Raw genomic sequence first — 68,722 nt, 5'->3', positions numbered from 1 at the left:
AGAACCATAGCTATCTTTCATAGTTGTGGTATTAAGTCAAATAATGTGTGAAAAGTACCCACTATAATGCATGGCATTATAGAAGGCCTACGAGAAATGGTAGTTATTATTGTAATAACGATTAAAATCAAATCCTATGAAATTGAAAATTATTGGTATAGCCATTCTAGAGATGAAGAAACTGGAGCTCAGAAAGGTTGGGACTTTCCAAGACAGGTGATAAATGGAGGAACCAAAGCTCTAACCCAAGAACTGAGTGGCAGGGCCCCGGCCTGTCTCTCTGTCCTTCTCTTGTTCACACTCTGCATTTTAGTCTCACTGCCTTCCTTTCTATTCCTCAAGCACAAGTTCTTCTCTGCTCAGGGCCATGAGACTTACTATTTTGTCTGCCTGGAACACCCTTCCCCACTCTTAGCAGAACTGAATTCTTGCCTAAGCTGAATTGTCAGCTCTTCTAAGAGACCTTCCTTGATCATTCCGTCCTAAAGTAGCTTTCCTCCTTGGCACAGCATCCTCCTTTGTTTCCTTCACAGAACTTATCACACGTGGAAATTATCTTGCTAATTTATTTTCTTCTTTGTTTACTGTTTGTCTTCTCTTACCAAAATGTAAGTTCTACAAGGGCAGGAACTTGTCAGTCTTGTTCACCACGGTATCCCCAATACCTAACACAGTGCCTAGCATGTTGTAGGTGCTCCATATTGGTTGTACAAAAATAGTCCTGTAAAGTTAGGGAGTCATATTTTGGGACTATTAACCTAAATATGGTTAAATGGGATGCCAGACAGTCAGGGGAATATGAGACAATTTGGAGCACATGTAGCAGGTGCTAAATAAATATTTGTTAAATGAATGATGCTGAAAAGCACTCGTGGCATTCCATCCACGGCTCTGACCTTCTGCTTCCTCTCTGCCCACTTACTTAGGGCTTGTTGGGTGAGGCTCAAGGAGGCAGTTAGGACATAGAAGAATTTCCTTTCTGATGGTGCAAGAATCTTCTCTATAGCCTCTGCTCTTGGGATACCTCTGCTGCCCATCTCCAGTATATCATCCCTCTTCTGGGGGCTCTCTAGGAACACTTAAAAAGGGGTTCTGGAACAACTGATACTCTGAAGAAAGGACACCACCCATTTGTCCCTTTTCCGTGACTATAATCCAACCTCTACTGCCAACAGAGCTCGTGAAGAATACATAATAGTCTTACGGCTAATGTGGCCTGTATGGCTTAATTAGCTGATCTGATTACCCCTGGGGATTCTTAGATGGCTCCAAGTTTCTAGGGAATGAAATCTGACAGAGAAAGTGACAGGGAAAGATCAAACAAGGGATGACAGGACATGATAATTCTCTCGTGTCTCTTTTCAAAATGACCCTTTCTACTCCCAAGGTCTTAAACATAGTATACAGTAAAGGTCAAGAGAATGGACTTTTGAATAAGATAGGCATGGATTAGAATCCTAGCTCTTAGATGAGTTATTTCATCTCCCTGAAACTGTTTCCTCATCAGAAAAATGGGTACCTAGATAAACCAGTCACAATGTGGTATTAAATAAGATAATACATGAAACATGCTTAGCAACTGCATGGTACAGAAGAACTGTATAAATGTTAGCAGCTATTATTATTATTATTGTTGTCATTGTTGTTGTTATTAATTATCCAAGGTTGGTACCTAGAAAAACACATCTGGAGATTAGGAAAAATGATGTCTTTGATCCAGGAAAACAAATTCTAGGAATTCCCAGCACCAGTGAAGCCCAGGTGTACACCTCCCACCTTGTGTCATATCTCAGGCATAGACATGCAGTATCAGGATCCTACACTTTGCTTGTGGGAGGGTGAGGCAGGGGCTAGAAACTAGACTGTCAGGGTTTCGGACACCCTGGGCTGGGACCTTGGACATTAAGGCTCCTGGGATGTTTTCTTTTCGATTGTCCTCTTGACTTCTCTCCTTGAAAGTTTAGCTGCCCCTGTTGCTGAAAAGCAGCAAATTACAAGATCCTGGGATCTTAAAGACCTGGAGCAAGTCCAGTTTTTTCCTACCTCTCCATCTTAACCCTGAAGGTATAACCTGGGCTAGTCCAGGCGACTGACTACCAGGGCTGGGAGGGTGGGGTCTGCTGCCTGCCAGCCAGCTATTTGTGACTCACCCTTCCCTTCCCTTCTCTGGTTTCTCTGCCCGCCCCTTCCAACTTGGGGTGAGAAAATTAGAAGTTGACTTGGAGGCAGAGAGTCTCAAAACATCCTCAGAGCTGGGAGGCACGAACTCTCATATTTTACAGAGGAGGAAACTGAGGCCCAGAGAGTACGACTCTCTCAGAGTCACACTCAGACTTCACACATCCTGTCCATAGTCCATTCCATTAAATCTTAGTGTCTCTGGTTTTCTAGATCTTATTTTAAACATTAAATAGTAAAATTGCTGGTAACCGAGATAAGTATAATTTCCAAAGTCGTGCTAACATTTAAGGTTTCCTTTTTCATTTCAACATTCATTGCTCACATTCCAAATCCCATAAATTTACCATTACTCAAGAATCAACTATGTCCCCAAAACATTTAGGCTGACCCAGCAAGGAACCCCAAGAAGCAGGCCTCCTCCTTGAGGGCCCAGATCTTTTCACCCGGACCTCTGAATCCCTTAACCACACCAGGGCCTGCATTCTCCTCTTCCTTCCCAGGACTGAGGGAGTATCTAATTCTTCACTGCCCCCCCCACCCCCCCGCTTCTAGATAGTGGCCCCTGAGAGGGAAACATTTATCTTGAAGCCTCAAAATTCGTTACGCCTCCACAAACCTCACAGATGGAAGTGTTGCCTGATTAAGGGGGTGGTGTTTCTTTGCATGGGGGTGGGGGCATCATTGCGTGGTATAGGAGGAAGTTCGCATATTGGCACAGCGGGGGAATGTGGGCTCATTCGTTAAGAGGCTGAGGAGATGCCCAATAATATTTGCATTTCTTCCTCAGTAGAGCTCATGTCTCCCATTTAAAGGTGAAAAGCAGGATTCAGACCCAGGCAGTTTCAGAAACTTCCCAGTGGCAGGTGTGGAAAGCATAGGGATGGGAAGTTGTGGCCAGGAGGCCAAACAAGAATCCTCCACCCGTGCAATGCTGTGGAGGTTCCAAAACGGACTTTCCTCGGACACGGGTCCCTGGGAGCCGAGCTTCACCATCCCTCAGAGAAAGCAGGAGGGATGGAGAGGTAAGGTTTGGCTGGAACGCTGCCTACCAGGTTCTGGCCCAGCACCCCCGCTGCCCCTACGTACTGGCGCAAACCCTGATAGCTACCCGCTCCAGCTGTCACGCTTCCTCCTTCTCGGCCCAGCAGCCCTATCCCAGCCCTTGCGGTGTCCCCTCCCGCAGCCCCCGCCTCCGCCCCTCCTGCTCGGGTGGGTAGGGCGAGCGGCGGCGTGGGGCTCGCGGGGTCTCTACCTTGCCTGCCGAGGGCGCGCGGTCGGAGCTGAAGCGCGGCGCAGTAGCTGGAGCCCGAGCTAGGCTGGAGGGGACGGGCCAGGCAGACGCTACAGCCGCGGGGCCGCCCCACTCCTGACGACATAGCTGCCCCCACCCCCACCCCGGCCGGCCCGCTTTCGCCCGCGCCAGGTGCCCCCAACTCTGGGAACTGCCTGTCTGGAGAGGCCCTTGTTTCCAGTTCCCCAAACCTCATTCCTCCCTCTCCCGAGTATCTCCAGGGCTCAGGTCTCTGCCACTTTCTGCACATCCTGCGCTTCTCATCTTCTTTACGTCCCGGGACCAGCTCTGTTTCTATTTTCTCTTCATTCCAATCATACAGCCTCTCCCTTCATTCCAAATCTAGGAGGCCAAGATAGGAGGCGGAGCCGCTGATGGGACAGCTTGGCGGCTGCCCACCCAGCTAACGTTTCACCCTCTCCTAATTGCTGCCATCCTGTGGGGAATTCCCTTTCCAACTCCTTTCCATCCACCATTAACTAAATTCATACTCAGGAGATTCCACAGCAACAAGCCAAGAGTTCCAGACTTCGCATCCTGAGACCCAAATATCTCACCCCCTCCACAGACACACGCAAGGGCTCCACACTGCTTGATACTACTTGAGAGAATCTGCCCACCTTTACCTCTAGGGTCCTCACCTCCCTAAAAACCAGACCCCAGATGTCTGACTTGTTTTCCCAAGTCTAAGGACATCTCTTTCTCTCAAGACATATCCTTTCCTAATTCCTGGGTGGGGGCAGGGGGGAGGTTTAGGTACAATGAGTACTTTGGTCTGTGTCCACCCTTTCTTTAAGCCCTAACGCTCCCAACTTTACCTGCTGGCCTTGGTGGGTGGTATAGAAGGCCCTGACCAAAAGTAGGAGTGTAAGGAGATCCTTTCAGCTTCTTCTGTCTGGAATCTCTTCTGGAGTCAAGGCTCTGGGGGTGGCGAAGCTGGTAGAGCAAGGGAGAGAGACAGAGGCCTAGGGACCTACTGGTAGGAACTGGGGACCCAGGCATCCTGCTCCCTGGCCCCGCCCCAACCCCATCTAACCCCCTCCTGCCTTTCATTGAAGTAGAGCACAGTAACAAAGGCTTGAGTTCCTGGAATCTTCCCTCTTACACCTGGTAGTAAAAGAAAGGGGGAGGGGAGACCTCTGATTGTGTATGTTCTGTATACATTGTGTATGTGTGTACACACACACATACATACATATTTTTGGTGGGGATTGAAGTGAAGGAATGAATACATGAGGACCTCTAGTGGAAACAGAGGGATCTAAGCAGTTCTTGTTTCAAGACAGGCCTGTTGGAAGAGATATCTCCATTTTTATCAAAAACATAGCTGCTGAGTAATAGGATTTGGAAGTATTGTTGCATCTGAAGATCTGAGGCAGAAGTTGGAGAGGGTCTGTCTTTCTGCTCCTGTGTCCCCTCCAATCTTCAAAAGACATGGGCCCTGCTACTCCACATCCTTCATCTCCCTTTCCTATATGACCTCCTTAGTCATAAGGAATCTTAAGTACTTTCGAAGGCCTATTTTGCTCCAGATCTGGTACTTAGGTCTGCAGGACAGCAAATGATATAGCCTAGCTTTAGTGCTGCACCAAAGAGTGGCTTGGTGTATATGCGTAAAGTGTTTCCCCCACTCTAAGCCATCCCAAACAAACACATGACTTAAGTTAAAAACAAGTCCCCTAGCCCCTCTTCCAATCAGTTTTCTGCCCCTGAACTGCTTATCTAGAAATACTGGAATGATACTAATCCTTAAGGCACTCAGCTTTCCTTGCAGGTAACACAATGATACCACCCTATGTGTGACCTGTGTTTCTCACATCATCATCCTTAGCTATGTCCTGACATGAAGTTAAAGAGTCCCTTTTAAGACATTTTGTGAGACTTCAAAGTGGAACATGGGGTGATCTCTCTAATATGAAATAATGTGGAATCAGTGATACTTTAGGCTTCTTTGTGTCTTCTTTAGCATCTGTGCTCCATAATACCCCAAGTCAACAGTTACTGGTGGGGATGGGAGAAAGAAAGGCCAAGAAACATCTCAGGAGGAGGCCTCTAATGCCTACAGCTCCAGGTGCTCATTTCTTTAATCGACCACATCATAAAAATCAGAAAGAAAGAAACCACAATGAACAAAGGGAAAGGAAAAAACAACAGCCTTGTTCTCCCCAGCCTCTTCTTTCCTCTCTTCCTCCTCAGGGTGGAGGGCCACATCCGGGCCCCAGGCTGGGTCCCAGGCAGATCTGCTAGGCAGACAATTGAGTTTCACTTCCTGTCAACCCAGAGCTGAGACAGGATGTATGGGGGCATACTGGGGGGCCCAGGTTTGGGTAGTTGACGGGGGCCACTTTAGGATTCCCTCTTGCCAAGATCCATGGAGCAGCCCACTAGTATTAGTACAAGTACTTCTCAGGTAGTGGAGTCAAGATCAATGCATCCCTCTAGTTTTTAGGGACTTCATCCCACATTCTCGCCTCTAACTATTAGTAACAAGGCTAAGGACAGGATGCTAGATCTGGTAGGGATGAAAGACATTGGTAAAAAGCAGGGCATGCACAGTGTTAGAACACTTGCAATAACTGTTTTGAATGCAAACCAGTTTTTATAGTCTTTTGAGACCTTCTGAGTTGAGCCTCTGGTGGAAGTCAGGGAGGTGGAGCATAGGAAGGTAAGCTGTTGACCCTAGAAAACTTCTGAAGCTCCCTTTCGAAGCCTTAGGAATTTCCTAGTCAGCCATTGTTTGTTTTTTAAGTGGGAAACGCAGCTTAGTGTTGGAAGTAGTCACTAATATTCGCCTTCTCCATCCTCCCTGGTTCCAAGGGTACTGTTGGACATTGACCTAAGCCAATGTGAGAGATTTAGGGGAAAGTTAAAAGGGTTGATAAGGAAAAAGCAACATGGGGGTGGGGGAGGGGAGAGGTGACACCTGAGAGGGGTGACCTCCCAGCCTGCAGGGGAAACGGGTTGAGCAGGATTTAGCCCCGAAGGAACAACAGCTGCTGAAAAGAACGGGGGAGGGAAAACAGTCGAGTTCATCTAAAGAATAAGGAGGCACGGGGTAGTGCAGGACTGTAAAGGGAGTGACCGTATGGGCTGGGATACTGGCGAGGTGCCCGGCTTTCGATCCTCAATGCCCAAAGACTTGAACGAGGTTAATTAGAATACTAACTGGGTCCACCCAGAAGCCTTCACCTTGCCCTCTGACCCTGGGGCCCCGCCCGAGGAGGCTCCCGGGGTCAAAGGCCGGAGCAAACTTAAGCTGTTGTCATTTCCACGCCTGAATCCCGGGGCTGCTAGAGGGGTAGGGCCAGGCTAGGGCTGCCAGCCCAGTCTGGCCACCGCCTCTTCAGCGTGGAAGCCGCCGGCAACCCTGAGGCTGCGGGGACAGGTGGCGGACCGGCATCATCCTCCGCCTTCTCTCGCGGCTGTCAGTCCCGAGGGTTGAGCCTGGCGACCGAGGGCAGTCGGCGCGCCATTTCGACCTGCCCACCTTCTAAGAGAGGGTTAGTTGGGGGTCTTCCATTTGCCCCCAACAACACTAGCGTGCCCAGGAGTTTGCTCTCCCTGCTCCATGTCCCCAAGCCGTTCTTTGACCCGGGTACGGGACAGGGCCTGAATATTTTTCCTTTTCTCATTTATCAGACCCCCGCTTCCGGGTGCAGGTGGGCCTTCTCCCCTTATTCCTCGCAGGTCCTGGACGAAGAGTGCCTGTGATGAGAAGGGCTGTGACTCGGAACTTCTCTCGACGCCCAGAGGACTGTTTTACACGTAGCAGGCGCTCCATAATGGCATTAGTGGCAGTAAAAGAGACCACGGCTTTTATTTTACAAAAGTCTTCAGCTTCTACTCCTTGCTTCCTCCTCCACCTCTATGCATGAAATGGTGTACTCTCCCTTTAAGACTAAAATGGTGTCTTGCTACGATCAGGACTCTACTTCCGGTGGGGAGGGGGGCGGGACCCCAGCCCGCTCACGCCGGAAGTGGTTTGCGTTTTCAAGATGGCGACTCCCTATGTAACTGACGAGACCGGCGGTGAGTGCGGGAGGCGCGGAGCCGCTTCTCCCCGGGCTCTCGGGGCTGGGGTTCGGACTTGGAAAGGGGTCTGTGCCCCGCCCATCCTGGGGCCCCTCCTTTGCCCCGCCCTCCGGACCGCCTTCCCCATTCATTCTCTCCTAGGGGTGTTACCTGCGCCCCCTTCTGGTCTCCACTTTAGGGGTCTCTGCTTCCGGTCACCCAAACCCTGGGGTCCTTCAATGCTGGTCCCTGCTCCAGGACCCTATGGGCCCTTAGCTTTCCTCCAGCAGTTGAAACTCCAGTATCTCTTTTGGGTTCTCCAGCCTTGGGGGCTCCTACACTCTCAGTTCCCTCCAATTCCTGCCCTCCTCTTGTCCCCTCCCCCATTTCTTAGCTCTACCTGCTTTCTGCCCTACCACAGCCACATTTTAATTCTTTTTCTCGAAACTATGTATATGGAAGATCTCATTGCTACATAGTGCTTTTCCACTCTCATCTTCATTGTTGGGTCACTGGGATCCAGAAGTGAGAAGAAAAGAAGAACCTAATATGTATAACTTTCAGCTTGAGTTTTCTCCTTGATGGCCCCACCCTTCTCTACCTTCTTTGGTGAAGGTGCTAAGAGTTGAGGGATCTAAGGTGCTAGAAGGCAAACCTGGAAGGTGTCTAGTGGCCTTTAGAGCCCTCTGACAAGTTGATAGAACCCACTGTTGTGGTTAGCGAAGAATTTCCAGCCTGACTGATTGAGATGCTGAAGTGTCAGTGTATGTGAACCTTATATATTGAAACCTGAAAATCAGGATTTTCACTGTGGTTTTGTCTCATCCGAATTTCCTCGTCTTTAGAAAATGTGCATAGTAATATTTACCTATTGACGATCAAATAAGATAGTATATGTGAAAGCAATTTATAAAATGCTTTGTAGGTAAGATATTACTGTTTTTTTGGTAGGCCGCATTGTGTATGTGTAGTCTTCTGTACAAGTGACACTGTGCCTGTGCTGTGGTACATAATCTGTTTTAAAATGTGCTATTAATGCTTCTTGCTTTGCTGATTTGTGTTCCTTAACATCCTAACCCACTTCTCCTGTGGTATCTATTGACAACCCAAGTCTCTGCTACCTTTCCTCAACCTCACGTTTCAAAGTGGTACAACTTCTGCTCTCTACTCAGTAGGTCTTTCTTCAACTAGCTCCTTTTGATGTGTGCTTTGAAAAAATTAAATTTCCAGTACACTTCTCTTTATTCTTAACTGTTTCTTTAAACTGATTTAATAAAAATCCAGTTATCACATCGTACCCTATCCTCCCATCAAAGGGATATCTTCTGTTTTCTATGATGGTGTGAAAGAGGAAAAGGAATCACACTGCTTTTTTGCTTTCCCCTGCTATTTCTACATTATTGATCTACCACTGTCACTCTAATACTTGTGGAAGGGATTGCCATATAATTACAGCATTTTCTCTAAAACCTCGGGGTCATCATCTACTGCCTACAGGGACCCAGACCTATCACATCATATATTTTCCTCCACTCTGTTTCTTGCTCTCATTCCTGGTACCCGCAGCAGCTTTGGGATACTCTGATCTTATGGTTCCTCAGCATGAGGCCATTGACTTTCCTTCGTATTTTCAAACCAGCTACACATCAGAATCACTACAACTTGGACTTCTCCTATGATACTGCTTCCCCTTCAGGTGCTTCCCATCACTTATTTTAGCCTCCTTCTAAGTCACCTTTTTCACTACCTCATACCCATAGAATCAGCGTTTTTCCCTCCTTAGGTTCTCTGGTTTTTGACCTTACCCATTTCATTGAATCTACCAGTACCTTCATGATTACCTTTCATGCTGCCCTGTTAGACTTCTGTGACCAGCCACTTTGATACTATCCTCATTGCTTTCTTCATTCATTTTGATCTTCTGTACTAAGTAGACACTTCTGTTATCTTGAATCATACCCATCAACTGTTTTCTTGACTTCTGCTTCTAGGCCACAGTGTATGGCTAGAGAAAAAGTACAGAAGCTAGCAGATCCAGTATAACATAATTTATTGTTAACTTCTGCCAAGATCACAGCTTCTCTCCAACTCTTTTTTCTTGATTTGCTTACATTCTGCCATGGCTATTTCCCCAACCTTTTTAATTCTCGGCGATCCTCGCTTTTAATTCTCCCTTATGTGCAAATGACCTCACTTTCTATTTCATTGAAAAATCAAGGCCCATCATTTGTTTCTTTCCTGTACACAGCTTGATTTCTTGAGTATCTGGACTATGCATACTATTTCCATTTCCTCACTGCTTATTTGTTTCTTAAAACTCTTTACAATTTTTGTTTCTAGCACCAACATTTCCTGAGTTGCCAATTCCCCTAATTGTGTGGTGAATAGCTTTCATTCCTGGATATACAGTCACACATCAAATATAGTCTAGTCAAAATCAAGATCAGTTTTTTTCTTCCTTATTTCTGTTAAAGGCACCATCGTCCTAGCCAACCCAAGATCAATTTTTCTTTTTGCATCATTTTTTTGCCTCTTTCTCGCTCTTCTTAAAATTTTAAATAGACTTTATGTTTAGAACATTTTTAGATTTATAGAAAATTTGAGATGATATAATTCCTGTGTACGTTATACTGTTTCCCCTATTATTAAAATCTTGCATTAGTATGATACTGTTATTGCAATTAATGAACCAATATTGATATATTATTAACTAAAGTCCATACGTTATTCAGATTTCCTTAGCTTTTACCTTTTTTTTTTTTTTTTCTATTCCAGGATCCCATCCAGTACACCACATTACATTTAGTTCTCATGTCTCCTTAAGCTCCTTTTGGCTGTGACAGTTTCTCAGCCTTTCCTTGTTTTTGATGACCTTGACAGTTTTGAGAAGTCAGGTATTTTGTAGGATGCCCCTCTATTGGAATTTGATGTTTTTCACATGATGAGACTGGGGTTATGTATTTTTGGGGGGTTAACCATAGAGGTAAAGTGACATTTTCATTATATCATGTCAAGAGTAAATAGTATCACAGTGAATTTTTAGTGTTGATATGGACCATGATGACCTGGCTGAGGTAGTGTTTTGTAAGGTTTCTCCACTGTAAAAGTTACTCTTTTCCCCTCTCTTTCCATACTGTACTCTTTAGAAGAAAGTCACTATTCATAGCCCATACTTATTTTTCCTTTTTAAAAAATTAAAAAAAATTTAATCCCAGTTGACATTCAATATTACAATAGTTTCAGGTGTACAGCATAGTGGTTAGACATTTATATAAATTACGAAGTGATCTCCCAATAAGTCTTGCACACACCTGACACCATGTATAGTTATTACAGTTTTATTGACTAGTCCCTAAGCTGTACTTTACATCTCAGTGACTATTTTGTAATTGCCAATTTATACTTCTTAATCCTCTCACATTTTCACCCAGCTCTCTAACACCCCTTCCATGTGGCAACCATCAGTTCTTTGCATCTATGAGTTTGTTTCTGTTTTGTTTATTTTGTTTCTACATATAAGTGAAATTATATAGTATTTGTTTTTCTAGATCTGACTTATTTCACTTAGCATAATACCCACTAGGTTCATCTGTGTTGTCACAAATGGTAAGATTTTATTTTTTTATGGCTGAGTAATATTCCATTGTATACATGTACCACATATTCTTTATCTCTCTTTGTCTTTGATTGGAACATTTACATTTAAATTAATTATTGATAGGTATGTATGCCATTTTATTGTTTTCTGATTGTTTTTGTTTTTTCTTCCTGTTCCTTTCTTACTCTATTGCTCTCTTTTATGTCGATGACTTTCTGTAGTGTTGTGTTTGGATTCCTTTCTCTTTATTTCTTATATATCTCTTGTAGATTTTTGCTTCGTGGTTACATGTACTTTGTATGTACCAATCTATGTTTATAGCAATCTATTTTAAGTTGGTTACTTAAGTTCGAACACATTCTAAAATCACTACAATTTTTACTCACCTCCTTCACGTTTATATTTTTGTCATTATTTTTTACTTCTTTTGTGTGTGTTTGTATTTCTTAATTTACTGTTGTTAATTACACATGATCTTCCTACTTTTGCCTTTTAACCTTTGTACTAGTTTTAGTATTGGTCGATCCAGTGCTTTTATTATGTGTTTGCCTTTGTCAGTGAGAATTTTTTTTTCTTTGCAATATATTTTCTTCTTAGCATATATTTTTTCTTCTTCTTAAAGAAGTCTCTATAACATTTTATTTTCTCTTCCCCCCAATATTTCTTATAATACTGGTTTGGTGTTGACGAACTTCTTCAAATTTTTCTTGTCTAAGATCATAGCCCACACTTTGAGAGTAGAGAGTTGTGTTCCCTTCCTTAAGGATGGAGTATTTACATACATATATATATTTGGAATTCTTCTGCACAGGAGATTTATCTCTTCTCTCTCATATATTTATTCATTCACTTATTTATATCAGTATAGATTTGGGTTATAATCCAGTGCTATTGTATTCATTTTATTGCTCAAAAGTTCCCACTTTGGACCTTATGAGCTCTTTTAGTTGGCCCTGTGTCCCTTTGGCATACTCCAATCAGAGTTGGTTTGTGTTTTTGTTTTTTTAGCTCTTCCTTACTTTCTGGCACTAGAAGATGCTGCAGGCTCATCTTGTATATTTCTACCCCAGTCCTAGAATCAGCCATTTCTCCAAGGAGCCCTTGTTCCTTGTACTAGGGCATGATACAGAAAACCAAAAAATCAGAGCTCTAGGTATTTTTGCTGCTATTGGAATGTTTTGCATCATTTAGTTCTCTCTTGCTCCTTGTCCCACACACATCAGTTGTCAAGATACCATTTTTCTCTTCCTACTGCCATTACCCTTACTTAGTCTATCTTCAATAATTGTTAGCTATATGGCCTTGAGAATTTTAAGCCTTGGTAACCTAAGCCTTAGTTTTCTCATCAGTGAAATAGGAACAATAATGCCTAAACATAGGATTGTTGCGAGAATTAAAATTAAATGAAATAATGTATACGTCTAGCACATAGAAAGTGCCCAACAAATGGTTCTATAATTATTACTGTTATATGGAGTAGAGGAGATTATGTATGCAAAATATCAAGCATAGGTACTTGGGTCATTTTAAGTACTTGATAAAATTCTAGTTTCTTTTATGCTGTTAATATTTCTGTGACCTCCTAAGTAGTTGTCTTATCTCCAGTCTCTCTGTTTCAGTTCATTTGACACACTTATCAGATTATTGCTGTTTAAGTACAAATTTAGTTATGTAATTTTTGTTCAGTATAATTCATCTACCGAGAGTCCACTGTTAAATTTGGCATATAGCCTTCTGATCTTTATTTTTTCCATGCCTTTTGAAAACATTTTTTAAACAGATAGTATATGAACTTTTATATCTTTTTAATTTAATTTAACTTTATGACATAAATATTTTTCTTGCTATTAGGAACTATTCGTAAACATCATTTAAAATACTGTCAGAGTGTTTTATTGTTTGAGCACATACCCTCTGTTTCCTTTCTTCTGTTATTGGAATTTACTGATGTTTCCAGAATTTTTATTATTAGAACTCTATGAATATTTTTGTGCATAAATTTTTGCCTGCATTTAGGGTTATTTTCTTTGGATATATTTTCCTGAAATAGAATTACTGGGTTGGAGGGTACAAACATTTATTTTTTTATTAATTATAAAATTAATTCATGTTGATTCCAGAACCCAAAGATGACTACAGTTACATTTTCTTTTAGTTTTTCTTTCTGGGCACGTATAGCATATCTATATTTAACATAATTGAGATGATACCAAATGGCTGTATTTCCCAAAATATGATCCTCAGAACACTTCCTAGTCCTGTGAGATGTGCTACAAAATAACTAAAATAAAAACAAGTTTCCTGGGGTCAAGTGCATTTGGGAAACACTGTAAACCATATTCTCATCTTGGATATTCACATGAATAAGAACATATTAAACTGACTTAAGTCTTGCTGATAAAAACAAAATAGTTTTTCTATGTTTAACCTAAAATTTCCCAAACTTATTTAACAATTTTTTTAGGTAACTCTTGTTAATGTCTTATGGACATCTAGTGTTTCATATAACAAAAGCTTTGAGAAATGCTGGAAAATGATAGGATTATCTATGCTCTGTTACATTAGCCAAATTGCTTTCTAAAAGGTTTTACCATTGACAATATATGTATGTTCAGTTTCACCACTTTTTTGTACATTGGTATTCTCATCTATTATTATTATTATTATTATTATTATTATTTTATTATTATTATTTAGTTGGGAGATACAGGAAATGTGTAGGAGGTACCTGCTTCCGTTAAAGCAGGGAGGGGTTCAAAAGAGACTGGGTCTTGCTGTGTTGCCCAGGCTGGAGCCCAGGCTTGAGTGCAGTCACTATTTATAGGTACAATCCCACTACTGATCAACATGGGAGTTTTGACCTGCTCTGTTTCAGACCTGTGTCAGTTCACCCCTTCGTAGGCAACATGGTGGTCTCCAGCTCCTGCGGGGGTCACCATACTGATGCTGAACTTAGTGCGAACTTAGCGTGGACATCGGATAGGCATAGAGCGCTACAGCCCGGAACTCCTGGGCGCAAACAATCCTCCTGCCTCAGCCTCCCGAGTAGCTGTGACTACAGGCACGTGCCACCGCACCCAGCGGTATTCTCATCTTTAAAAATTCTACTGCTTTGACAAATGAAAATGTTTTATTGTTTTAACTTATATATTTTTTTGATTATTAGTGAGGTTTAACTTTTTTATTTTCCTCATTTCAACACAATATACACTAGTGGTATAAAAACTACTTTGCAACCCACAGCCTGAGTTTTGAATTCTGCTACAGCTTGCTGACTTTGTAACTCTGGGCAAAGTCAGTAGTTATTAAATTTCTCATCATCTTTAAAACTGGAATAATCCTTCATGGAGTTGCGAAAATGAAATAATGAGCACTGTCCCTGGCATGAAGCAAGCACTCAATAAAAGGTAGCTCCTATTATCTTTCCAGAATTGACTATAAAATTTCAATATGGACCATTCACTCTAACACTCAAGATACTACTCACTAATATGAGCACAAACCACTTTTTAGTAAAGTATTATCAGATACTATGATGCTGCCTATACCCTCCATTGAAGCTGGGCTACATAGTATAAGACAGGCGCAACAGTAAATGTGCTGATGTGTAAACTTTGTTATCAGAACTGAGTTCAGATTGCAGGTGCACTCTGCCTTTGTGATCTTGAACATGTCTTTAACCTCTTGACTGTTTTCTTAGCTGTAGATGATAATATCTACCCATTGTCTAGATTCAATAATATATGTAAAGTTTTTGTAGCTACTTATTAATAAATGCTCTTTTCTAATAGTTCTTAACATACTGTGAGTTTTCCACTACTATGATTTTGCTTGTTATTCCTCTTAGAATGCCCATTTCCTTCTTTCTTCTGCCTGCAGAAATATCAGCCGCTGATTTATCAATATTACTACTACTACTACTACTACTACTACTACTACTACTACCACCACGTAGTCTTTAAGGTCAAGATTTTCATGATTTTATGTCACCTTCCCCCATCACACAGGGTGTGATCATTTATTCTCTTGAAATCTCTTGTCAGTATGTATGAATGTCTCTTAGGATACTTAAGACATTTATATTTTTATTCTATCCCTTGTTTGCCTAACTTGCCCACCCTCCTTATTTAGACTGTGAATTTCTTGAAAGTAGGGACCATTTTACTTACCTTGCTAATCTCTGTAGCACTTTGTATAGTACTTTTCTCATAGGAGGCTTTCAGTAGTTTATTGCATTTAATTAATTTGTAGTCGGGCTTCTAACCACTATACTTTTCTAAGGCAATATTCTTGGCGATAACTGCAGCTTTCCAGAGTGCCAAAAATCTTTTTTTTCTTAATCTCTCTGCAGTATTTAATACTGTTAATCACCTGCTTTTACTTAAAATTTTTTTGGGTCTCAATGGCGTAGCATTGTCCTCTTTCTTCTTTCCTAGAATCATTTTCTTTTATTGCTGACACCTTCCTTGAGTAACATGATCGTGACCATTCCTCCAAATTGGATCTTTTCATATTTTTTCTATGTTAGAAGCCACACCTAGGTCTTGTAATTGTTGGCCCTGAGATCATCCTCAAGCTCAGATATGTGACTCAGATCTCTTTTCTTACTTGAAGCAGGTCCCAGGGATTCAACACACCTTTAACAGTCACTTCCACCTAACTGCGTGGAGTTCTCCCAAGCTTGCTGTGTTGTTTCTTCACTGTCTTCCTGCCATCCCTGAAAACAAGTCCCTTTCAGTTTAAAGAAACAGATTGAGAGTTATAAAACAGCAGATGTGGGGAAATAACAAAGCTTATAAAATCGTTATAGTAGCAGCCACTAATCTGTAGTTTCTGACTCAAAGATATTACCTGAAAATCCTAATATTCTGCCCTTGGTTTTTATTTCTAGGGGTAGGAATCGCCAGACCTCTTCTTTCTTTTTGACTTTACCTTTGGATACTATCAAGGCCCCGGAATGGAACCAAGATAACAGAATAGGTGCTCCTTTGTGATAATGGGCTATTTGTATCTCTGAGGGCTTCCAGTTAGGATGGTCATTCAAGAAATTTCTTCTGCCCTACCTTTTCTCACATTCTATGTTTACTAGTCTTAAAGCTTTGACTGTAATCTCTGCAGTTTACTTAAATATATGTTACTTAGCATTGTCCCTTTCTCCTTAATTCCATGTAAAACACTGCCTGTGTAGAACTGAATCAGTTATTTTCATAAAATTGTCTTCTCTGGACTTTATATCATGGTGGTTTTTATTATCCAAATACTCCACATTAAAAAGTGATATTGTAATTGTTTATTTGTGTTCTTATTTATTACCTTTCTTCCTCACCAGAATGCATACTGCAAGAAGGCTAGACCCTTGCTTTATTCATTTTTGTATCCCTAAGTCCTGTTACAGAGCAGATGCTCAATAAACATTTAAAATCCATGCGTGAATAAATGTTATTACCAAATGCCCTACCTGCCCACAGGTATATTGTGAAAAATAAGAGAGTACATGTGAAAAGCACCAGACTAAATTCACTTTAGCACTTTCAGTTATTCTTCTCTCTAATCGAAATCTTGGCAGTCTTCAGATCCTTATTCTTCCTGATGAATTTTTCTTTCATTTTCCTTTCAGTACCCATTCAGAGCATCTAAATCAGGTCTTCTCACATTGAGGCTGTTACTTTCATTTTTTTCTACCTTTAGTTTATTTTACACATTTTTAGGTTAATCTTAAAGCATTGCTTTGAGATCATCTGTACTCCCTTGTTGGCCTTCAGTATTCTACAGCCTGAAGCTCAAGTGCAGGCTCAAGAGGAAATTGGATACCTTTCATCTTCTAACTAATTTACCTTTAGTCTCTTTTCCCATTACATATGCTTTTTGCCCAAAATATTCTGGATTCTTGCTATTCTGTAATATGATACTTGAGTTTATTTATTTACTAATTTGAATTAATTACAGTCTTCTGTGGGCCAAGCCCTTTGCATCAAATATCAAAGACGAAGTGTCTGCTCTGAAGCAAGCAAATAATTATTTTAAACCTTAGAGCGTGATAAAGGCTGAAACAGGTGCTGTGGGTGCACAAAGGGCAACTTCTAACCTGGGATGGGGTGGGTAGGTCAGGGAAGATTTCACTAAGTAGTTTATACTTGAACTCGATTTTTAAAAATAAATAGGAATTAACTAACATTTGAATCAAGGAAGGTCTATTCCAAGCAAAAGGAAGCAAAAGCAAAACGTCAGAATAGAGACACCTTGAGGTGAAATTTGTGAATATTTCAGTGGCTGGAGCAAAGCATATGAGTGACTGGGTGCTAAGAGTCTGGAGACAAGCAAGAGCTGGGTCAAGAAGGACTTTTGTGTGTGGTTTCAATGTACATACTCTGAGGGCAACAAGAATCCAGGAAGAATTTTAAGTAGGAGCATTACTAGTCCAATTTGTCCCTTTGTTTATGTCGTCCCAAAAATCTGAAATACATCCCTTTCTCCTCTTTCCTCATAGCATTCACCTGTCCAAATCCTGCTCATTTTCCAAAGATCACAACAGATGCTGTATCTTCCATAAAATCCTTATAATCACTTGGTCAAAAGTAATTTCACTCTTTGTGTACCTATTCTCCAAGCCATATAGGTTTGAAACCTAAAAAAACCCATAATATAACAACGATAATGGGAATTCATAAAAAGAAAAAGATATTTATAATCTAATTACCAACATAACTTCGTATTGCACATTCTTTTCTAAACTTACAAATATGCATAACACAACTGAAATTACGACATAATTTAATTATGTTTTATATTATGTCGCATTACATAATTTAAAATTTTTAAAATCATTTTTAATGGATGTTTTATAAACCATTCCTGTATAACTGGATGTGAAGTTTGTTTTTAATTTTTAGCTATTTATACATAATGCCATAATTTTTATATGATTCTCCTTTTTTCTTTTTTTTGTTTTTTTCTTGTTGGAACTATTTTCTTATGCTAAATCCTCAAGATTAAGATAACTAAAACAAAATGTTTTGAATTATCTTTGACTTTAACTCCCTAACCTTAACCCCTCGCACAATCAGTGAATTACCAAGTGTTGTTTATCCTCTGATAATGTACTTGACTTCATTCTCTTTCTTTCCGTTCTCACTGTTTCTGCCTGTTCTGTCCCTCATGCCAGTATTATTGCAATCCTTTTTTCCTAACTGATTTCCCCCAATGTTTTCCCTTTTGAATTCAGCTTCTTTTCATGCCAGATTAGTTGCTCTAAGGCACTGCTTTGGATTAAAAAAAAAATCACTCGATTGACAGATATTTATTGAATTCATACTATGTGCCAGATATTAAATCTTTTAACTGGCATTTCAAGGTATGAACATCCTCCCCTCATTTACTTTACACCAGCCCTCTGACTCAGCCAGACTGGTATAGTCACTGTCTCCTGAACATGCCATACACATTCACATGCCATACACATTCACATGCCTGAAATTTTGTTTTAGAATGAGCTTCTGTTTAGAGTCCATTCTGCTTCCCTTTTCTCATTAACTTTAGTTTGACTCTTTCTTTAAAGCCCAGCTCTGTCTCAGTCCTCCCTCCCTGAAGCCTCTCAGTTTTCTCATTCTTCAGTTTTTACTCTTGTCTCTAAAGTGTTACAGCTGAGTAAACAACATCCTCATTCTCTTTTATTCACCAGATAAATTTGAAATTCCTTGATCTGTTTTTAAGGCTTTCTAAGATCTTGCCCCATTTTTTATTTTCAACCTGGCTTCTTATTATTCCCTAACATAAATTGTCTGTTTCCCTGGACTACTCTACTTTCTGTTCTTTAAATACTACATGCCCATTCCCACATCTATACCTTTCTTTGCTCATGTTCGTTCTTTTTCCCATCCCTTCTAGCTATTGAATCTTACCCATTTTGTTTAGCATATTATTTTAGTTTTAATTTTTTTAATGATACTTGCATTTTGAACAAAAACCAACTCATGTAACAATGTATAATCCGTGTGGGAGGCCCATATACTTAAAAAAGAGAGTAATACGATGTATATATATAAATCGTTAATGATTTCTACCACCTCTTCTTCCAGGTTTCTCCTCTTAAGGTAACCAGCATTAAAGGCTTGGTCTCTTGGTATGTGTCCTTCCATACCTTTCTCTTTGCCTCTAACACAGACTCTGTGAACCTTTAAAGGATGCTCCTTGCCCCAACAAGAATGGAAACACTCTACACCAGTATTCTCAAAATGTTGTCCAGGACCGTTGGGGGTTCCGTAAGACCTTTTCAGAAGGTCTGCAAGCATAACGATTTTCATAATATACTAAGGTGTTATTTGCCTTTTTGCTGGGTTGACATTTGCACTAATATGGAAAAGCAGAGGCGGGTAAATTTGCTGGTTCCTTAGCACTAATCAAGGTGGTGACACCAGCTATACTAGTCATTATAGTCTTCACTGCCATATGCTTATAGTAAATAATGCTAGTTTCACTTAATACCCTTGATGACACAATAAAAATTGTTAATTTTATTAAAACCTAGCCCTTGAAGACACAATTTCTTTTTTCCTATTTTATTGAGTTATAATTGACAGACACATAACATTGTATAAGTTTAAAGTGTACAATATGAAGATTTGATGATACATGTATATATTGTGAAATGTTTACCACAATAAGATTAGTTAACATATCCTTCACCTCACATGGTTACCATTTTGAGAACATTAAAGCTCTACTCTCAGCAAATTTCAGGTGTACAATATAGTTTTGTTAACTATAGTCACCAAACTTATTCATCTTATAACTGGAGGTTACACATCTTTTTAATGTTCTTTGTGGACTAAACGAGAAGTAAGCGTGAAACACTCTGCCGCACACTGAAGATGGTGTGTCAAGGAAAAGCCCTGGTGCAGTTTTCCAAATTGCAAGTGAAATTAGCTTCTTTTTCATAAAACTTGAAAGAACCACTGACAAACTAGTAATTCAGACCTGAGTATCCGATAGGCATTTTCCTGAAAATGAAGGAAGTGAGCCTGTTATTTCAAGGAAAACAACTGACAGCATATGTTGCCAATGATAAAATTCAAGCCTTCAGGTGAACATTAGAATTTTGGAAAAATTATATTTGCCATTTTGAACTTGACAGCTTCCCGATAAAGAGTTTTCTGATGAATTTAACAAATATGATTTTTTAAATGTTGCATAGTTAAATGCATAATATTGCAAAATAAGAATATAAGGGGGAATCCTGAAATAAAAAATGTTTGAGGATCACTTCTGTACCCGTTATCCTGCAGCTTGCTTTTTCACGTAGTATATCATGAACATTCAAAGTCAGTGATTTATATCTAAAATTCTTTTCCATAACAGCACAGTGATCCACATCAATTTAATTGTTCAGCTCTCCATGGCCATTCAAATTGCTTTTATCATTTTGCTAATTTAACTAATGCAGCAACAAACATTCTTTATATCTTTATGCATGGATGCTTTTATATCTGTAGTATGGATTTCTAAAAGTTGACCTGTTTTTCACTATCCGTCTTAATAAAACTTACCCTTCTTACATCTTCTCTGGTCATTTCTCCTTGTTTTTACCCCCTTTTAGCCTCTTACTCATTTATTGCCTTTTGATGTCCCCATGCTGTTGTCCTATTTTTTAAAAACTTCCTGTTCCTGTCTTGTCTTGCTAACTAGATTATAAAAATAGAAACTCCCCGAGGGCAGGGATGGTGTATTATAGTGTAGAGGCGCTCAGTAAATAATGAGAGAGGTTGATATGAGAAAAGAATGCCTTAATGGCTGCATTTAGTAGCCCAGATGGGTGCTGAGGGAAACCGTGCATTCGTGCATTCTTTCATTTTGGGAACTATTTGGTAATTAGAGTAACACTGCAACTTAAATCTCTCATTTCAGGCAAGTACATCGCCTCAACACAGCGACCTGACGGGACCTGGCGCAAGCAGCGGAGGGTGAAAGAAGGCTATGTGCCCCAGGAGGAGGTCCCAGTGTGCGTGGTTAGGAGTGAGGAGGGAGTATTTGATAGGGTCCTTACAGAAAGAAAGAACAAGTATGCCTGTGAGTTCAGGGAAGAATCTTCTGATCCCAGGAATGGCAGGACAACTATCTGAGAAAGGAGAGGAGGGGGTTGGGATTCAGAGATGAGGGAGGGTTACAAGTGACTAGTCCTGTTCCTATGGCTCTGTTCATCAGAACCTCCAAATAGCATTTAGAGAGATCCGGAACCTTGAGACCTAGGGACCCCGCTACCACCTGCAAAACAGAGGAAAGTTGGGGAGGGACCAAGGGAGAGTTAGGAAGTGAGATGAAAAGGGCGAAGTGATTTGGAAGGTTAAGAAAAGGGCTGGAAAAGTCAATGATTCTTTGAAACTTGACATTTTCTGTTCCTTGCAGGTATGAGAACAAGTATGTGAAGTTTTTCAAGAGTAAACCAGAACTGCCCCCAGGGCTGAGCCCTGACGCCACTGCTCCTGTCACCCCATCAAGACCTGAAGGTGGTGAACCAGGCCTCTCCAAAACAGCCAAACGCAATCTGAAGCGGAAGGAGAAAAGGCGGCAGCAGCAAGAGAAAGGGGAGGCAGAGGCTTTGAGCCGGACTCTCGACAAAGTATCTCTGGGAGAGACAGCCCAACTCCCCAGTGCTCCACAGGGCTCCCGGGCAGCCCCTACAGCTGCCTCTGACCAGCCTGACTCAGCTGCCACCACTGAGAAGGCTAAGAAGATAAAGAACCTAAAGAAGAAGCTTCGGCAGGTGGAAGAGCTGCAGCAGCGGATCCAGGCTGGGGAAATCAGCCAGCCTAGCAAAGAGCAGCTGGAGAAGCTAGCAAGGAGGAGGGCACTGGAGGAGGAGCTAGAGGACTTGGAGCTAGGCCTGTGAAGCCTTTGGGGAATAGGAGAATGGACTGCAGAACAAACCATAGGGCTCTCTGGGATCCTGGTGAATGTGGGCAGCAGCAGTCAGGAGGGCTCTCCCCACATACTGGCCCACTTCCACCTCTCATGGCCCAACTCTGTCCTCCAGAGCCTAACCTCTCCTTCATTCCTTCCTTTTCCTTCTGAACTGCTATTTTTTGGACTTTTCCCTGCTCCCATTCCCAGTGTTCAAAAATCTCAGTGACTACCCCAGGTTCCTTTGCTGCTGATCCGGGCGTCTTGTTCAAAGGAAAATTGGGAGGGTGGGAATCTTTTGGAGAACTGAGGTTGAGGGTGGGGGAGTACGCCCAAGTCTTGGAGTCTTGGTTCTTGTTCAGTGTTTATGGATTATTTCCCCCGCCCCCCCATCCATGACTTTTTTTTTTAAAGAACAGAATAAACAAGTAGACAAATTGTCTAGCTTTGCCTCTTTCTTTTCAGCTTCTGGTAGGTGTTTTATCTCTTTCAGTTTGGCACAGGAAGACAAGTTTTGGGAGTAGAGTAATATGCCTTTTAATTTTTAAATTTATGACCACATTAGCAACACTGATTTCTATATGTTTGCTCAGATTTCAGTGAACAGAAATTAGTGTTAAAATAAAATGAAACAACAAATTTCATTTGATATGTTAATTTTCAAGTGTCATCATCCTGCTTCATAGTAATGGGGCTTTGTACTGCTCTTAACTGTTTCTGAAGATAGTTGGCCTACTTCATAGCCTCCCTGGGGCAGCTCATCTGAAATTTTATCTTATCACCCCAAGATGGCATTGTGGGGCAAACTGATGATACAGGAAGAGGAATTTACAGCCAAAAAGAGATGTCACTTAATTTTTCCATATCCTCTGATTTCCACACCCTCCTCTATCACAATCTTTATTTCCGGCCAGCTGCTAGTGGAGAAATCAATGGAGGGAGAAGTCAGCTGTAATGAACTATCTAGGGAGTTCAAAAGTTCTTAGCCGGACTCAGAAGGTCCCATGCAATCTGGCCTCATTTCTTGCCATTCTTCGACTCTGCTCAAACTGCTCCAGCTATACTGAACTTTTTAGTTCGTCAAATGAGCCATATTCTCTCTGAGCAGAACCCTTGCTATTTCCTTTGCCTAGGTTCTCTTCCTGACCCCCTCTCCTTAATCAACTTTTCCTTAGCCTTTGGATCAGCCTCTCTGGGGAAACTTCCACTACCGTCAAATACTAATTTAGGTGCCTCTCTTTTATTTGCAAAATTTTTTATTTTTCAATTACAGTTGACATACAATATTATATTAGTTTCAGACGTACAACATAGCGATTAGACTTACAAAGCGATCACCCTGATAAATCTAGTACCCATCTGACACCATACATACTTATTATAATATTATTGACTATACTCCCTATGATAGTCTTTACATTTTGTAACTACCAATTTGTACTTCTTAATCCCTTCCCCTTTTTCACTCATCCTCCCCAACTCCCTCCTATCTGTTATCCATCAAAATGTTCTGGTTCCTCTCTCTAACTCACTTCCTTATCACTCTACACTTATGGTTATGGTAGCATTTATTACATTATGTTGTCATGCTTGTTTACTTGTTAGCACTTCTTGTCCTCGTTAGATCATTTGTGCCTCAAGCCTTGGGACTGTGTTTTCCATCACTGTATCCCAGTACCCAACATAGTAAATTTTCAAATATTTGCCTAACTGAATGATGCCACAAGTCATGTGGAGAAACAGAAGAGGAGGGATAATTTGAGCCTTGCACAAATGATCAGTTAATGAGGACTTGACTGGGCACCTCAGTGTGAGACCAAAACCCCAAGTTCCCTTGTGTAGGACCCCTAGCCAATTATAAAGATTTTATAAATAGGATTTAATTGGCTTATATGTAGGTGTTTGATGCTTTCTAAGTTTAGGTGTTTTAGAAGAATCTATACTTTAAAAACCATTATTAAGGAGACATTTGCTTTGCAAAAAGATTTATCTCAGTAAACCTTTACATTTCCTGGGTCTTTAGTGGTTGGATTAAAGTTTATTTTGATATATGTTGGACCCTGTCGGTCATTGTGTTAGTCCAGAGGAATGCAATTATGAATACATTGTAGAATCTTCATTTAAGGAAGCTATTAAGTCATGCCAATCACAAATTATGTACTAGGCAGATTTAATTAAGTTCTATGGTAGAAGTACCAGCAATGTGTTGAGGGAGAGCTAAGAAAAACTATTTTGATTGAGAGGATGGAGAGGCTTAATGGTGGAGGCTGAATTTGAAGAATACCATAACTTGCATCTCTAGAAAGGCAGGGAGGGAAGAGCAAAAGGCTCTGCTGCATGAAAGGTATATGGTGAATTTGCTTTCAATTTTCAGGACCATATTTCCTTATGTAAACTCAATGTTAATCACCTGATAGAGGATGAAAATTCGCACTAAGCTAGTGTTTTCTAAATGAAGTTCATGAAATTAGTTTAGAAAGTTGTGACCAATATAGTTTCTTAAATAGAAAATAGCAGAGACTGATGCTTAATATGGGTAAATATGTCTTGTAATAATTTTGCTCACTCTCTGTATATATATGCACACACATGGTTAGAATGTAAGAAATATTCCTTTCTTGATTTGTAGGAAAATAAATTTGGAAGCCACTAATCAAATCTGCACTGAGGGGCTGAGGCATCAAATACTCTCCTGGTCTTTATATTTAGAATGGGTTGGGTAGAGGGACGTTAGTTTAATTATTTCCCCAATGGACCCTTGGAGCTTATGGCAAAGTAAATTAGCCCCTGGCTTTCTTTTTACTCTTGAAGCTATATTACTATTTATTTGGCATTACTTTCCTCTTTGCAGACGTTTCCTTTCTAATGTGTAAATAGCAAAGATTCTAGTAAGTTATTTTAGGACTGGCCATTAATCCTCACGGGCTCAGAGCCCATGTGTTAGCTTCTTATTGTCCACTAGATGGTACTGTGAGGGGGCCAATATTTGTCCCTCTACTCCAGTTTATTTTGAGATTAGCAGATAGGTTTATTCAGCTAGAAAATCTTTTCAGGCTCCCAGGCATTCCATCTCCCTCCCCTCCCCAACCGTAACCCAATCCTACAAATTGAGGAGGATAGAGAATCTGGGATTGAGAGGCTACAATTTTTGATCAGTCTTACTTTCTCTCGAAAGAGATCAGGAATGCGTTTTGTTCTCCCTTGGAGATCAGAGAAGATGCTGAACTGCAGTGGAAGTGATGGAGGTCCCAAAATGAATAATTGGCTGAGAGAAGGAGAGAGAGCAGATGTTAAAGGATCTCTTCCTTGGGAAAGCAACAAGTCACAAAATTTGATTAAATTTAGCAAATATTTTTCAAAAGCCAGGAGAATATGAAGTTGAATAAATTTTGGTGCCTTCTTTCTAGAACCTCAGGAATAATAAAGGATAAGCACTTAACAATAATACAGTATGATAAATACTGTATTAGGGGCACACACACGGTGCTGTGGAAGCAGAGAAGGGATCCCAAAGCTGTGGAGGTGGGGGCAGAGAGGTGATCAGGGAAGGCTTTCCTGAGGAGATGACTTCTAGGCTGAGGCTGAGGCTGGAAGCATGAATAGGAGCCATCCAACATCCTGTAAATCTACAAGGTTCTGCTGTACTCAGGTCTCTCCTGGTGATTTCATTTACTCCTGTGATTTCAGTAATTATCTCTGTGCCAATAACTTCCGATCTTTCTCTAGTCCAGTCATCTCTAAAACCTGCCCAACCAGTATCTCCTATTTGGATGTTGGTGCTTCAAATTCAGTTTAAAACCAAATCCTGAAAGAGGCCTGAGGCCGTTTATTTCTATGGTAAGGATATAATTTTTATCTTTATTATTCAGGTGGAAATCTTAGTCACTTCTTATCTGAACCACTGCAACACACACTAACTGGTCTTCACTTAGATCTCTTCTCATCACTCACTTCCCTAATCTGTCCTACATGTACACTTTGATCTTCAACAGGGTTTACCTCCCTCAAACCCAGTGTTGATGGTATCATTTAATTGAACCACAATTTTAGTGTTTCCTAGCTCCTTCCTAGCTCTTTCCACTATGTGAGGGTATGAGACACCTGCAGTCTGGAAGAGGACCCTCACCTGACCAGGCTGGCACCCTGATCTCAGACTTTCAGCTTCCAGAATTGTGAACAAATTTCTTTCTTTCTTTCTTTTTTTTTTTTTTGCACACACACACGTGTGTGTGTGTTTCTCTGACTTGAAGTTCATCAAACTTTTTGGATCAAGGTTTATTTATTTATTTATTTATTTATTATTTATTATTTTTTAAAATTAAATCTGATGAATTTTTGGTCATAATTTCTTCAGATATTCTTTCCTGTTTTCTGTATTTTCCAGTACTCTATATCACATGCATGGTAGAGTATTTGATATTTTCCAACAGGTCACTGAGGCTCTGTTCATTTCTGCGCCCCACCCCCCAGCTTTCTCGTCTTTCTGTGCTTCAGTTTAGATAGTTTTCAGTTCTATGTATTCCAGTTCACTAATCTTTTCAACTGTATCATCTACTTTGGTATTAAGTCCATATGATGGCGTTTTTTCATTTTTTTGATAGTTGATATACTTTTCTTCATTGTATTTATGGTTTTCTTTAAATATTTGAACTTATAATAGGTGTTTTAAAATCCTTAACTACTAATTCCATAATTTCTGTCATTTCTGGGTCTGTTTTTATTATTTAAGTTTCTCCAGGCTATTGATCGCATTTTTCTTATTTTATTTTATTTACTTGTTTATTTATCTGGTGGTTGGAGGGAGTATGTCTAGTAGTAATTATTAGATGCTGGACATCGTAATTGTTACACTGTTGAATTTCTGGATATTACGGTCTTCCTTTAAAAAGTATTGGGCTTTGTTCTGGAAGGTAGTTAATTTACTTGAATATCAGATTGATACTTTTGAGACGTATTTTTAAGTTTTGTTAGGGTAGGTCTAAAGAAGCTTTATTCTTAGGCTAGTAGGAGGCCTACTCCTAAGGCATGGCTTTTTTTCTTACGATCTTTTCTGAATGCTCTGAGTATTCAACAAGGTTTCTCCATTCTGACTAGTTGGAACTCTAATTTTTCCATCCCTGTGTAAACTTCAGTAATTATTCACATTATAATTCTCCAGCAATTATTCCTTACCTGGTAGGTGATTTGGGGCCAGTTTTATGGAGTCTCTCCTCTCATTTCCACTCATGAGCAGCTTATTATTCAGCTAAAGACTCCTAGGGCTAATATGCAAATTTGCATAGCTCCCTTCTCTCCAATATGCCCCCACAAAACCTATTCTCCTCAGCCTCCCCCAGATCTAATCTCTGTCCCTTCACTTCGGCAAAACCACTGTACTCTGCTTGTATTTCCCATCACTGTGCTGTAGTCTGGAAAGTGTCTCTGGGCACATAATTGGGATAATTAAAAGGCTCACATGATTTGTTTTCTTTCCTTTTTTCTCAGGGATCACAATCCTGTGTTGCCTTTGTCGAGTATCTGAAACAGTTATTTTATATATTTTGTATAGTTTCTAGTTGTTTTTTTTTTTAAGTAGTGGGATGGCTAATATGATACTAGTTACTTTGTCATAGTCAGAAATAAACAGAAATTTCAATTTTCACTGGAGAAAGAATTCTAAGTTGACATTTTTTCTTATAGTACTTCAAAGAAGTCATTTCCTTGTCTTCCGACTTGAATTGTTATCTTGGTTTCCCTATATGTAATGTGTCTTTATCAGAAATTAAAAGTTAAAACAACACTTTACTATTATGTTGTTTAAAAAAAAAGAGCTCGGTGTTGGTAAGTATTAGGGAAATGGGCACACATACTTCTGGTGGTGCAAATTAACAAATTGTACCTTCTTGTAGGGACAATTTCTTAAAAACATTAGAAGCCTATAGCCGAAAAGTGGAAAACCCCCAAGTTTCTATCAGCAGATGAATGAAGAAAATGTGGTTTAATTATATAATGGAATACTATTCAGCCACAAATGAAATAAAAATCTGATATAAGCCACATGTGGATGAACCTTGAAAACATTATGCAAGTGAAAGAAACCAGACATAAAAGCACAAATATTGCATGATTCTACTTAAATGAGATACCTACTAGACTAGGCAAATTCATAGAGATAATAAGTAGAATAGAGATTAACAGGGACTGGGAGAGGCGAAATGGGGAATTATTGCTTTATGGGTACAGAGTTTCATTTTGAAATGATGACAAAATTCTGTGGTGATAGTTACACAACATTGTAAATGTACTTAATGCCACTTTATTTTATACCTAAAAATGATTGAAATGATAAATTTCATGCTATATATATTTTATCACAATTTAAAATTTTTTAATGAGAGGCCTAAAAAGATGCAATTTTTAGACAAAGCATTATAATTATAAGATATTGTCTCCCAATGATATATCCAATAAAGGATTAATATCCAAAATGTACAAAGAACTCATACAACTTAACACCAAAAAAAAAAAAATCTGATTAAAAAATGGGCAGGGGACCTGAATAGACATTTTTCCAAACAGGACATACAAATGGCCAACAGACATATGAAAAGATGCTCAGTGTCACTAATCATCAGAGAAATGCAAATTAAAATCACAATGAGATGTCATCTCGCACCTGTCAAAATTCCTATCATCAATAATTCAATAAACAATAAGTATTGGTGAGAATGCAGAGAAAAGGGAACCCTTGTGCACTGTTGGTGAGATGGCAAATTGATAACAGCCACTATGGAAAACAATATGAAGTTTCCTCAAAAAAATTAAAAATAGAACTGCCATACAACTCAGCAATCTCACTTCTGGGTATTTATCCAAAGAAACTCAAAACACTAATTTGAAAAGATGTATGCATCATATTTTCATTGCAACATTATTTACAATAGCCAAGAAATGGAAGCAGCTTAAGTGTCTATCAATAGATAATTGAATAATGAAGATGTAGAATATTACTCAACCATAAAAAAGAATGAAATCTTACCATTTGCGACAACATAGATGTTCCTAGAGGGTATTATGCTAAGGGAGATAAGTCAGACGAAGAAAGAAAATACCATTAATTTCACTTATATGTGGAATCTTAAACAAAATGAACAAATAAAACAGAAACAGACTCATAGATACGGAGAACAAACTGGTGGTTTGTTTGCCAGATGAGAGGGAATCGAGGGGCTACGTGAAAAATGTGAAGAATTTAAGAAGTACTAATTGTCAGTTACAAAATTGACACTGGGATGTTAAGTACAGCATAGGGAATATAGTCAGTAATATTGTAATAACTATGTATGATGCCATGTGGGTACTAGACTTATTAGGGGAATCACTTTGTAAGTTATGTAAATGTCTAACCACTATGCTGTACACCTGAAACTAATATAAGCATCAACTGTAAGTGAAAAAAAAAAATTGTCCTAAGGAAAAAATATATGTAAAGATTTAGTCACAAAGATGTTTTGTTAAGAATATTTTTACAAAAACGAAATGAGAAGAAAACAAAACAAATATAAAGACAATAATTTTAATTTCCCAAAGAAGCCATTGATGAAATAGACTATGTCATATGATAGACTGCTAGATAGACATTTAAGAAAGAACTATGTTGTAGAAGAATAATTATGTGGAAAGAATAAAAGGAAATGCTTAAAAATGTTATCAGTGGTTATGTCTGGGTAGTAAGATTACAAGAGATTTTTCTTTCCTTTTATACAATTTTTATGTTTTAAATTTATTACAATATGCATTATTTTAATAATGCATTATTTTTAATAAATCAAAGAAAGCACAATAAAGGTTATTTTTAAATGTTTTAGTCATCCTTCAGAGCTCAGCTGAAAAGTTACTTCACCTGTGAAGCAAACTATTCTCAGAATCTTCCAACAGAAAATGGTTCTTTCCTTCTCCAAATTCTATAGGCCCATATGTCTCATCATGGTTCTTATCACATAGACCCTGTGTATCAAAGTTATTTATGATCCTGGCTTGCCACTCCTGCTGAGCATATGTGAGCTACTTTTAGGCACTACCTAAATCAGGGATATTGCTTATTTCAGCATCACTTGATTAACAATCTATATCACTTAGGTTGGGACAATCAGGCAAGGTTTAGTCCAACCCAGGTACCAAACCTGGTGTAGAGGAAGAATTCAGGTATTTGTAAAGTCAATGATATTTGGATGGGTTATATAACCCAGGATTTTGAAACAAAGGATGAATAACGCTAAACAACTTATTCATGAAGCAATTAACATAGACACACAGTATTAATGACAAGTGTGGTTTTGTTTAATGCAAATCCCTCTGCCTAGAGTTCCTCTTCTGGGGTTGTTAGATAGGACAAGTGTCTCAAGGTTTGGCTGGTTCTCACTAAATGCTGCTCTTGCTTAATGTTAAAATGTAGCACAGTATTTTGCAGACTCAGCTGTAACTGGGATGAGCTTGACTGGGAACCCAACCAGATAAGTTTAGCCAACTGCAAAGAAAAATCAACATGTAATTAACAAAATCCAGATAAATTTAGCCAACTGCTAAGAAGAAATCAACACATAATTAACCAAATAGTACATACAAGCAGTGGCTAAGGCTCCCTTTGGGGAGATAGAGCTTTGGATGTGAATCTCCTGTCTCCTTTATTGCTGCAAGTAAATAAAACTACCTAACAGATAACAACCAAGGCCGCCCCCCCGCCCCCACCCCTCATTCTTGAATAGAACAAAATGATAAAGCTGTGTACCCCTTGAGTTTGGTAACAGAATGGCAAGTTTGTATTAACTAGATCATAAAAACAATCTCTTCAATCTAGCAATAATGTCCCAGATAGTAATGTGCAGGCTGTAACAATCCTAAATCTCTTGAATACAAATGTAAATTCAGTGAATTACAGTACAATGTTATACTCTGTTTCTGTCCTTGGCACAAATATTTTTACCCTTTGTCCATACTTTTTCCTACATGGTTGGGAGTGCCTCATGTCAGTGGAAATAAGACTAGTCTTATTCATATCCGAATCCCTGGTTCTTGGTACCTAGCACATAACAAAACATAATATAGATGTTTGCTTGTTGAATCAATCTAGTCCCTAGGGTTCATAGAAGACCTGGGTTCAATCTCAGTTCCACTTGCCCTGGGCATAACTCTTAATTTCTCTGAATGTTACTTTCCTCTATTATAAAAATAAGAATGATAAAATATAGTCTGCAACCTTCTAATAAGAATTAAATGAGATAATGAATATTAAAGTCCTTTGTAAACTCTAAGTCCTATGCTATAGTTATTATTAATGAGGTTTTGAAATAGAGAACTGATGGTAAGATCATGGAATAACTAGGAGAGATCAGATATATGCCTCCCAAGAGACCGCTTTGGTTTATTAAAAATAATGCATTTTTACAATAATGCATATTATAATAAATTTAAAACAAAAAATTGTATAAAAGGAAAAAAAATCATCTATAATCTTAATATCCAGACATAACGTTTTGAAGCATTTTCTTTTAGTCTTTTCACATAATTATTCTTCTACAACATAGTTCTTTTTAAAATGTCTATCTGGCAGTCTATCATATGACATAGTATATTTCATTTTCCTGGTTTGTTTACCATGGCCAGGATCTTGCAACTATCACTACAGGTACAGACATCTGGTTTTGTCAGCACAGAGAGTAGATCTTGGGGCAAAACTCTTATCAGTCAAGTTCATAGGCTGATATATAAATCAAGAGTATATAAACTAGAATGTCAATTTACTAATTTACACGTAGAATATCTGTCATGAGAAACAGAATATTTGGGGCAGCACAGCCAGCACTCTAACTTCCCACAAACATTGCTCCTAATTTGCTTCACCAAATTGTATCCAGAAGGTTGCTTGGTGAATACGCATGTTTCCCACGACTGCTGTAACAAATTATCACAAACACGGTGGCTTAAAACAGCAGAAATTTATTCTCTGTTCTGAAGGTCCGAAGTCCAAAATCACTATTACTGGATTAAAATAAAGGTGTCAGCAAAGATGCACTCTCCTCAGAAGCTCTAGGGGAGTCTCCATTCCTGTACTTTTCCAGCTTCTGGTGGTTGCCAGCACTCCTTGGCTCAGGATACCATCACTCCGATCTCTGCCTCCATCTTCATTGTGTCTTCTCTGTGCATGTGAAATCTCACTCTACCTGTACTTTACAAGGATACATGTGATTGCATTTAAGGCCCACCCAGATCATCCAAAAATAATCCTCTCATCCCAAACTCCTTAATTTAATCACACCTGCAAAGATCTCCTCCATCACACACACTTTTTTTTTTTTTTTTGCCATATAAGGTAATATTTATAGGTTCCAGGGATTAGGATATGAATATCATTTTTTGGGATGCACATTTTTCAGCCTACTGCAGGATGGAAATTGAGACAAGGGGAGTAAATTATACTATTAGAAAGATTGAAGGCATAAGCCTAACGCTGTGTGATGCATTTACTCTCACAGTGGGGATGACCTTGTCAAATGGCCTGAATACTCAATCAAGTTCATTGCCAAGATTCATTCTCTCAATACAGTGCTTGAATGGGCATTGCCAGTGTTTGCTTCTATGACTCTGGTTTTTTGTTTTTTGTTTTTGACTTTGCTTTTTGATGCCTCCATGGTGAACAAAACTCCTTTTCATTGGCCTAGTTTTCTTTTTCTTTCTTTCTTTCTTTCTTTCTTTCTTTCTTTCTTTCTTTCTTTCTTTCTTTCTTTCTTTCTTTCTTTCTTTCTGTCTCTCTCTCTCTCTCTCTCTCTCTTTCTTTCTTTCCTTGCTCTAGCCTGTGAACTGTTCTATTTCTTTAAGTAGTAGCTTTGCATAGGTCTGTTATAATCCACTCTATGTTGATGTTTAAGCTTAATTCTTAATGGATAATTTCTTTACTAATAAAAATAACATGGGTCTAGGGGCTTCTTCTTCTAGAATAATGAAGTAAAGTTCTAACAATCCTATACTTCTACAGATAACAACTATAAACTCAGGACACAATACAAAAAACAACTACCTGCAAGTTCTGGAAAATGAACCAAAGCAGGCATATTTTAGAGGAGAGTCAAAACTTGGATAAAAGAATTGGCCAACAGTGAGTTTCTCATTTTTGCAATGTTAGCCTGAGGGCAGACCACAGTCACAGTATGGCATATGACAGCTAAACCCTTGATTAGAAAACCCACCATCTATCTGGCCTGAAGAGCCAGAGTTCAGTGCCCAGGGCACTCACAGGCATGAAAAAGTGAGAAAGCAATCCCAGAAAAGTAAGTGGGCCCCCAGATCTATTTATAAACACTGTCCAAGTCTCTGGACAATCTCTGCTTAAGGCAGACTCAAAGCAGCTTGCAGTCAAGGTGGAGATAATTTAACTGAGATATGAGCTACTACCCACCACATGTGAGATAGAATTTGCACTTTGATTCCATTCTAACCAGTTAATCACCTACTCAGAAATGATTATACTCTTCAGAGTAATATAATAGAAAACAGTCTCTACAGCATAACATAATGTTTAGGATACAATCCAAAAGTCTTCAATACACACACACACACACACACACACACACACACGCACACAAAAGTGTGACTAATTCTCAAGGGAAAAGACAATCAATAGATATCAACCTCAGGATGACCTTGCTGGTTATTGATTTTTTGCCTTTCTGATCCAAATTCACCCTTTTTGCCTGCTCTATACAAATGGATGGGGCCCTGTGAATATTTGTTCCTTTGCCAGTTTTGTCGGTAGAAAGTGCTAGAACGATATTATAGGAGAAACACTTTTTGCTTCCTGGTTCTGATGTGCTCACTTATCAGGCTCCTGCATTATGCATGGCTTCTCCAGTGCATGGTAGCCAGCAGCATCCAGAGGTCAGCAGCTTTCCATGGTAACCCACCTCTCAGGAACTTTTGTACTGAAAGATGAGATATCTTCCCAAGAGCAACTTTCCCTGACACCCTAGAGGTCAGACTTCTAGCAAGTCCTGTAGGCCTGGCACTGCAGCTTCTTATCTGCCACTCATCATATTAAACTTTTGTTATTTAAATTACTAAGCTTTTTCTCTTTTCTGGTTGGACCCAAACTGATACAATGACCCATATGTTGGAACTATCAGACAAGGACTATAAAGCAGCTACTATAATAATACTGAATGAAGTAATTTTTTTGAGAAATAGAAATGTCAGCAGAAGAATAGCAACTGCAAAAAAAGAGAACCAAATGAAAATATGAAAATTTTATAATTGAAAAATACAATATTTGAAATTTTAAAATCACTAAATAGACTTAATAGCAGATTGGAGATGACTTAGGAAAAAGTCAGTGAACTTGAAGAAAACAATAGAAATGATCTGGTCTGAAGAATATATAGGGGAAAAAAGATTGAAAAATATGAACAGGACTTCAAGAACACTATCAGAAATCTAATATATGTATGTGTAATTGGAGTCACAGAAGGAGAGGAAGGAGAGATTGGGGAAGAAAAGTCTTCGAAGAAATAATGACTGAAAAAACTTGCCACATTTGGTGAAAGACATAAATTTTCAGATAAAAGAAGCTCAACAAACCACACTAAAGCACATCAGTCAAATTATTGAAAACCAAAAATTGCAACCAATCTTAAAATAGAGAAAAAATGACATATTACATACAAAAGAACAATGACTTGAATTACCATGGACTTCTCACTAGAAACTGTGGAAATCAGAAGACAGTTTAAAGTACTCAAAAGGAAAAAAAAACTATCAACCTAGAATTTTATAATTAGTTTTACATAGCATAAACATGGCTGCTGGAAGCCACCCATTTAACCCCGTGGAAGGAGGACAAAGAAAGGGTAATCACCGTGAGATGGAAAAATAACCTAAAGAAGTGACTGCCAAAGTTATATATACACACCTCTACCCTCTGTGCATATATTTTCATAATCTACCTGGGGAAATTTGTCAGAAAAGTTTAAGAAGCATTGGTAGATTTCATCAGTGAAACGATGAATGACAGATGAATACAAGTTTGCAAATACTCATTCCTTATATTTTCAAGGGTACAAAAAAGAATTCAATATGCCCTCAGTTCATGACCTTACGCCAAGTTTGGTTTAGTTTCCTATGCTCCTTCAGCTCCCTAATTTAATTGCCTTTTTCACTTGATTCTCTTTTACTCTCTTTTTGCCACTGGCCGCCACCATTGACCTCACAGTTAACATCCTCAGTGATCAGTTCTTTCTGATCTTATTGACCGCCCTGGTCAGCCTTGCTTTGTGGCCAGTGATCAAATGCATATTTTTCCACTTGTTCTAGCTCTTGGTTTTTAAGATCTCTAAAATCTTTTCTCTCAATGTTCTCCTATCCTATCAATATCTGGCTTCCTTTTTGAAAGCAGGCAAACAGTTATGTATTATCTTAACTTTTTATAATACAGAAGCATCACTCCTGTAATAAAACGTGTGTGTGTGCATGCACACGCACACACATACATATACACACTAAGGGATCTTACAAAAATGGGCAACAGACAAGCACATACATACTTTGGAATAGGTTCTGGATGAAAAATCTGAGAATACAGTCTTCCTTAGAGTCAGTGATCTTCTTCCTCAGCTATCTTTTCCTCTTTCCCATTTCAAAAACTTCTTTCCTAGCTGAGGGGCAGTGTTCATTATGCCAAAGCTGCATGCAACTCAAAGGCAAGCTGAAATTATACTCCTCTGGCGCTTTAAAATCCTTTAGCTCTTTCTTTCTCACTATGTGAAGGATATATTTGTACACAACATCAATCCTTCCCCCCGTGTCAAATTAATGAATTCACTAAAAAACAAAACCATACTGATGAATACCCACTATCCTTCTTAAGTAAGTTAGGGGGTAAACAGGGATTAGAGAAGCAAATATTTTCACTACATATCTCCCCCCATCAAGGGCAACCTTCTCACCCCAACAGCCCTCTCTCTGTGTTGCTGGCCTGGCAGAAACAGAACTGGGTCTTTCCCAGGTCTCCTTCCCCCATTTGGTTACTACCGTCTTCAAAAGGGGAAGTCACTGCTGAACTCCTTCCCTCGCCAAACTCCTAGCAAACCTTTTTGCCAACAAAAAAGAAGCCAAAGATGAACTTTCCAGGCCCATGACAGTCCCCAAACATTAGGACAGATCTATTTCCTGGGGTCACAGAGTGAAGACAGGATGCTAAAGTTCTTTCCCATATTCCACTTCCCTTAGGAAAAACAATAAAATCAGTTTGGTTTTTGTTAAGGAAAAGGCTGCGATTCCCAGAAGGAGCAAAATCCTTTGTGTTACCACTATTTCCCTCTTATTCCAGATACTGAAAGAACACTGAGGCTCCTTAGTCCTTTACTTCTCTCCTTGCTCCAAAGGCTAGTATTTATCCCTTCAGCTATCCCTCGGGCACTCTCTTGGGTTATGAGACCACCAACAGAAGCTCCCAGCAATCTCTGTAGGATAACACCTTTTTCTGAGAAATGGAGAAGGGAAGCAGATCTTGGTCTCCATTATACTTTGACAAGAACTGAAGAATTCAAGGATTAGGATTTGATGTCCTCTCAACTGAGCCAGTCAGGCCAGGGCCTGAGTGGGTGAGTATTTGAGAGGCAGTGGGTGGGTGAGAATACTAGGACATGTTCTTAATGGGAGTTGAGGAAATTTGGGGAATCCTGGGAACAGAATGTGCTGGACCAGGCCCTGAGCCATCCCCAAACCCCTCCTACTTCCCTAGTCACTAACTAGTTCCAGCTGTGGCCGATCCTGGCCATCACTTCCCATCTGGCTTCTAGGAATTCATGACTAATTAAAGGAGTGTGTGTGTGTATGGAGGGGTTCCTCTTAAAAACAGAGGTTTCCAGAGTAACAGCTTGGCAAGAACTCAATCCCATTCAGCCAGGGAAAGTTCCCTTTCTCATGGCTCCCTCAGGGCTCTGAGGGAAAAACAGCCAGACACATGTCTTTAGATCAAGTGCAGTGCCTCGGCCAGCCCTGACTTAGTTACAACTTACATTTTTCTCACTTTCAGTTTTCAGTTTGGGACCCCAGACTTGCCCTTTATATACTAGGATGTCCAGTCCTCCAAGCCACCAATTTGAGTAACAGTGGCTGTCAGAGGGGGTGGGCGATGATTGAGAGATTGGCTTCTCCCATGCTTAGAGACCTCTATGAACCTTTGCTCTCCACCCACAGCCCCATAGCCTCTGATCATTAGAAAATACTCTCAGAGTCTAACCTAATTGCTCCTGCAACAGTTTAACATATTTTAATTAAAAATAGTTCTGTACAAACTCTTCCACCACAATCTGTGGGAAGAGGGAAACCAGATTGTAGGAAGGGAAGAAGCAAGCCGAAGAACACAGTTCTTTCTCTCAGAATCAAGTTCTCTTTTTGGGGGCAGGCAGACCACATATCCTAACCCTTCACACACATTTCCACATCTCCCCCAGTGAGAGATGACAAATTCAGAGGGAAAAAGAGCTGGGTCAGCCTGGCTCAGGAGGTGGGGGCTGGCAGAAGGGGTGGTCATGATGCTATTATGGGAACAGAGTTAGTCATGCAGTCCTTGCACTTAGGCCCTGCCTGAGGCTTCTGGCTCTAGGGGGTTTTGTCTGGATGCTAGTGGAAACTCTTGGGAAGCTGCAAAGATCCTAGCTTGGGCTCGACTCTCTACTGCTTCCAGCTGTGTGACCTGAAGCAACCTGTTAGAGACTCAGTTTCCTTTTCTGTGAAAAGGTGGTAATAGCGGCCCTCAGAGTTGTTGTTGAAATTTAAATGAGGTAAACTGTTTGGCAGCTTTTACTATTTCACTCTATTCTCTTCTGGTTCCTTAGTTTCTAGAGTGTGGTTCCATTCCCCAGGGCCTTCTGAGTCCAGAGTGAGTGCCCACTCTGTCACTTCTCAAGATAACCACCTTTTCTCTCTCACTAACAGTAACATACACTCCTAAGCATCCTCACCACCCTTTTCTTTTTCTTATGTAAGGTGCCTAAGAGGAGTAATCTACTATCGCATTCTTCTTACTTTACTCCTTTTCCAGGTATCCTCCTGGTCTGTATCCTCCTTTCCCTGTACCACCGTCAGCGCCTTTCCCTCCCACAATTTCCTTACTATTTCCTATTGCTTTCTCTTCCATCCCAGCCAGTGTCAGGGGCTGAGGCTGGGCAGGCAATGCTGGAGCTGAACTCAGAGCCAGTTTCTTAGACAGTTTCTAAGAAAATACATCAAAATGTTACTAGTGGTTCTCTTCTGGATAGAATTTACTGATGGTTTATATTTTCTTCCTGTTTATTTTGGTATTTTTAAAATTTATTATAATGAGAAATGCATAACTTTTATTCAGAAAAAATACTTGAGAAAACTTTAATCAGAAAAAAATTATAATTTTCAAATGGCCCATGTTCTTTTCTCAAAAGAAGATGGACTGAGGGGTGGGCCGTGGAAGGAGGAAACAAAAGACAGGGTGGAGAAAGAGCCCTGCAGGGGGCTGAGCATGATCTAGTTCCTCAAGTTCATCATTTCCTGGGGGCATCAGCCTTGGTGGTGGCCTCAGTCATGGCTGTCACTCATCAGTCAGAGGCTCTCTGTCCTTCTGTGCCTGTCACTGGCCATTCGGGACTTAGTCACCCAATTGTTACCCAAATGACTACTGGGTAGGTCAAGGAGACCAGCATCATTGAGGGCAACAATATGAGTCAGGAGTATTCCCTTACCTCGATCCTGGGCTGTGAAGGGTTCCCCTGCAGCCTAGGATGTGGAGAAGGGCTCAGAATTGGAGTCCCACAGAGAACTCCTCTCCTTCCTTTGTATTGCTACTTCTCTGCATTTGAATGATATGAAAATGTGTGATGCATAAATAATGATGGAACCTTCCCTGGCTTCTAACTATTTAAAGAACCAAGCTCCAAGAGACAATGTGCATGGAAAGGGCATGGGTTATGGAGTCAGCAGAAGGATTTGAATATAGGCCAAACCAATTAGGAGCTCCATGTCTTTAGCCAAATTCCCCTCTCTGGGTCTCCATTTCCTCTTATAAAAAAATGGCCAGAATAATTCTCTCCTCATCGGGGGGTTGTTAGAATTAAATGAGATAATACATGAATCACCTCACACAAAGTGGGTTTTTAAATTTTAAGTTTTTCTCCTCTTCCTTAAATAGCATTCAAGATCCTTTAAACTCTGGTTCCCAACTGCTCTTCCAACTTGATCATTTATTTGACAAAGATTTATCAAGCACCACCTGAAGCATTGAGGTCGCCTGGGATAGTAGGCACTAGGGACTCAGTGGTGAATAAAGGAGCCTAGACCCTCAGCACTTAACTGAGCACAGCTCTGCACTTTTACTCGAGGCTTGTACTGTCCCGGTCCTTCAGTACTCTCTTATCTCATCCAACTGGTAGCCAACCTCTGAAGCTCAAACTTCCCACAGCTTCATTACTCTTAGAATGGGGGCACCTCCTGCCTAGCATCCTGGTTCAGCTCATTTTGATGCAGGACAAGGCAAATTTCCTCAAGTTGGGGGGACACCAAGCCCTGCACGGAGAGAAAAGGGTCCTTTGGTGGAGAGTGTGGAAAGAATTCAACAAACACGCCAAAGTTAGAGTCAAAAGGAAAGTTTATTAGAAAAGAGATAACGCTCCATAGACAGAGCATGATCTCCTCTCAGAGGCAGTGAGAGGGACAGTGAGAGAGACAGTGAGAGAGAGAGGGTAGAGGCACTGAGTGAGAGGGACCCTGAGTGTTCAGGGAATTCAGTTTATATGTCATTCTTTAGTTTCCATTTCCTTTGATATGGACATACAATGAGGAAGGGGAAGAGTATGTAGCAGTGAAAAGGTAAGAACCGCTGGCAGTTGCCTTTAACTGGCTGGTTCCCGTGGCTTTAGCCATACATAGGGAATGACTCTTGGTTCCTGTTTCCTCTTCAAGGTGTGGGGAATGGGTTGTTAGCAATCCCAGTAGAAATCTTCCTTTGTTCTGAAGGTGTCCTCCTGGCCTGGCTACAGGGCTGATCAGCATATTGCAGTCTCTGAATATGGCTTAATTAACGTTTTAATTCTCTTGCCTCCTCCTACAGTTAATTTCAGGTACCTGGGTTGGCCTCATTCTATTTGTAAGCTTCCTGTGTTCAGGCTCCTTCCCTTTGCTTCTTTGAGCCCTTTACTGCCACTCCATACCAAGCTCATTAAATTCTCGAAATCATGATTTTTTATTAAAGAAGGCACAAGTAGGCTTCAAGAGCATTCACATTCTCAACTTTGTCTTGAACGCAAAAAGCTAAGGCCTCATCTTTGATTCCTTCAACCTTCAAGAGCATTCACATTCTCAACTTTGTCTTGAATGCAAAAAGTTAAGGCCTCCTCTTTGATTCCTTCAACTGAATGAAGCCCAAGTACCTAAGCTGCTTCCTATCTCTTAGTTTTTATTTTTTCCTATTCCAGAGCAGACAGGGAGACATGAAGGTTGAAGATGAGAAGTTTGCTGCCCTGGCATCTCTGGGGCACAGGAATGTCCAGCTCCAGGGGCATGGTCCTAGTCTCTACAGATTCTGTCTCAGTAGGGTACCTGGGTTGGCCTCATTCTATTTGTAAGCTTCCTGTGTTCAGGCTCCCTCCCTTTGCTTCTTTGAGCCCTTAACTGCCACCCCATACCAAGCTCATTAAATTCTTGAAATCATGATTTTTTATTAAAGAAGGCACAAGTAGGCTTCAAGAGCATTCACATTCTCAACTTTGTCTTGAACGCAAAAAGCTAAGGCCTCATCTTTGATTCCTTCAACTGAAGCCCAAGTACCTAAGCTGCTTCCTATCTCTTAGTTTTTATTTTTTCCTATTCCAGAGCAGACAGGGAGACATGAAGGTTGAAGATGAGAAGTTTGCTGCCCTGGCATCTCTGGGGCACAGGAATGTCCAGCTCCAGGGGCATGGTCCTAGTCTCTACAGATTCTGTTTCTCAGTAGGGGTTAATGATGAATTACAACATATCTCTGGGCTGAGTCACCTCCCACTGCCACTCCCCCCAATTCCCCTCCCCTAAAGTTTTATAAAGAGGACCGGAGACTGGAGAGTAAAAAGAACTGGAGGTAAGGACCTCCTCTCCATCTTGCCCTGCTCCCCCAGGCTCCTAGAAGTTCCAGGGCAGAGGTCAAGGACAGCCCCTAGAGCCCCTGCCTGGTGGGACCATGAACTGGCAGCTACTGTGGCTGTTTTTTTTACTTCCCATGGCTATTTCAGGCCGAGCCCTGGGGCCTGCAGAGAAGGAGGCAGCAGTGGTGAGTCTCCTGGGTAAGAGAGACACAGGCCAGGGGAGGGATGAGAGTACTGTTGCATAGTCCCATCCAAGCTTCCCTCTTGACTTTCAGCCTGCCTGCCTTACCTTTCCTTCCTCTACTCCATGATCTACCCCTGCCCATCTCCCACTCCTTCTCATTGTTCCACCCGAGCTCCTTCCCTAAGATGCCTCTCTTTTGGTCCTTCCATGACTGTCCTCTCCTATCCTCATGGGCCTGTTAGGTCACTTAGAGGCTTTATCCTGAGGCTAATCCCCTTTTTATTCTGCTATCCCCTATCACCATCATAGGATTACCTTTTGCAATATGGGTACCTACAGAAGCCTCTAGAAGGACCTGATGACTTCAGGCCAGAAGATATCATGGAGGCTCTAAGGTGAGAGGTCATAAGGCACAAGGTTTTCTTTCTTGCTTCTCATCCTTTCCTTTCCCCAGGCCCTCTTCTGCCTGACCCAAATCTGTGTTGGGACCTTGGGAATGGGTGGCTATCACTGTTAAGGTGGTGGGCATGGAGTGAGATGGGGATTCAAAGATTAGGAGCGCAGTTATTAGATCTTTTGAGGCCCTAAGCACTCCTTTGCAGGCTTTGCATTGTATTCAAATACTAATGTTGAGTCAAGTCCACATGAAGTATAATTTATATGTAAACTGTGAGCTGAGTTGGGTTGTTGACATGACGTTGCCTTTGCTGATACTTAATTCATCATTTATTTATTTCTATTTTGAAGTTTTCTTTTTACATTTTGCATCAAATGGGTCATTTTCCTTTTTGCTCTCATATATGTTCATCATCCCTTGAAAAGTCACAGTGTCTGCTGTGCCCAATGTATGAAATTGCTCCAAATCAGGCTGGGCTGGGAAGAGGGTCCAGCCAGGAGGGGAGAAAGCTGAAGAACAGGACAGGCCCTCAGGTGGGCACATTGGTGGGAGAGTCTCCAGAGCAAGAGGGCAAGACACTTCCCCAGAGCAGCAGGTTAGCTTATAATGGGGGAAGAAGGCTAGACTTGAGGGGAACCTTACTCGAATAAGAGACTAGAAATGAGGAGGTGAAGTTGGAATATCACCATTTCTGCAGAAGAGAAAAGAAAGTCCCAACTATGGGCAGTGGATACTGAAGTAACACCATCAGCTTCAGAGATTCTGTGCCTTCTCAGCTATCACCTTGATCAACAGGAGGCCAAAGAGCTATTCCTGATTCTCAGTCATTCCAGATCCCCTGCCTTGTTGGGCCTATTCTTTTCTCTCTTTTCAGAGCTTTTCAGGAAGCATCTGAGCTGCCAGTCTCAGGTCAGCTGGATGATGCCACAAGGGCCCGCATGAGGCAGCCCCGTTGTGGCCTAGAGGACCCCTTCAACCAGAAGACCCTTAAATACCTTCTGCTGGGTGAGGGCTGAGCCTGGAAAAGGAAGAGATGGGAAAGGGTGGCATGGAATTGGGATAGCCTGGACTAGCTCAGTGTTGAATGGATGATCACCTGGTGATTACCTGATCATCACTTGCCTGGAGGGGTTGTTACACAGCTTTGCTCAGTGAATGCACAAATTCAGGGGAGCTCTCTGGGGTTGGCAGAAGGACCTGTGTTTCCAATCTATTTTCTGGTCCAACAACCAGGCCGCTGGAGAAAGAAGCACCTGACCTTCCGCATCTTGAACTTGCCCTCCACCCTTCCACCCGACACAGCCCGGGCAGCTCTGCTTCAAGCCTTCCAGTACTGGAGCAACGTGACCCCCCTGACCTTCCGGGAGGTGCAAGCTGGCTGGGCTGACATCCGCCTCTCCTTCCATGGCCGCCAAAGCCCGTACTGCTCCAATACCTTTGATGGGCCTGGTAGGCACCAGCTCTTGGCTCCCACCAAACAGACCTCTGAGATTATCTCTGTCCCCTTGAGCCAGGGACTCCATAACTTTAATGTTCAGGCTGCCCCCTATGTCCAACTGCACCCTACACTCTCTAACTATCTTCTAACATTCCCTTGAGGAGAAGTTGGTCGCCTCCCTGTGGACCTACAAGCCTCCTCTTTGAAGCTTATGCCTTCTTCCTTGGTTTAAGTTCCTCTGCTCAACACACACCCCAGACAGGACTGGGCCAGAAAGGAGAGAGTGGTTGGGAAGTAAAGTGACAGGGTGATGGGCATCCCTGGGAGAACTGGGTGATGACAGGGGAATCTGAAAGGAGAAAGAGAAGTGTTGAAGAAACAGTGACTATAGATGGGGTAATTTTAAGGGAATGAAGTAACTGGAGTTTATAATAGGTAGGGGAGCTCCAAGCCTAGGCGACTCTGACTTCCTTCCTATCTACCTTTGCCTTTGTCCAGGGAGGGTCCTGGCCCATGCTGATATCCCAGAGCTGGGCAGTGTGCACTTTGATGAAGATGAGCTCTGGACCGAGAGGACCTACCGGGGAGTGAACCTGCGTATCATTGCAGCCCATGAACTGGGCCATGCCCTGGGGCTTGGGCACTCTCGATACACTCAGGCCCTCATGGCCCCTGTCTATGCTGGCTACCGGCCCCACTTCAAGTTGCACCCAGATGATGTGGCAGGGATTCAGGCTCTCTATGGTTAGTCCTTTTCCCTAGTGATCATAAGGGGCAGTCTGACCAGCCTCCTTACAGGCTTGAAAAGGCAGGTCTAACCTCCATGGCGGGAAATGGCTTGTTTTCTTACTCTTCCTTCTGCTCAGTTATTCAGGCTTCTATTTTCAGGAGATATTTTCATGATACTTCCATGTCTAATCTTCCTTTGGGGCCTCTTACCCCTCACACCCATTCTTGGGGATAAGAATGAAGATTTCCCACAAACCTTCCCATTTTCTGTTGCCTCTCAAAACTAAAACATGCCTCCTGCTGATATCAGTATGAAATTGCTGCCCACCAAGGGGAGCTCTGTAGGCTCCCCTTTTCCCCTCTATGGGGCCTTTGAGCCAAACTTACAGGAGAGTGGGGAGGGCAGATGCTATGAGTTCTGTCTCTGAGCAGCATTACGTTACTTTGCAGGCAAAAAGAAGCCAGAGATGGAGGATGAGGAAGAAGAGATGGAGCTTCCCCCTGTACTCCAAATTCCCACAGAACCCAGTCCCATGCCGGACCCCTGCAGTGGTGAACTGGATGCCATGATGCTGGGTGAGGCCCTTCCCCTCCAGGCGGTAGGCAAGCAGTGGGGGCAGCCTGTTGACCTTGAGACCTGGACAAATGGGAATGACATGGGGCCTCAGAACGAACAATGGAGGTTAGACACCAGGCAGGAGTTAGTGGTCAGAGAAGGAGGCATGTGGCATGGGAAGGGAGTGTTCATAGTCAAATTAATGATGGGCCAGGCAGGCATTTACCATGGTTGCTATCCTATAAGGGCCACTAAAACACATCTGTAAATACAGCAAGATGGAGTAAACTATATTAACTGTCTATTAGAAAGTGTATTATACCTGCATGGAAGGACAACTTAGAAGTCACTTGGAGTGGAAAGTGAGGTCCCTAAAGTGAGAGCAGCTATCTGCAGGGCTTTTGTTTTGCTGAGTAGATGAGAACCGAATTGCTCTGGACAACAAAGGAGAGGCTGAACAGTGGGTCCTTCTCTACCACGTTAATCTTGAATTAAAGTTGAATGAATTTTTGAGGAATCGGCTGTGTGGGACGAGGGCAAATTATCAGCCTGCCTGATACACACAAGTCTTTTTAACTTGTTGACATACTTTTGCTCTCAGGGCCCCGTGGAAAGACGTACGCCTTCAAAGGGAGCTACGTGTGGACTGTGACAGATTCAGGGCTGGGTCCCTTGTTCCAAGTGTCTGCCCTTTGGGAGGGGCTCCCAGGAAACCTTGATGCTGCTGTCTACTCTCCTCGAACACAATGGATTCACTTCTTTAAGGGTAAGGGGATTAGTTTACAGTGTCTTACCTGAGGAGGCCCTACCATCAAAGAAGCCATAAAAGTGAGGAAGAGATGAGAAGTTTCTGAAAGGGTGGAATGGAGGAACCAAACGTTATCACCTGAGGACAGAGGTGTCTTGTTCTTTCTTTACATGCTCTCAGGAGACAAGGTGTGGCGCTATATTAATTTCAAGATGTCTCCTGGCTTCCCCAAGAAGCTGAATAGGATAGAACCTAACCTGGATGCAGCTCTCTATTGGCCTGTCAACCAAAAGGTGTTCCTCTTTAAGGTAAAAAGTTCAAAGCAAGGGTGAATCCCTTCTTAGGAGGAGTGGGCTACCTCACACCAAGAAGCCAAGACTTGCTCCTGAAGGGAGATCTGCAGCTGCAGTGGGCTGAGGGTAGATCTCTGGGGTCCCTAAGCTCTCATCCTTCTCTTCTCTCTACCCACCCCACCCCTAGGACTCTGGGTATTGGCAGTGGGATGAGCTGGCCCGAACTGACTTCACCCACTACCCCAAACCAATCAAGAGGTTGTTTACAGGAGTGCCAGACCAGCCCTCAGCTGCTATGAGTTGGAAGGATGGCAGTGTCTACTTCTTCAAGGGCAAACAGTACTGGCATCTCAATCGACAGCTTCGAGTAGAGAAAGGCTACCCCAGAGATATTGCTCACAACTGGATGCACTGTCATCCTCTGACCCCAGATACTACTCCATCAGGTGGGGACACCACTCCCTCAGCTACAGGCATTGAGCACTCACCCACAGGAACAACTTTGGTTACCACTTCCTCGGCCATAGATACCACTTTGAACATGGACCACTTGCCCAGAAACACAATCTTGGACACGATCCCCTAAGCCACAGGCTCTACCACCCTTTCATTCCCCGGTAATTTCACCCTCTGAGAGGCCTAAGACCTGAACAAATGTCTGCTCACTAGACTGCAGGTGCTGCAGCAGGGGAATGGACCATAGACCTAAGGTCTCTAAATGTCCCAGCTCTAGCCACGACTTCCCTGTGCTCTTTCTCTCCTGGGCAGTGACTTCCTAATTCTGGGTCAACTCCCAACTCTATCCATTTCTTCTGTCCTAGATAGCACTTCCAACTGTGTTATCTACTCTTTGGAAAACAGTGGTAGAGAGAAGGTCTCAATTAGGGCTTTAGCTGACAGGAAGCAACAGCTGGGAAGCTGAATGCCTGGGTGCTGTTCATCCCAGATAAAGTGCAAGAAAACAGCATGGCCAGTAGAATGAGCGAGGGCTTTGGAATCCTTAAGAATGACATTTGCTTATTTATAATTTGAGGAGGTTAATTAACCTCGTTGAGCCTCTGAGTCCCCATCTGCAAAATAAGATCGATACTAATCCTGCAGCGTTGTTGCATTAAATGAAATACTACATATGAAGTGCCTGGCACAGTGTCTGGCACACGTGTGCTTAATAAAGGCTAACTCTGTGTTTACAAGGGAGACTGAACAGCTCTTCCTCTGGCTGTGTGTGTATAACTCCTACAATAGCCTAGTCTGCTAAAGGAACCCTTATCAGATCTTTAGTGGATAGAGGACTTGTCAATATGGCTAACTCTTTGTTTTAGAGTGCAAAGAAAAAGAAAAGCAACAGTAGAGGCTGAACTCTGTGGTTCAGTGTTCAATGCCATTTTATTCACATGCTCCCACATTCTTCCTCCCTCCTGTCATACCCTTGCTGCCCAGGGGAAGGATATGTCTTCCTTCATGCTTCTGGGGAACTAGAGAACTGACTTTGGGCAGGAAAATCAGAGTGGGGACAGTTAGAATGGGTTAGTGGCTGGGACAAAGTCTTGGTTAAGGAGGAGATTAGCATCACCTACAATGAGAGGCAGAGAAGGCACTTGTCTTCCACGCAGCCCCGAAGACCAGACTCCTTTGGGCAAAAGGGCAAGATTCTGACATGTGGGCCAATGCTCTCTCTTTAGAGCAAGAAGCCAGCTTTTGGGGGAGCTGAGGGCTGAGTTAGGCACGGTCTCACGGTCTTCCCCACGTCAAGGAGAGAAAGAGAAGCACCATGGAGGACAGTACCCCCAACTGAGGTAGGAGAAGGGAGCTTGAGCCTATGGGGTCGAGGGGGAAAGGCTAATCAGGAACCCAACTACCCCTTAATGAGGGGCTTGGGGATTGGGGGATCCTGGAGCTCCTCTGTGCCCCTCTCCCCATCAAAAAGCTATCAAATGCTTTAGGAGGTTTCTTGATTTTTTATAGCTCCTACAAAAACAAAACTCCTTATTTTACCATTGTGAGGCACACTGAGGTGGATATATAAAAGGCTATTTGGGTAAGGGACTCCCTTGGTTTGGAGGGAATTAGGGAATCAGTTACTTTGGGGACCACGGCACCTCTATTATTAGACAGAGGTGGCTACTCATACTTCTATTTGTCTCCCCTCTCAAGATTCCTCTCTATCTGTCCATGAAACCTATCCCTACAGGGCTGGTCTAGGTTAGAACACAGATTCTATCCCCAAGTCCAAGAGGTGGGGAAGTTTGTGTGTGGGTCCTGTGGGCTCAGGCCCTGCCCACCTAGGGTTCCTAGGCCCTTGCTAGAGGTGGCAGCACAGTGGAGGTTTAGGCTCAGGTCTGGGTAGAACCAGAAGGTGTGGTGAGGGGTACAGTGGAACCACAGTCAGAATCCAGGTCCAGGACGGTGTGGGGGGCTGTAGCCTGGCTTCCTGGTCCCAATTGGCGCTCTCGAAGGCTCTGGAGATAACTCTGGAGGGGCATAGGGCAGAAAGGGCAGAAGGAAGGGCCTAGGTCAGTCTCCCTCCCACCCTAACCATCCCCACGTGCTCTCTGCCCCATCCCTCAGAGTGCCCCCTCCCACACACTCACTGGAGCCAGACTGTCAGCAGGGCTCCGGGTGTTTGGGGAAAGCTGGTGCCGGTAGCTGCCCTCACAGAGCCCGGCCCCAGGGGAGGTCCGGTGCCACTTGGCCTCTTGCTGACGAATCCGAAGGAGTTGGAGATGCCTTCGCTGGTGGCTCAAGACCACTGCTTGGGAAGGGACAATACAGACTCAGGGAAGTCTCTTTGGACCCCGAATACCACCCCTAAACACACACTCTAGAGAAACCCATTTGATTTCTATTTCAGTTCTATCAAACCTCTCTTCCCCCAGTTCTTCTAAAAGAAACTCTTTCTTGGAATCTTTATACTCTCTCCTCTTGGACTTCCCTGAGATCTTCTTCCATAACAGTCTCCAATAACTCTTCCCTGCTCCCCTTGACAATTTCTCTTCTCGTTCTTACCGAGACCTTGGGATAGCTTCCTTTCCCACTCTAACTTCCTTTCGATGCCCTGCCTTAGACACCTCCGCCCTCCTCCCTCAAGTGTATTTTCCCCCTCCCCCTCCTCAAGTCTGGGGACCAGGGATATGAGAAGGCACAGGCTGGCTGCTTCTGTACCATGGCACTAACTCACCATTGGCGTGGCCTCCATGTTCCTCATCCATGAGCTTCCACTGAGCCAGGGCCCCAAGTGCCCCCAGGGCTGGCCAGGTCCCCAGCAAGACCCAGCTATACCAGCAGAGAGGAGGCAAGGCTGGAAGTGCCTGCAAGCGTTGGCCCAGCCGACTGCCCAGTGCCAGCCCTTCCAGGAAGTAGTCAGCACAGGCCACTAGCACTGCAGCACCCAGCAGGGCTGTGCCCAGAACTGTGAATGGGCGTGGCCACCGAAGTGTGAGCAGGGCTCCCAGCAGTGACAGCCCCACCAGCCCCCCGGCCGGCACCCAGGCCGAAGGTGGTTGGTAGATGGGCTCGGTGCCCAGCAGGGCCCCGGAGCCCAGGGTTAGGCCTAACAGGAGACCAGTCAGGAAGAGCCCAACACTGCGAACCAGCATGGTGACTAGGCCGCAGAGGAGTCCGATGCCCAGTGCAATGCCGGCGCTCACCTCCAGGCTCAGCTGTGTCTCTAGCACTCGCTCCTTGTGGCAAAGCAGGAAGATCACCAGAGCTCCTGATAGTAGGCCCGAAAGAAACATCACTGCCTTGAAGCAGCGGTAGCCTGGGAAGGGAGGCAGGAGACACTGAGAGGCAGAAAGGTGTGTGTGGGGGAGTTGAGAGGAATGGCTCTGATGAATTAGAAGGGAGAAGAAAGGCTAAGCAGAGGAGCAGCGCACCCAGGGACCTCAAGGCAAGGGGCAGAAAAGGATAACCTCAGGGAGAACAGACTTCAGGAACTGTGAGGGGATGGCAGGGAAAATCAAGAGGTAAGATGGATGCATCAAAGGAAGTAAGTATAGAAAAAAAGATCTAGTCCTTTCAGGGATGATAGATGGAAAGAAATCAGCATAGGCTGATTCAGGTTATTTGAGAAGGGTGAAGAAGCCTTAAGCATGGAGGATAACTTGGGGATGGAGTTTTGAGGTAGGATGGAAGGGGAAGGCAAGTGAGAGTGACAGGGGTCAGAGCTGGAAGGCCTGGGCATAGAGGGACAAGAAGAGCTCACAAGAGCAGCATGGGCCATACCAAAGGTAGGCATCCCCTGATAAAGGAGTAGAGGTGGCCCAGGAGCAAAGGAGAAAGTTAACATCATCCTGGAGGGCAACAGTCTCGGGCAGCTGCCCCCCCAAACCCTAGCCCTGCCCTCACCGAAACAGCAGTAGATGATTCCAAAGCAGCAGCAAAGAGCACACACCAGGGCAGGTGCCAATTCAGGGTTGTCCTGGGGTTCCAAGACACATTTTGGGTCTGGAGGCTCTGGGAGTTGTTGATTAAAGAGCCTGGGGTCAGAGGTCATGGTCAGGGGCACCAAGGCTTCCTCCACGGCTGAAGAGAAGGTGGTCACAGAGGCGGAAGTCATTGTCAGCTCTTCTCATCCATCCATGAATGTCTTGAGGGGGTTGAGAAACCTGCAAGGGGGTAGAGGTCAGGAACTCAGGTGCCCGTGAATCTCGAGGATTCTTTATCTATTTCTTTTGAAGAAAGGACAAATTCAGGAGAGAGCATAGCCCTGCTGGGGTAACTGAAGAAATCTATGAGATTGGGTGGAGGGAGCCAGCTGTCTTTATTCCTCTCTGAAACAAGGACCCTAAGTAAAACTTAAATGAAAATCTAATAAGGTAATGAGCTTTTGTCTGCCCCCTAGCTTTGCAGGGTGGGGTGGGAGGAGTAGGAAGTCCTAGATCTGTGGAGGGATGGGTCCAGGGGCACTAGTGGGACTGGGGGCTAAAGGCTCAGCAGTCTGTTCCAGCTGAAAGGAAAGCTTGCCCCATCTGCAGCTGGGAATCAATACTACCCCCACTGAATTGGGAAGGATGGGGTTAATAGGGGGAGAAGGAGGAGAAAGAGGAGAGAATGAGTCACGGTGGGGTCTCCCAACAGCTGCTCCAACACTGGGAGGTAGAGGGGAAAAAAACAGACTCCAGAAGAGTTTGGGACAGGGATCAAGTAGAGACGATCACCCACATTTGTCAGAGTTTTGAAGCCTGGGCTTCCTGCAGGAATGGAGTTGGGGGAAAAGGCGTCCAGCCACAGTCCAACCTCCATGGCTCCTTATGGAATAAGCAGGCACTTTGAAGGCAAACATCTCACATCCTGGTAGCCTTTTGCTCTTCCCCTCAGGACATTGGTGGGACTCCCCCCCTCCCCACCCTCCCCAGGGGTGTCAGGGCTGCCAGTGAGATTTGATTTTAGTTCCTGAAAGGAGAACACTAAGAAAGATCTGGCATTGGGGGCACTGTGGGAGTGGGGTAGGGTGCATGCTGGCACTTTCCATCAGCTGTCCTTCTTTGGAACATCAAAGTCCTAACAGGCTGGAAGTTTGGCTTAGGGAATCCCTGGGGCTCCTTTCCTCAATCCTCTTGGAAGTCTGGGGACCCTAAAAACAAGAGAGGTTGGGGAGGAGGTGTTAACTACTCACCACCCTGCCAGGGCTGAGAGAGGAAGCGGGTAGAAATGCTTCCCTAGACCCCCAGCTGCATCCCTGCCCGGAGGTCCTAGGCGTCGGGGCGGCTGTCGGGCGTGGGCACCCCCAGGGCAACTCTGTTCGTTGCCCCCTAAACTCTTGCAAGTCGTAGCCCTAGCCTGTGAGCTAAATACAACCAGCTTGGGGGGTGGAGGAAGGGGACAGGGTGTGGGGGGGTGACATCACGGGGCGGGCCCCTCCAACTCTTTTCCCTGTGTGTGGGGGACCCAGTTTGCCGACTGCTCTGGGCTGGGACCAGAGATCGCCCAACCATAGCAGGAAAGGGTCCTAGGGGCACTGCAAGAGGTTTGGAAAAAGGTCTCTGTTTGCTTAGGCGATGACTCGACAATTGGAAGCTCTCAAAGCCCCAACTGGGGTCCCAGCGCCCCCCTAGCTCCGCCTTGGTTTCTTCCACTTCCCAGAGAATTAGAGTATTGTCTTCTGGAGAACCTGGTGGTCGGAATTGGGGATTCGGGGAAGGGGCTTTTACTGCTTTGGGGACGCCGGCGAGGGGTTCATGGGTGGACAAACTTGCGGAGCACGACGGAGTCTGGAAGGGGGACTAACGAGAGACGCGTGTGTAGAAGAGGGGACCGACGGAGAGGGGACCCGAGCCGGGTCTGCGTGGGGGCGGGGGCGCGTGTCGACGTCGACCGAACAGCTTGGTATGCAAACGAGATGTAAAACAGCATGCAGATGAGTGCAGTGTTTTTTGGCACTTCGCTCAGGTCCTGAGCCCAGCGGAGCTACACTCCCAGTTTCTGGGTCCCATTCTGTGACGGGGCTTGGGAGCTGTGTCCAGAGGGGCGGATCCTGGCCGTGGGAGCTGCAGTTTTACGGGGCACTTCGCCAGCTGGGTCAGGAGCTGGGGAGGCCGACGGTTGCTGGGAAAGAAGGGGCAGCGCTAGGGGGACCAGGGCGGGGGCCAGCCCGGGGCGTCCTCCCCTCGCTCCACCTCCGCATGATACAAAAGGGCCTCTGTCTTCCCTACAGCCAGCAGGGAAGGGATCTGGGTGGTGGCCCCTCTACGCTCCCTGGTTTTGTGTGTAAGGGAAACAGACTGTGGCTCGCTGGCTGTCCTCTATCTCCTAGTCTCGGCAAAGCATAAGAATCCAGCCAGAGGAACCCTGAGAATCTGTCCCCTGTCTGCAGGCACTGCTGCAGCGCCCATTTGCTTCGCTTCCAGAGTTGCAACCCGCGGGGATCCCACTCCAGCACGCGGAGGGCGGCAGCAGAGGGCTCTTTAAGGGGTGGGGCCAGTGTTTCCTAGGGCCGCCTCCTCTGATTTGACTTAGTGCTTGCTAGACTGGCTCGCGCCTCCACCAACCGCTTTTTCTTCTTCTTCCCGTCTCTTCCCTGATCCCGGATGTGGAAGCAGGGGTAGGTCAGTGGCCGCGGCGCGGACGGAAGGCGGAAGCAGAGCGTGAGCGGGAGTGGGAGCCGGGGGAGCTGCTCTCGTAGCTCCCCCTGGCCCTGGGCCCGGCTGATCGAGGGGGAGGAGTTACCGCCGCTCTTCGGTACGTCACCTTCGTCTCCTCTACCCAGCCCAAGGGTTCCCTGGCCCTCTGTCTCAGGGGCAACCCCAAGCTCTGCCCCCAGGTTTTCCTTGAAGGCTGCGCGGTCCCCACCCTTTTCTGGCAGCCTGCGGCCCCCCTTTTCGATCGTCTTTCCTTTTTTTACAGGAGTGACCCCAGGGCCACACCCTTTGCCGTACCTCCTTCTTTCTCTGATTCAGGACCATGTCTGGAGAGAGAAAAAAACTAGGGATTTGCAGGATGGGGCAGGGAGCAGTGTTGTGGTTAATATAGTATTGGCTTATTGCTAGGGGTAACGAATGCCTCAGAAGAACTGGGGAAAACAAGGGAGGTGGATGCATTAAATATATTACTAATTTAAGATTGTTTAACCCCTTGGTCTTATCCTTGATCATCCCCACTTTTATATTTTTGTTACAGGCATCAGAATTTACCATGATGGCTGTTACCTAAAATCCTCAGGAAGACCCGGGGTCATGGCCCAGAAGCACCCCGGAGAAAGAGGGCTGTGTGGAGGCCACCACAGTGGTGGTTCCTCCCTCAGGACGTTAGGACCCTCTGTGGACCCTGAAATACTTTCATTCTCAGGACTCAAGGACTCAGCGGGGCCTGCTCCTAATGGTACCCGCTGCCTCACAGAACACTCTAGTCCTAAGTACACACAGCACCCAAATGCAGCCCACTGGTCGGATCCAAGCCATGGCCCCCCAAGGGGTCCAGGACCCCCTAGAGATGGAGAAGACCCTGATCAGAGTGAGGCATCTTCAGAAGAAGAGTCAGGAGCGGACCAGGAACTCTCAAGAGAGAATGAGGCTGGGTACCAAGAGGATGGGAACCCTTCTTTTCTTTCCATTCCATCTGCTTGCAACTGCCAGGGAACCTCTGGAATTCCTGAAGGGTCTTACTCTGAAGGAGGAGATAGCTCTTGTAGCAACTTTTGCCACCACTGTACTTCTCCAGTTTTGGGGGAAGATGAAGAGCTGGAAGAATATGATGAGGAGGAGCCCAAGTTCCCCAGTGATTTTTCACGTGTGCCCAGTGGAAAGAAACCCCCACCCCGGAGACAGCGGCACCGTGCTTCAGCCAAGGAGGATACTCGGGAGGGTGGACGCAGAGATCCCAGGTCCCCTGGTCGACATAGGCTGGGCCGGAAACGAAGTCAGGCTGATAAACGCAGAGGCCTGGGATTGTGGGGAGCAGAGGAACTGTGTCAGCTCGGACAGGCAGGTTTCTGGAAGCTGATCAAACTGCTGGTATTGGTGGGAGAGTATGTGGAAACTTGTGGCCATCTCATCTATGCATGCAGGCAGCTGAAAGGCAGTGATCTGGACCTTTTTCGAGACTGGGTGGGAATCTGGGCAGGGCGGCTGGGGGGCTGGGCCCAGGTGATGTTCCAGTTTCTGAGCCAGGGAATTTGCTATGGGGCGTGGCTGTTCACCCGTTTTCTTAGGCTACTGGGTGCTTTGCTGCTCCTGTTTCTGGCCCTCTTTTTGGGCTGTCTGCAGTTGGGCTGGCGATTTCTGGTGGGACTGGGTGATCGTTTAGGTTGGAGGGGTAAAGCCATCTGGCTCTTCTCTTGGCTGGATTCTCCCACCGTGCAGCGTTGCCTGATTCTGTTGAGAGATAGCAGGCCATGGCAGCAGCTGGTAAGAATGGTTCAGTGGGGTTGGCTGGAGTTGCCTTGGGTCAAACAGAGGACTAACAGGCAGGGGAATGCACCTGTAGCTAGCAGTCGCTACTGCCAACCTGAAGAAGAAATGGCTCGACTCTTGACCATGGCTGGGGTTCCTGAAGATGAGCTAAACCCTTTCCATGTGTTGGGGGTTGAAGCCACAGCATCAGATGTTGAACTGAAGAAAGCCTATAGGCAGCTGGCAGTGATGGTGAGTATTCTTCCCCTCTGTTTCTTGGCCCTCTTTCATTCCCATATTTTCGATTCTAATTTTAGGGAGAGTAGAATAAAGGGAAGGCAGAGAAGAAAGTCAACATAAAGCTGAAGAGGAACTAATTAATTCTTAGGAAAGAGTCCCCTTTGCTATGGGATCTGAATTTCCCTTCATTTTAAGTTTTCTTTTGCCATGAAGATTCTTTTCAATGAAAAGAAATGAACCTGATGTATCAGGCAGTTTTGGACTCACTCACCCTGAAATATCCAGACAGAAGTCCCTCCGACTAGGGTGGAGAAGAGGCCTAGTCAGAAAGCCTGTTAGTTCCTCTCCCTGAATAAATGAGTGTGTTTTGAACACAGGGAAATCCAACTATCTCTCTCAGAAAGGCAAGTGTGGACCTAGTGTGGGAAAGTTCAGGGCATACATGTTAGTGATTATTCCAGGACCAGGTGAAAGAAAAGCTATTTATTTCAAGGCCAGCAACCCAGAGTAGGAAAGGGAAGGAGAATGGAATGTAAATCATATTTATGTGCATGTGTATGTCATACATGAAAATATGGTTGCTTTTATTGATAAAAGGAGAGTTACAGGTGGGAGCTGTAACATACTACATGCTTGAGGGAAATGATTTAATACAAGCATGCAATCACATTGTTATTAGAAGTTGATACTAGATTGCTATTTTTATTTTCTTAGGTTGCTATTTTTAGATGACATTGCTATTTCTGTACAAGTAAAACTATATTATGAATGTAAGTAATGTGTGTAAATTGCACTGGAGGCCTGTTTGACTGAATGTATGGAACTGAACTGGTAAAATATTACAGTGTGCAAATTACTTCAGTGGTTGCATGACACCAAAGAATGGGCAGCTATTGTTCTCATTAACCATTCAAGATACAATAAAGTACCTGATTATAACTTACCAGAGGGCTAAATTAGTTTAGTGGGAAATGCTTGTCCCTTAGTGGATAGCCTGGGATATTCTTAGAGTGGGGAACTGCTTATTCTCAAATTATTAAAAATAGTGGAGCTCTTTTCTCACCTTCATGTCTTTTAGCAGACATCCTCTCTTGGGTAATATTCTTACAAAATTTCCGATTTCCAACTTACTTTCTTGGAATAGAGATGATGTAAGTTCCCTGATCCTCAACACACCTGTCCCACACACTAAAGCTCCAAGTTCTCCCTTGTTCTGGGCCAAAGTGTCTGTTGGTTTCTTTTATAGAAACCTCTCACTCCTCTTATTAGGCTCCAGAGTGACCATGACTAAAAGGCTGTTCTATAAGCTTTGGAATATGGGAGATTAACAGTATTCTGCTTGTTTGGTATCAGTCAGGAGACTAGCTTTATCTTATTTTTTAGGAATGAAGATGGGAACAATCAGGAAGCTGTAGGAAGAGAGGATATTATTTATCTTGGAGAAAAGGCTGAAAATCGGATTTAAAAAAGCCTGTGAGGATCATGATATGCTATTTCATTTGTGGGACAGAAAGGCAAACTATTGTAGGATGTTTTCGTTAGATACAAGAATTTTCTAGTTAGAAAAGAGTGAGTTTGAGGACCTAATATCTTTGGAATTCTTACTTTGACTCACAATCAAGGTAAAATGTGAGGGCTTAGTATGCATGTGCCAGGTAGGGTGACCACCCATCCCTGTTTGCTTGGGATTGAGGGGTTTCTGACACATGAATTTAAGTGCTAAAACTGGGATAATCCCAGGCACAATGGGATGGCAGATCATCCTAGTACCAGATTCTTCACTAAATACTTGACATGTATTCTCATTTAATACTCCCAATAATCCAGGATAGATAAAATATTCTGTCATGTTGCTAGTGACAGAGCTGGGACATGAAATGAGATCTATCTGAAGAGCCAGAGCAATTAATTAAGCTATACTGACTCCAAAAACATGGTGAAAGAGAACCCTTTGACTTAAGGTTATTTTGATCCAAGATGAGGAGAGAGTTGGAATGGATTTGTGATGAAATCTTTGTCTTAGTAGGTTCATCCTGACAAAAATCATCATCCCCGGGCTGAGGAAGCCTTCAAGGTTTTGCGGGCAGCTTGGGACATTGTCAGCAACCCTGAAAGGCGGAAGGAATATGAGATGTAAGTTGGAGATGGGGATTTGTCAGGTGGGGTAAATGAATAATCTTCAATAGCTGAGGTCCCTGGACTAGTGGATGGAGGCTCTCTGAGGTGACTGAGGTTGCTTGTCTTTCTAGTGGCCTCAGGAGGCCAACAGATATGTCTCCCTTTGTCCCTTGCTCAATACCCTTTGATTTACAAAGCCTTTCTTCCCTTAGGAAACGAATGGCAGAGAATGAGCTGAGCCGGTCAGTGAATGAGTTTCTGTCCAAGCTGCAGGATGACCTCAAAGAGGCAATGAATACTATGATGTGCAGCCGATGCCAGGGAAAGCATAGGTATGAAATAGCACAGGAATGGGACAACCACAGCTTAGGGAATAGGTAGTGAAAAACCTTCCTTGTGAGTATGATTGATAGTTGTGGGATGTTGCTGATGAGTAAAAAGACCTTTAGGTTTCCACTTCTGCTATATTGTCAAGAGATTGGGGATTTGAATTAGCAGTAAGAAAAAAAGATATTTTTTAGCTTTGAGATAGAAGGTTGAGGGGAGGGTGTACGTAAGCGTATGTAACAACTGAGTGGAGATAATATATGTTTTAGCCACAATGGTAATGAATGATGAAACTACATCAACACCACAGGCTTGACAAATTATTAAGGAACTGTCCTTTTGTTGGGTTGCAGGAGGTTTGAAATGGACCGAGAGCCTAAGAGTGCCAGATACTGTGCTGAGTGTAACAGGCTGCACCCTGCTGAAGAAGGAGACTTTTGGGCAGAGTCAAGCATGTTGGGCCTCAAGATCACCTACTTTGCGCTGATGGATGGAAAGGTGTATGACATCACAGGTACACTTCTGTCTTCTAGAAATATAGCGCATATATGCTCAAAACTGTGATGTATTGGCTAATTATTTCTCATGCTTATAGAGTGGGCTGGATGCCAGCGTGTGGGAATCTCCCCAGATACCCACAGAGTCCCCTATCACATCTCATTTGGTTCTCGGATCCCAGGCACCAGTGGGCGACAGAGGTAGGTGGTATTTCTTTCAGCAATCTATTTACTATTCTAGTTCTGAATATGGTTTCAGATGACATGCTGTTTAGGATACGTAGATGTCTCACCCTTCAAGAAGTTTGGTAACTGACTCAACATATCTTTAACTTAGGTATAAATAGGTGACATAGGTAACCATTTGACTCTTAATCTCTCGTTTCATATTGTTTTTCTCTCAGAGCCACCCAAGGAGCCCCTCCTGCTGACCTTCAGGATTTCTTGAACCGGATCTTTCAAGTACCCCCAGGACAGATGTCCAATGGGAACTCCTTTGCAGCTCCTCAGCCTGGCCCTGGGGCTACCACAGCCTCCAGGCCCAACAGCACAGTACCTAAAGGAGAAGCCAAACCGAAAAGGCGGAAGAAAGTGAGGAGGCCCTTCCAACGTTGACACTCCTTCTCTTCTTTTTTAAATCAATGTCAGGGAGTCAAAAGGGCTGTGTACAGCACAGGATGGAGTTTGGTTTATTTTTAAATATTTTAAAAAAGGGAAAATTTTAAGCTCAAATTGTTCACTCAGTACTTGTAGGAAGCCCCGGAACCACTCTCCCTCCACCAGCATCCAGAAACTGAATCTTGTCTTCTGACAATACCAAAGAAAATAGGGGGTGGCTAGAGCAAAGAACCTAGGGCATGGACCTGGGCTGGACAATATCTCCCATAGTAGTGTAGGAACTGGGTATTTCCTGAGGTCTGTATGCCTTTGTCTTGTCTTTTGCTTCTACAGCAGATGACACTTTCCACCCTCTTTTTAAACTATAAGTCTATCTTATTTCTTGACCTATTTCAGGAGGGAGCCCCTCCTTTACCCCAATATACTAGTTAAAAGACAGAATAAGAAAGCATGTAGCCCTAATTATAGGAGATACATAGAGTTCAGAGAGGGAGAACTCTGAAATTTTCCTCTGACTTTCACCTTGTGGGTAATTGCCCAACTTTATGCTTGTTACTGCAGGGATGGCCAAAACTAATAATTTTTAAAAAGCAGACTCATTCCCTCTACCCTTGGGTGAGGGGGAAGGATAAAGAGGCTCCTGGCAGCCCCCTTATGATCCAAGGGTTTGTATTTTTTTAAGTTTGTTCATATTTGTATGTACATATCTATTTAAAGCCAGGGATTATCTTTCTATAAATATATAACTGGCAACCTGTATCTTCCCTCTCTTCTTTACCCATGTAGTTGGAGTCCTTTTTCTCTTTTGAGAATCGTTTCTCTACTAAGTTTTAGCTGAGAGTGAAGGACAACTCCTACTGAACCAAGGGAGAAGGGTAAAAGATATCTTAGAGAAGTTTTGTACCTAGGTCACTGTTCCATTTTTTCCCCCAGCCTTATGAAGACATCTCCCTACCCTTCTTGCTGACCAAACTGTAGCCGTATCTGGCAAAAAAATTATCTTTATTATAAGGAAAATACAAGCAAAACAGCTGGAAAGTGGTAGGGGTGGAAGATATGGAAAAACTTAATTACCACACATGGCTTCCTGTGGTGGAGGAAAGTGATTGGTCCCTTACCTTACCTGCCTTTCCTGATTCCAAGAAGCCTGCTCCTAGCAGGGCTGGGCCCAGGGAGCCCTGTTTTCCAATCTATTCTCTTCTTGGAAGTTTAGGAAAGGCTGTATAGTTCTCAAGCTTTCAAGATACAGAAGACAGTATGGAGAAAGGAAGGATGTTACAGCTTTTTGTGCCATAGTCGTCCCAGCCCCATCCCTCAGTATTTATTGATGCCAAAGAGACGGACCCCATGGAATTGGGGCAACTTAGGCAGCAGTACACTGAGCAATGAGGTTGTGTTGATGAGGAAGTGAGCAGCATCATACTTGGTGTAGAAGCTGGCTAGGAGGTAGCTGGGGAGAGAAGAAATAGGTTGAGTGAAGTTAGCCTTCCCTATCCATGTTCATGCCTTTCCAGCAACTTTCTCTATTTTAAATGACCAGTTTTATTGCATGTAGTCCTGGGATATCTGAAAGTACACCAGCAATATTAACAGTATTTACTTTGGTGCTGGGGAGATAATCAGGTAGCACCTTTAACTGGAGATCTGTAAGTTTGTGTGTTTTTTGTTAATGATATAACAGCAAATGACAGCTGAAGCAGTTTCAGTCCGTGTGACTCTTAAACAAGTCTTCTTTGCTTCTACTCTCCACAGTCAGTTTTCAGATTTACATTAGTTCTGCCTTGATTTATTTACTTCTTTTGAAGTGTAAAATCATTTGGTTTTACTTGGTTTTCAGTCCCTTCTCTACCAAGGAGGCAGCAAGGAACATTTGATTATTGCCTGGACTTTTTAACTGTACTCCTTAGATTTAGACCTTCTATGCCATAATATCTTCAAAGAGTCTGAGTAGTCTGCTTTTTTTAAAGCTTTCCTGTGGGCCTTTGTACCTGGGTCTTGGAGCATCTCCCATATCTCCCCCTAGACTTACAGTACAATAGGAGAGATACTGAGGAATTTGCGGGAAGAAGTAAATTGGAGCCCGTAGTCCATCTGTTCCCAGTGTGTCAGTAGCCGAGCTTTTCCTTGGTCAGGAGTCTCAAAGGGTGTCCCTTTCACTGTATGTAGGAAGACATACATAGCCTGGAAGGAGGGAAGGGGGCAGTGTGAAGGGGCAGAATGTAGTCCCTTAGCCCAAGACTTAGGCTAAGATCCCAAAAGGAAGACATATCCCCCCAAAATTCGGGATTTTCCTTTTTTTTGGTGGGAAAGGCCTGGTGTGGGTGTAAGGGTGTGGTTTAGTGCTCACCAAGTTATGGATGACGTTGGTCAGGGTCCAGACAACAGGAATGCTGAAGAAGGGGATGCTGAGTAGAACCACATGCAGCAGTCCTACCAAGGTGATGTAGGCCAGCCAGATGCCCCGGCTACTCATCACTCGAGTGTTGGGGTTTACTTCGCTGTGTGCCACCCCCACATTCATCCTACCACAGTGAGGGATCAGGCAGGAGTCCATCTCAATTTCCTCTCAACCTATTTTTGAGTTCGTTCCCCCACATTGTCTCCTGAATAGCCCAAATCCCCTGAACTCTATTGGGGATGAAAGAACATCCCCATCATGCACAAAGAAAAAACTGAAGACTTGGTGTGGGGGGAACATAAAAGGCAAGAGAGTTCTCTCTACATCTTAGAGACTTACGGTAATCTTTACACATCAACTATAACTTGAAGGAGTAAGCCTAGGCTTTGGGCACCTGCTTCAAGGAGCAAGGGAAACAGGTATCTTACTCTCCTGAAGTTAATAAGGAATCATGAAGAGGTTACATACACCCAGAATTCCAGAAGAGGATCATGGGACACAAAGAATCACTGAGCGGGTAAAGCTACTTCTAATCCCTACCTTTTTTTCTGGGGCTTGCCTGCCCTGTCTCCCATACGCTTGGCATGTAAACAACCAGCATCCCAATTCCTTCTCTCAAGCGTGGGGCGCTGCAAATATTTGCTCAGGGATTTTGGACTGAACTAGGAAGGTACCTGAATTTGAGCGCCTCGAGAGGTGGAGCTCTACCTCCGAAGCCAGGAGCGGCTTTGACCGTCTGAACTTGCCTCTTTAAAATCGTGGTAGCTCTAAAGTTGATGCCTGCCCTTTCCTACCTAAAATTCCCTAAACCCTACGATTGAGCCTGTCCCATGCTCCTCCCAGCTTCCCTCACATTCGTCGGCTCTCCTCAGCGCTCCTCTCTTGGTATTTAACTCGCCGCCGCTCCACCCAATCCACCTCTTCGTCTCCCACCATTTTTCCTCAGCACCCCTTTCCCGTCTTTCGGAAGCCCCTACCTGCCAGCTTCAGAAACGGCTATGGGTCCGACGCTCACTTCTACACCTGTAGTCTCCAGGAAGCATCCGCCCTCGCCCGTCTGCGCTTTCTTATTGGTGGAACAGAATCAGCGCTGCCACCACGCATTGGTTGGCGGTCTGCAATGGGAATGCACAATTGGTCGCTATTTCCGTCGTTCAGAAGGTACAGAACCCGCCCCTCTCCCGGCCCCACCTTGCGAGAGAGGTGGGGAAAGCTGCCTAGAGGAGTGAGAGGGACGTCAGTTATTGACTAATGGGAAGAGTTGATGGTATGAGGTGGTAGTAAGAGTGTCAGTGATTGGTCGTTCCTGGTTGTCTGCGCCTAGGCGGGAGTTCCTGGAGGCGGGGGCAGCGGGTGGGGGCCTAGTGGAGTGGAGGGGTAACAAGATGGCGGCGGAGACGGTGGAGCTCCATAAGCTGAAGGTACCGTGAAAGGAGGAAAGGGCTGACTTGGACTTTTCTGGGGACTGAATTCTGCCAGGTGGCTTGTGCCTTTTCCTACGTGTTCTCCTTGCGGGCTTTTCCACTTTTTTCTGGCTTCCGCCGTAGTTCTTTTGTGCTTCCGATCTTCCCCACTACGCCTTGCCTAATTTCCCGTGCTCTTCACGGCTTTACTGTGTCTGTACTTGTTCTTTCGGCTCCCTTCTTCATCATTATGTCGTCTGCCACTTTTCCACCAGGTTGTGTAAATGCCTTCAACCTGTTCTCTCCTCGTTTTTCGTCAGAGCTGCATTACGTCAGTGGTCCCCTCCTCTTTGCCCCATTCCAGACCTAGGACCCCTTTTTCTTCTCTGGGTTGATGCTTTCCTACCTATTGTCCTAAGCTGAGATTCCCGTTAGCAGATAATGGCACCTTTTTGTATTTCTATCTATCTATGTCTCAAACATTATCCAGAAAATGCTTCCACTCCCTTTCTTTAAATGGGGTTACGCCCCCGGGGTGGGTTGTGGGGGGGACTTTGAAACCTGAAGCGAGGCCTCAGAAGATTGGCCTCCCCACAGAAACCTGGAGATTAGGAGATCTTCAGAGTTAGTAAAGGCACAGATAGCTCAGATTTAAGGTTTTCGCGTTCTCGCGCGCGGTTCTCCGCAGGCCAGCCTCACCTCCCTACCCCCTACCGCCAGAGAGGCAACTCACTAGTAGCTGTAATGTTTTGGAAAAACATTTCCAAGGTTAGGGTTATCTTTGTCCCATTTCATATCGCGGGTGACCCTGCATCTCTTGGTATCACCACTGGGTGACACTCTCAGTCACAGAAGCTGTTATAAGTTGTCTTTTGAGAATTTTGGTAGCTTTCTCACATACAGATGATTATTTTCATGGAAGAACAGAGTAGTTTCTTTTAGAACGAATTGAAGGAATATCCTGATTAGTTGTCCATTGTAGTTTTAGTTTTCCCATTAAATGTTTTGCTCATATCATCCTGGGAACCTTGGACAAACCAAGCCGATTTAGCTGAAGCTTAAAATTGGTCCTTTAAAGGTTGTTGAGCTTAAAAACAAGCAAAAAAAGTAATGAGAGTAAGGGCAGAGAGAGATCTTTTTAGTCACTTATTAGTTGATATCAGTTAGCTTTTTTGTGAAAGTTGATAGATTTCTTACTCTTGGATTCTAAATTGTGCTAGTGAGTTTTTGTGTTATCCTGGAATTACTGTTAACTTGTTACCTGAAATGTGTAGATTATCAGTAGTCTCCTAATACCACAAGTAGAAAAAATTGAGCAACCACCTCCATTGCATGTATACTTGAATAAATTATGTACTACCATACCGTCATGTATGTTAAAAACATACACAGAAAAGGAATTTTTTTGCTATTTAATTTAATTTATTACAAATTAATAAAATAAGTTTCAAGTGTACAATTCACCAGTATGTCAGAAAAGGAGTTTTCGAATGAATGAGATAAAAAGGAAATATGAATAGATGATCAAATAGTTTCTTCCTATTTGTCCCATTTTTGAAACCCCTGGAGTTTGGCACCAGCCTTATGACTTGCCTTTATGGATTTTGTGTTGATTTATGGAGTTCCTCCTTCCCTAAAATCTATTTGTTAGGTCAACATTAAATTTTATTTTGATTGGATAATGTCCTCTGACCTGATTTCAGATATTATAGTCTAAGGGAACACGAGGCACTCCTGACAGCCTAAAAAGGATTCACTCTTTTAATCACATTTGCTTGTCTTTGCTTTTTCTCTAGAGCACTTCTTAACCTTTTGGAGGTCACAGATATCTTTGAAACTCTGATGAAAGGTACGGACCCTCTCCCCAGAAAAAGGCATGTACACATACTTTGCATGCGATTTGAGGGGCTTCATAAAACTACCTTGTAGCCCTGAGGAGTCCATGGACCTCTGGTTAAGAACCTATGCCTTTAATTCTGAATTCCAGGATAGTTAATGTTTGGTGCCACTATTGATCTTGATGGAGTGATCCTAGTTTTTGGGTTGACTTAGGGTTTTCTCTCTTTTTAAAAAAAAAAATCTTTCCATTTTTATGAAGAGATTTTGGGTTTTTAGAATGGGATCTCAGAGGAAAGGAACAAGCTACAAAATAGGAAAGAGAAAATATCATCAGAATTAATGTGTAAGTTCACATTAACTGCAAATTCCTCAAGATTTTGTAGAAATGCTGTCATTCTAACATAGTTGTAAGGAGAGACTGAATTGAGGATCAAAATGCTTTGAACTGTAATAGTAGTAGATTTCTAGTCAATGGTGAGAAAAGGGACTACTGCAGAGGAGAGAAGAAGGGTATACTAATGCCAGAGTGTTGAAAACCAGTGAGATGTATGTAATATAGAAGTATGAAGTGCATATATGTTGGTGGTTGAAGGTCATTTGTAAAGGGAACTAGGTAAATTATGTGACTATAAAAGTAGATTGGAGTAATACTGAAAGGAGCCTTTTAAGTTGTGTAAGGCATTTGGTTTTTGTCGTGAAGGCGGAAAGTGGAGAGCCTTTGTAAATTTGAAAGGAACTGGTGTGATCCATGTCTGTTCTTTTGGCAGTATGGAGAATGGGGCCTGGAGAGGGAGAGATTTCACCAGTTATATTTTTTATTATAGAAGTTACTCCCCTGCTTAAAACCTTTTAGCCTTAGACTACCTACCAATTTCTCCAGCTTAATTTCTTACACTCCAACCACAGTGGCTTTATTTTATTTCATTCCTCAAAATGAGTGTGTTCATTAATTGCTAACACTTACATAGCATTTACTGTGTGACAAGCACTGGTAGAAGCTATTTACATATATAAACCTCTTTAATTTTCACAATAACCCTGTGAAGTAAATGCCTCTATTATTCCCATTTTAAAATGAGAAATGGAAGCTCAGGGAGATTAACTAAGTAACTTGCCCTAGGTCCCACAGCTAATAAGTGGTTGATCAAATATAGGTAGTTTATCTCCAAAATTCCTGCTCTTAATCACTGTACGCTACTACCTCTCCTTACCTCAGAACCCAGAACCTTTACACATGCTTTTTTGGCTGCAGTGTTTCTGCCACCCCCATCCTCCACATTTTCATTTAATTAACTACCAGTTGCTCTTCAGTCATCAGTCATACATCTACCCAAGGAACCCTTAAGGTAGGATGGGTTTTCCCTATCCACACACATGGTCAGACCACGTTTTAAATGCTTTCATAGGACGCTGTACTTTTTTATCATTTAAAGTATTATGTATATGATCATTGATTGCCTTGTTATTCTACCATATTGTAAGCTTCATGTGGGTAAGAACTCTTGTTTTGCTGTATCTAAGATAATGCTTGATATGTAGGGGATACTCAATATAACTTTATCAAGTGAATAAACTTAAACCTGAAATAAGGGAGTGGCTATTAGAAAGGGAATGAAATTGAAAAAAATTTGGGATGTAGAATCGTTAAGTATTTACAGATCACTCAGATGTGGGAGGAATGAAAAATGACTCCAAGGTTTAAGTAGTGATACCTTTAGTCTAGGTTCAGAGGAAATGAAGCCATTTTTCTGCAGGATAGAAGGTAAGTTCAGTTTTGGGCTTGAGTGTCTTTGAAACATGCACTAAGAGATGTCGGTAGTCAGTTGGAAATATGAGTCTCCTGCTCAAGAGTTGAGAGTTGATACAAGGGTTTGGAACTTTTTCAGAAAATATTTATGGAGTACCTACTATATGTCAGCTAACATGGTGCTGGAGATAGAGCAGTGACCAAAGCAGAAAAAATTCTTGCTGTCAAGGAGCTTATGTTTTACTGGGAGAAGGCGCAATAAAGTAAAATTTATAGTGTTCCAATAGTGATAAGGTCTGTAGAGAAAAATAGGAAAGCAGGATAGGGAGTACAGTAGGAAGAAGGGTATTGTAATTTAAAATAGGGTGATGAGGGAAGGCTTCATTGAGAAGAAGATATTTAAACAGAGACTTGAAGGAGGTGAAGGTGTGAGCCTTGCATAAGTGATCATTAGGACTCTGGCTTTTACCCTTAATGAGTTAGGAGACCAATAGAGGATTTTTGAATAGAGGAATGACATGTTCTGACTTAAGTTTTCAAAAGATCACCTTGACTACCTTGTTGAGAATAAACTATAATGAGGCACGAGGGCTGCAGAGGTTTTACTATATGTATTTAAAACCAGAAGGGATTAGATTCTGGATATATATTGAAGGTAGAGCCAACAGAATTTGTCAGTGATTTGATTCTGGGAAGTGAAAAAGTCTTTGATACAAGTGGAATGAAAAGGCCAAAGATGGAGTCTTAGTGAACATCAGTATTTACAGGGTGGAGTGGAAGGAGAGCTAGTAAGGAGGCTGAGAAAGAGAGGGAAGAAGAAAACGGAAAGAGAAAAAGAGAGGTAGAGCTAGAACGTGCACATGAGAGCAGTGTCAGGACCTTGATAGTTAAGATTGGGCTTAAATCAGAGAGACCTGAGCTGGCATATTGACTCCACTGTTTTTTAGCTGTATGATTTTTAAGCAAATTATTGAATCTCTTTAAGCCTCATTTTCTTAATTTATAAATTGGGATCATAATACCAACTACTTAGGTTTGTTGTAAGGATTAAGTAAGGAAATCACATTACAAATACTTAGCCCTTTGTCTGGAATGTATTAGTACTTGAAAATAAATTTGAGTTCCTATTGTATGAAATGTTAAAAATGATATGAAATATCTCTGCCCTCAAAGAGTTTATAAACCATATCAAAAGATAACAGATGAAGAAGATTTGAATCAAAATTTAAACTTAGTAAACAGAAGAAATTGCCGGGTAATAAATAGGTAATGTTAAATATATTATGTGGTCCATAAGTAAGATAATACCTACCTTACTGATAATTGAAAAATAAAATTTTTAGAAATAAATTTTTGAGTAGGTAATTCATGTATAAGTTCACAATTCTAAAGGTACAAAAGGGTATATTGTAAAAAGTTTCCTTCCTACACTTGTCCTCAACAAACTTCTTCCCAGATTCAACCAGTGTTACCTATTTCTTGCCCAGGCATCTTGTGTATCTGTATCACATGGAGTGTGTGTGTGTGTGCGCGTGCGCACGCACACATTTTCTACATTAACATTAAAGTTAATATCCAGTATATAATGTTCTATACCTTGGTTTTTTAAAATAGCCTTATTGAGATATTCACATACCTTACAATTCACTCAGTATTCCTTGTTTTTTAAATATATTCTTTTAAAATATTTTAAAGGCAAATTCATATGAAAATGGGTAAGATTTGGTATCATAAGTTAGTTATTATTTGAGACTTTAAAAGGTTTTTGTTCTACTGACATAATTGTACCAAAATGAAATATGCTGAAAGAAATGACTTTATTTTCAGCTGTTTCGTGTTTTTACTCATTTATATCTCTTGAAATAATGTCTCAGTATATGAGCAGGACCCACGATGTAATAACTAAAGTAATACAATATGTAAAAAGTATCCGTAACATTTTAATTTGACCAGAGAGGGGACATAGAGGTGCTGAGAAGACTGCTGAATGAACAGAGACTTGGGGTTAGGAACTGGGAGCTGGTGGAGAGCTGAGATATCAGTGACCAAAGGCAATGGCAAGGTCAATGATCAGCAGTGATGAATGCTATCCATGTAAACAACCAGTTGTACCAAGTCTAGATCAGACCATATCACATCAGCATCCTGTGCATAAACCATTAGTGACTGACTGTTTCTCTGTCACCTGGAAGTTTTTGTAATCTTTTGCCTAAATGTAGGCATAATTTTGAGAAGGAAGAAAGGGGAAACAACTCTGTTAGACAGTTGAACTTTGAATTGCCTGAATATGTGCCAGGAAAAAAAGAAAAAGAATCGAGGCTTCTGAGGAAGATTAGGAGTTACAGGAAATAAAGAAGTGGTATTGCTTTGTAGACAAACAAGCAACACCCTCTAAACACACGCACGTGTGTGCACGTGCACACACACTATATTTAAAATGTTAGGTGACCTCTAAGTGCTGGGGTTACATAAGACTTATTTTCCTCTATACTTTTTAGAATTTTCAAACTTCGATAATGAACATCATACTTTTATAACAAAAAACTTTTAAAAGTGTTGCTAAAATCAAAAGACTTGTTCTCCAGGAATTTGAAAGAAAATAAAAAAAAGTACCAAGGTGGGAAAAATCAAGATTCTTAAGAAATGGACCTTAGAGATCACTGAGAATTTAATTCTAGATTAATACTATTCAAGTTATGGCCCTCAGGCCAGTGATTGTCCATGAACTGTTTGTTACTGGTTAGTGATAAGAGAAACAAAAAAAAAATTGAGTAAGCTTTTAGAAGCTTTTATAACAATTTGACATCACTGCTACTACATCCAAAGGTATGATCATTTTTCTAGTAATTGGTTTTTACTGTTTTTTACAAAAGTATCTGTCTACAACTTTTTTGGAGTATTATAAAAGATTGGCAGCCCCATCAGTCTACCTATTTAAAAATATACATTGATCTGTGAAATTCAGAAATCTGAGAAGCATCGATTCTGTCCAATCTCGTCTAATCTTTCACCCAGTATCTAACATTTATAAAGTGCTTACTAGCTGCCAAACACTATTCTAAATGCTTTACAAATATTTACTGGTTTAATCTTCATAACAACCCTTTGGTATAGGTACGATTGCATTATCCCCGTTTTATTGGAAACAGGCACAGAGAGATTAAGTTATTCACCCAACTTTACATAGCTGTGAATGGTAAAGCTGGAATTTGAACTCAGGTAGTCTGACTTCAGAAACCATGTTAGGCTATGTAGTCAATCTACACTTTT

At 42.6% G+C, this 68,722-nt stretch overlaps 6 protein-coding genes across 16 annotated transcripts in view; 3 read left to right on the top strand and 3 right to left on the bottom strand.

Moving 5' to 3' along the window:
- The window catches only part of DGKA (diacylglycerol kinase alpha), an 18,930-nt gene extending 14,462 nt beyond the window's left edge, over positions 1–4,468 (bottom strand). Inside the window, exon 1 of one of the 4 annotated variants that reach the window (XM_015587037.2) lies at positions 4,291–4,468. The gene's annotated coding sequence lies outside the window, so the exon portion shown is untranslated. Of the gene's footprint in view, positions 1–3,433; positions 3,498–3,663; positions 3,809–4,290 lie in introns of those variants that run through there. The other 3 variants (XM_006908869.3, XM_006908868.3, XM_025044682.1) reach the window with 3 other exon arrangements.
- Positions 3,029–22,416, top strand: PYM1 (PYM homolog 1, exon junction complex associated factor). 2 transcript variants are annotated; one of them, XM_006908870.3, is made up of 3 exons: positions 3,029–3,203; positions 20,982–21,075; positions 21,480–22,416. In XM_006908870.3, the coding sequence occupies exons 1-3, from the start codon at positions 3,062–3,064 to the stop codon at positions 21,961–21,963; spliced, it is 720 nt and encodes a 239-aa protein (XP_006908932.1). In that variant the 5' UTR covers positions 3,029–3,061; the 3' UTR covers positions 21,964–22,416. The 2 variants fall into 2 exon arrangements, with proteins under 2 accessions (XP_006908932.1, XP_006908933.1); XM_006908871.3 differs by lacking the exon at positions 3,029–3,203 and adding an exon at positions 7,412–7,501.
- An 18,635-nt stretch (positions 22,417–41,051) lies between these two features.
- On the top strand, positions 41,052–46,634 carry MMP19 (matrix metallopeptidase 19). Of its 3 annotated transcripts, none has more exons than XM_025044709.1 (9): positions 41,052–41,088; positions 41,586–41,671; positions 42,548–42,678; positions 42,907–43,122; positions 43,610–43,855; positions 44,291–44,416; positions 44,998–45,162; positions 45,325–45,452; positions 45,625–46,634. In XM_025044709.1, the coding sequence occupies exons 2-9, from the start codon at positions 41,658–41,660 to the stop codon at positions 46,021–46,023; spliced, it is 1,425 nt and encodes a 474-aa protein (XP_024900477.1). In that variant the 5' UTR covers positions 41,052–41,088; positions 41,586–41,657; the 3' UTR covers positions 46,024–46,634. The 3 variants fall into 3 exon arrangements, with proteins under 3 accessions (XP_024900477.1, XP_006908929.1, XP_015442479.1); XM_006908867.3 differs by having other exon boundaries at positions 41,059–41,277; XM_015586993.2 differs by lacking the exon at positions 41,052–41,088 and adding an exon at positions 41,272–41,290.
- A 163-nt stretch (positions 46,635–46,797) lies between these two features.
- LOC102892086 (transmembrane protein 198) lies at positions 46,798–51,280 on the bottom strand. Of its 3 annotated transcripts, XM_015586986.2 has the most exons (6): positions 51,055–51,280; positions 50,601–50,686; positions 49,785–50,044; positions 48,616–49,197; positions 48,029–48,189; positions 46,798–47,908 (listed from the first exon to the last, which is right to left on the bottom strand). In XM_015586986.2, the coding sequence occupies exons 3-6, from the start codon at positions 49,993–49,995 to the stop codon at positions 47,771–47,773; spliced, it is 1,092 nt and encodes a 363-aa protein (XP_015442472.1). In that variant the 5' UTR covers positions 49,996–50,044; positions 50,601–50,686; positions 51,055–51,280; the 3' UTR covers positions 46,798–47,770. The 3 variants fall into 3 exon arrangements, with proteins under 3 accessions (XP_015442472.1, XP_015442471.1, XP_015442473.1); XM_015586985.2 differs by lacking the exon at positions 50,601–50,686; XM_015586987.2 differs by lacking the exon at positions 50,601–50,686 and having other exon boundaries at positions 48,029–48,186; positions 51,055–51,279.
- Positions 51,281–51,546: 266 nt separating this feature from the next.
- On the top strand, positions 51,547–58,824 carry DNAJC14 (DnaJ heat shock protein family (Hsp40) member C14). Of its 3 annotated transcripts, none has more exons than XM_015587051.2 (8): positions 51,547–51,764; positions 52,478–52,616; positions 53,055–54,517; positions 56,532–56,638; positions 56,836–56,955; positions 57,304–57,464; positions 57,546–57,648; positions 57,852–58,824. In XM_015587051.2, the coding sequence occupies exons 3-8, from the start codon at positions 53,111–53,113 to the stop codon at positions 58,060–58,062; spliced, it is 2,109 nt and encodes a 702-aa protein (XP_015442537.1). In that variant the 5' UTR covers positions 51,547–51,764; positions 52,478–52,616; positions 53,055–53,110; the 3' UTR covers positions 58,063–58,824. The 3 variants fall into 3 exon arrangements, with proteins under 3 accessions (XP_015442537.1, XP_015442536.1, XP_006908928.1); XM_015587050.2 differs by having other exon boundaries at positions 51,547–51,956; XM_006908866.3 differs by lacking the exon at positions 51,547–51,764 and having other exon boundaries at positions 52,389–52,616.
- A 224-nt stretch (positions 58,825–59,048) lies between these two features.
- On the bottom strand, positions 59,049–61,610 carry ORMDL2 (ORMDL sphingolipid biosynthesis regulator 2). Its single transcript, XM_006908865.2, has 4 exons — positions 61,441–61,610; positions 60,413–60,587; positions 60,095–60,246; positions 59,049–59,515 (listed from the first exon to the last, which is right to left on the bottom strand). Exons 2-4 carry the CDS (start codon positions 60,584–60,586, stop codon positions 59,380–59,382), a joined length of 462 nt encoding a protein of 153 aa, XP_006908927.1. The 5' UTR covers position 60,587; positions 61,441–61,610; the 3' UTR covers positions 59,049–59,379.
- Positions 61,611–68,722: the final 7,112 nt, after the last annotated feature.

The sequence above is a fragment of the Pteropus alecto genome, unplaced genomic scaffold, assembly GCF_000325575.1.
Source record: "Pteropus alecto unplaced genomic scaffold, ASM32557v1 scaffold433, whole genome shotgun sequence".
NCBI classification, from domain to species: Eukaryota; Metazoa; Chordata; class Mammalia; order Chiroptera; family Pteropodidae; genus Pteropus; species Pteropus alecto.
This window is presented reverse-complemented; position numbering and strand designations above follow the sequence as displayed.

Bases quoted from the DNA above. Each gene is read 5' to 3' on its own strand.
- ORMDL2 (XM_006908865.2), bottom strand. From the start codon at position 60,586: ATGAATGTGGGGGTGGCACACAGCGAAGTAAACCCCAACACTCGAGTG. The intron at 60,247-60,412 runs GTGAGCACTAAA...CCCTCCTTCCAG, and splicing joins CCAACGTCATCCATAACTTG to GCTATGTATGTCTTCCTACA. The intron at 59,516-60,094 runs GTAAGTCTAGGG...TTCTCTCCCCAG, and splicing joins AGTATCTCTCCTATTGTACT to CTACCTCCTAGCCAGCTTCT.
- DNAJC14 (XM_015587051.2), top strand. From the start codon at position 53,111: ATGGCCCAGAAGCACCCCGGAGAAAGAGGGCTGTGTGGAGGCCACCAC. The intron at 56,639-56,835 runs GTAAGTTGGAGA...TTCTTCCCTTAG, and splicing joins AGGCGGAAGGAATATGAGAT to GAAACGAATGGCAGAGAATG. The intron at 57,649-57,851 runs GTAGGTGGTATT...TTTTTCTCTCAG, and splicing joins GGCACCAGTGGGCGACAGAG to AGCCACCCAAGGAGCCCCTC.
- LOC102892086 (XM_015586986.2), bottom strand. From the start codon at position 49,995: ATGACTTCCGCCTCTGTGACCACCTTCTCTTCAGCCGTGGAGGAAGCC. The intron at 48,190-48,615 runs GTGAGTTAGTGC...TCCCTTCCCAAG, and splicing joins ACATGGAGGCCACGCCAATG to CAGTGGTCTTGAGCCACCAG. The intron at 47,909-48,028 runs GTGAGTGTGTGG...ATGCCCCTCCAG, and splicing joins CTGCTGACAGTCTGGCTCCA to AGTTATCTCCAGAGCCTTCG.
- MMP19 (XM_006908867.3), top strand. From the start codon at position 41,188: ATGAACTGGCAGCTACTGTGGCTGTTTTTTTTACTTCCCATGGCTATT. The intron at 41,278-41,585 runs GTGAGTCTCCTG...TCACCATCATAG, and splicing joins CAGAGAAGGAGGCAGCAGTG to GATTACCTTTTGCAATATGG. The intron at 43,123-43,609 runs GTAGGCACCAGC...GCCTTTGTCCAG, and splicing joins CAATACCTTTGATGGGCCTG to GGAGGGTCCTGGCCCATGCT.
- PYM1 (XM_006908870.3), top strand. From the start codon at position 3,062: ATGGGAAGTTGTGGCCAGGAGGCCAAACAAGAATCCTCCACCCGTGCA. The intron at 3,204-20,981 runs GTAAGGTTTGGC...CTCTCATTTCAG, and splicing joins AAAGCAGGAGGGATGGAGAG to GCAAGTACATCGCCTCAACA. The intron at 21,076-21,479 runs GTGCGTGGTTAG...TGTTCCTTGCAG, and splicing joins CCCCAGGAGGAGGTCCCAGT to GTATGAGAACAAGTATGTGA.